The following is a 72,089-nucleotide window of genomic DNA, read 5'->3' on the forward strand; positions in this document are numbered from 1 at the left end:
CACCAATTCAAATTTGTTTTAGACTTCGAGCATTTCTATTGGACAATTGAATTGTGTTTGCGTGCCCTCCAAAAATTTGAATAGAGGTTTAATCACAATAAATGAAAAATGGCATTGATTTTGTGACTAAGTTGAATCATTTTTGCATGAAGTTGAGTAGCATAACGTGGTATGATTTGTGTTATTTTGCACGAGGGTTAATTATAAGAATATTTTAGTATTGATAGTAGATATTAGTTCTGTATTGATAGAATGATGAGAATTAATGGGAAATATATCAAAAATTTTAAATTTGAGATTTTGGAGAAAATTAAAATGTAAATTATCTATAGTTGGAAAGTTTTTAGTGTATATTTTTTTGATCTCTTGCAATATTCCTTGATCATCAAAATAAAGATTACACACCTAGCTTTTTTGTCAAGTTTTAATGTGCAATTGTCTTTGCTGGTAATATACACTACAATCTTTTTGTTATTATGTGAGTTAATCCATAGAGAACATCAAAATGAAAATGACACACATAGATTTTTGACGTTAATAAAGAGTTGAAATTTTAAAAAAAGAGTACGAGAGAAGTTAACATAAAACGTTATTGAATTGAAATTATAACAGAAGTTTAAATGAATTGGAGGAGTTCTCAGAAAGGAGAATTATGGTAATAAAAATATAAGAATGTAATGCGATGCTTATTTTGCAATTTTACTCTTAAAAATATAAAGAATGGAGTGCCAATATATACTATACCTTATGCAAATAATTGATTAAAAGGCTGGTAGATGGCAAAATGTGAAAAACAAAATCATACTATAACATAGAAAAATAGAAGTTACAAGGAAATTGAAGATGACTAAATTACTGGAAATTTGGGATATAATGAAAATAAACGGTACAAGGACGCCCATGTTTAACTATCCCCGCCAAGGTCCTCCAGAAGGGCCATCTGTCGTGGACTTGGGCTCGACTGTTCCTTCCAGTCCTCTACAATTGGGCTTAAATTGGGCCTGTGATTTTGAAATACTTCTGTGTTGGGTTGTTTTGGGCAACTTACTTGGTAAATATTCTACATCCAAGATACTGTGTACCTTCTATGTTACTCACACATGTTCTATTTTGGGCCTTCTTCAATCATTATCATCCTTGGCCTTATAAATGTCTTGAGTTCAATTTTTGAGCTCCTTTACCAGTTGAATCTGAACATTCTTATAGTTAGGTTTTGCTCCAGAAAGCTAAGTTCGGTTTACATGAATTTACGGATATAAATTTTTTATAAACAGAGATTTGTGTAGCCCGTATAAGTCTCATAACAAATTAAAATGATTTTGAACACAGAGTTCAAACACAAATTTGATATCAAAGTTCATTTTCTTTAGTTAATTGGTACCGAGTAAAGTCAAATTTCAGCTTTTCAAAATAATTGACCAGTTATAAAACTCCTAATTTTAAAAGGATAATCTCGGTATTTATTTATTTGTTTTAATTGTATTTTTAATTATTTAATTGATTATTTGACTAATTGCTTATGGATTTAATTGAATTAAGTGCTACTTGAGTATTTGATTATGTGTCTATGTGTTATTTGTATTTGTCTATGTCTTAATTGTTTAATTAGATTATGTGCTTAAATGGTATTTTGATTAATTGTAAATTAAATGCTTTCTTTTATTTTATTATTTTCTTTTATTTTTCTTTTATGGTTATGGTCAGTAGTAATGGGCCAACCAATTGGGCCCCATGGATGACTTGGATAGGAGGTTGGATGGATGCGGATTATTACCCATAGATAGTTATGTGTATATATATATAAAAGGGAAAGTAATTTATTAATTACTTTTATGGTAACTTGGGTAGTAATATTTAATCTGGTGTATATGTTTTATATTTAAATAATAAAAATATACATAGATTTAATACGTGTTATGTTTTAAGTTACTTTATAATATTATGGTAACTTAAGTATTTTTTAATAATGCATTAATAAATAATGCGTGATATATTAATTACTTTTATGATAACTTGGATAGTAATATTTAATCTGATGTATATGTTTTATATGTAAAGAATAAAAATATACATATATTTGATACGTATTATGTTTTAAGTTACTTTATAATATTATGATAACTTCAGTATGATTGGATAATGCATTAATAAATAATGGATAATTTATTAATTACTTTTATGATAACTTGGGTAGTAATATTTAATCTCATGTATATGTTTTATATTTAAATAATAAAAATATACATAGATTTAATACGTGTTATATTTTAAGTTACTTTATAATATTATGGTAACTTATGTATTATTGGATAATCCATTAATAAATAATGGAATGTGTATAATTTATTTATTTAATAAAGATATACATAAATTATATACGTAACATATTTTACTTACCTTTTTAATATTTTAATTTTTTTTTAAGTTGATTTGGATTGGGAAAAGGGTTAAGGTTATTTTATTTAACCTATAAATATATAGCTTTAGGTTATAAAATGGGTTAGAAATATTCAGGTGATATATTCTAGAGAGAGAGAGTTAGGGAAGGAAGGAGGAAAAGGAAGGAAAGAGAAGATCAAGGAATAAAAAGTTTAACTTTCGATCCGAAAGTTTAAGGCAAGTTCTTCTCCTATCTCTTTCCCTTTGATTCATGTTTCTGTACATACCTAGGAAATTCCAGGATTTATTAAACACATAAAATAAAATAATTATGGAGGTTTAATTGGATTATAACATATGTTTTATGAATTTGGTTCATATCTGTTATTGTGTTATGAATTGATAAATGCATAATTTTGATTTGATTTCCGGTGTGAATTTTTACATGTTTAAATTATGTATTTTTCATATCTGTGGAATAATGGAACGTAGAAACATGCCTAAGATTCCTGAACATTAAATAGGAACTAGGTTTAGGTATAAATAAATTTAAATAGACTCAATCATAATGATGATTGCTATTTGAATATTTTAAACAAATGAATGGATTTAATCTTTTAAAATGTTTTAACAATTGAGATTAAATGTGTAGGAGGAATTAGATATGGAGAATGATTATTTAACGGTATAATAAAATATCATCATGTATAAGATTCAGTTTGTGTAGGACATATGATATAGGAAACTTAAATAAATAATAAGTCATTCCTATTTTGTGATAACTTGATATCATATTATCAATTGTTGGATTGTGTGGTTTAATGCACCGGTATGGGACGGTGGCATTCTAGGGACGAATTAACTTATCAGTTAAGTCCTACTTATTTTATATAAGGGAATGGATTAACTAAAATGCTAAGTCCTACTTATATTCAAGTCAGGTCAGCTGAACAAATTGAATGACCTATGGATGATTAATTTATTATATAAGGGAATGGATTAACTAAAATGTTAAGTCCTGCTTATATTCAAGTCAGGTCAGCTGAATAAGTTGAATGACTTATGGAGGATTAATTTATACTAGATAGGATGGTTACTAGATTATGTATATATAAGTATGGTGCCATGATATGAGTTTAAGTCTCAGGATCAGTGGTTAGGGCGCGTATATCGCCAGAGATGTGTAGCTAGATATAGTGTAGTTATGTACCCTGGTAGGTTTAGGTACTCATGCCCACTATATGTGCGTTTTGCATGTTACCTACTATTCGGGTTGAGATAACCCTATAGTCTAGTGAGGTTCCTTTAGTGTGTGTGTGTGTGTGTGTGTGTGTGTGTGTGTGTGTATACGGACTACTAGTTACTGTTGGATTGATTAGGATGTATACGTGTATCGGACTTCTGCTTAGAGTGTAGTAAAGTAGAACTCGTTTGTGTGCCTGACCTACCATTATTTTTCAGGTGTTCGTCAGGAGTAGAGGTTGCTCATGCTGAGCAGGGATCAGTCTACTTCATTCTTCCGATGCTACGTAGGAGTTCCTTTATGATTCAGTTTCCTGATTTAGACATTTATTGTTATCATTTGTTTAGTTTTGATTTTCTAGGAGTCCACATAGTATGGATTCCCGAGTTGTATTTTAGACGATCAGTTGTATCAGAAGAGTTTATTAATTAATGGAAATATATTCTGAGGTTTATTATTAGATTATCATTTTAGTTTCTTATCCGCATTTTATTTATTCTTCTTTATTCTTTTGTACTCTGTGTTCGTTTATGCCGATTTTGTTTTTGATATCCTCAGGTATTCGGGCATGGGTATGGGCCTGACCAACTCACATTCGGGAATCCCTCGGGGTATCACACCAGTCAAATCAGAACTCACATTCAGCTTTTCGAACTTTATCACCATCCAATTTTAAGGTAGACCAGAAATTGTAAACAACTGAGCAAGTCTGTATAAACTATACTTATTCATGTCAAGCATTAATCACAAATTTATATAAATTTCATATCTTAGAATTTCATGATTTTCACATATCTATAATGCATAAATAAATAATTAGTATAAATATCTCGATCTGTAATTATAAAACTCGAAGAGATCAAGGCAAATGTCGTGATCCTTTCTGCGGAACGAACAACATGCTAAATTGCAATAGTCAAAGTGTGGAAACCGATTTTTCTCTCTTGGCCTTTTGCACACATAAATATTATACGTGTTGTTTTCATTAGCATAAATAACCGATGGGAATATGCACTTTTATAAAGGCAGAGAGAAGACCAGTTTTCTTTTTAATAACTTTAATTCTACTTTCCATCAAAGTAAGAAATAAATAAGAAAACACTTCTCCAATAATTAATTACTAAAAAGGTAATTTATAAGTTGACCAAATAATATTATATCAATCTGATATCTATTTTATTTAATCACCAAATAATAGAAGTAAATTACCTGTCCAAATCATGTGAGCTACAAATATAGGAAAATATCTTACAGTCTCCCACTTGGGCCATATGATAATTTCTGTAGTTGTTTAGTAAAATATTCATTAGTGTACACTATAAATCAGAATGACTCATTAAGTTGATCATCATAAATACCATGGTAAATAAACTACCAATGCGAGTCATGACGGTTATATGTTACTAAATGACACAGTCCCTTTCATGTACCACGACACTAGTAACTTATTTAACATAGCCTATAAATGAGAATTATCAATAATAATCTAACAACAATGTATTTTCCAAGACTATTCCTATTACCATTTATTAAAGCAATTCGTACATGTACATTAATTAATATGAAATATCATAAACATATTTAATGAGCGCAAAATGTCAAATATATATAAGCACTATTAAGCAATCCATAATTAAAAATAATAACCATCATTGACTACATTCAAGACTCATTCTTTCAACATGTTTTATAAATGTCTTGGGTGGTAATCCATTTGTTAATAGATTGCAATCATAAGTTGTGTGCTTATATGTTCAATAGATATTCGTTGTTTCTAAATATCTTCTTTCATAATAAAGTATTTCAACTTTAGAATACCTATCATTTTTTATACAAGAAGATCAACAATTGCAGCATAAATTTTCAGCAATCTGAAAAAATGGTACCCATGACTTCATATCCTAAAACAAATTCTGCAACCATAAATTGTAACCTCAAAGCATACTACAAATTAAAAAATTTATAATAAATAAAGTAATAATAAATTACTTTACATTTTTTCATAATATTGTTCTTCCAGCTAAAAGAAACAAATAACCAATTAAAAAATGTCTTACTAAGTGTGAACATATAATCATTTATCTCATACTAACTTGTATATATATAAAACTCCATAATATATGCACAAGGAATATTTTTTGCTTCTTTACCTTTTAGCTAACTCATTCTTTGGGATTGCATTAGGCTAAATTTATCCCCCTTTATATATGGAACAATACTGGTTGAATAATGTTACATACCAAATCTTTCTAAAACTCTTTCAATATATACTTTCTGAGACAATCCTAAAAATCCATGTGATCTTTCATGAAATATTTCTATTCATATCTCGTAGGATGCCTCACCCATATCTTTCATTTCAAAGTTCTTAGAGATAACTTTTAGTTTCATATAATAAACTAAGATCACTATTAGCAAATAAAATACCATCAATATATAGAATCAGAAATATAAACTTACTCCCACTAACCTTATAATATTTACACTGATCAACAGTGTTTTTCTTAAAACCAAAAGAAATAATGGTATCATTGAACTTAAAATACCATTGTCAGGAAGCTTGTTTAAGTTCATATATTGACATCTTAAGTTTATAGGCCATATATTCTTTACCCTTTAATCTGAAGCCTTCAGGTTGTTCCATATTGACTTCTTCTTCTAAACTCCCATTCATAAAAATTGTATTCACATTTATTTAATGTAACTCTAAATCATATTAAGCTACTAATGTAATAATATTTTAAGAGAATCATTCTTAAATACTATAGAGAATTTTTCTTCATAATCTCTTCATTCATGACACTAATCTATTTAGTAAAATCATTATTGTCAATGGCTTGTGAATATGTAACCAGATCCTTATATATCTCACTATCAAAATTAAATTCTCGCAGATATATCACATAGTCATCTGGAATAGCAGATCTCATTTCTCTTTGAGATCTTTTTAATGTTATTCCTCTGTGGTTCTTCTACAATCTATTCATTGGTGACAATCTCATCATGGAATTGTTGATCATTCAATTGTTCTTCGTTGTTATACGGTTCAACAGCTGAAAAAATAATTATTTCCTTAGAAGTTATAGGTAAATGAATTTGTATCCGAACTTCTTAAATGATATCACATTCTTATTTTTATCACTCCCATTGACTTCACAATTCTCAATGAATCTGACATTTTCGGTTTCAATAATTCTCATACTATGTTTAGGATAAAACTTGTACCCTTTAGATTATGAGTAACAAGAAATTACTTAATATATTCATAACCGTGTCCATAAGAGTACGCTTATGCCTTTCAGCTACACGCTTCTGCTGTGGCATGTCAACATAATGTATTGAGCACAAATGTCATACATTTCAAGAAGTTTAGCAAACGGTTAGAGTATTAACCCGTTTCATCATACTTTCCATAATATTCACCACCTCTATATAACCTTATGATTTTCGCTTTTCTATCTAGTTGTTTTTCAACCCCATTTATGTATACTTCAAAAGTACCCATTGCTTGAAATTTTTCATGCAACAAATAGATATATTTATAACGTGAAAAATTACCTATAAAGGTAATAAAATACTTTTCTCCACTAAAAAATGAAACATCAGAAGGTCTACAAATGCCTGTATGAATAATTTCAAGGAGCCTTATACTTCTTGTAACTCATTTTTTTATGTGTTTGGTTTGTTTACCCTTAATACAATCTAGACACACAACAAAACAGCAAAGTCTAAATTCAGAAGAATCACATCATTTACTAATTTTCCTAACTCTTCGCTGAATATTGTCAAGTCTTTTATTGTAATACCCCTAATTTTGAAAGGGATATAATCGAAATTTTATTAATTATTTTTTTTTTTGTTTTCAGTAGTTATTTTATTATTTTTTTTAGGTGCTTATGTGGCTATGTGTGAAATTTGAATTATATTACGTGATGTGTGAATTGACTGGTTGGTTTAATTTAATTATATGTTTAATTTGTATTTAATTGGCTTACTTGTTTATTTGTTTTATTTTGATCTCACTGTTGTAAGGAATTGTTTAATTAGGTAATTAAGTTAAATGAGTTTTTTTTTTTTTTTTTTTTAAAATACGTTCAGTACTTAAGGTTCTTTGAGAAGTCACGTATGTTGGCCGACGTAGATTTAAATAGGGTTTTCTATGGGCCGACTAGGATTTAGTGTAGGGTTTGAATTGAACCTAGGTTTTGTATAAACCTATAAATATAGGTATTATGTTCTGCCTAGGGTTTTAGAACCCTATTCATGACAGTGGAGGCAGGGAAGGAACAAAGGAGGATTTCTTAGTTCGCTGAAGAAACTTAGAAGACGACGTTGGATTTTTGAATCGAAATCTCAAAGGCAAGTTCTAATCTTAACTCTATTCCTTAGGCTTGTGTTCTTTGTATTCTAACGCAACTCCAGGAACGTATAAGGATTAAAAGTAAACTGGTTTGCATGTCTCTGTTGTTTTAAAACTGAACGCAGCCATGAGTTATACTGCTTGCTTTATGATCTTTCGTGTTTAACTCATAAACTAATTCACAGAATTATATGTATAATGCATGTGAATTGATATAAACAGAGTTAAATTAGCTTGTAATACTGGAAGATATTAATCTGGTTTGCATGTTTATGTTCGTCTATATATGTTTATATGTTTCATTTTTGTTTATTTTAAATTCTTTCTTGTAGAACTCTGTTCTAATTGGAGTGGATCTAGGATTAATGGTTTTTACAATATTTGGGACATTGGAACTAAGTTTTATTCAGTAAAATCATTAGAGTTGAGGACTGATCAAACTAAACGTCACCAGAGAAGACATAGTTGAAGAGAAGAAGCAAACAGGGGGAGAGGAGGAAGGAGGCGGCTCCAAAATGTTTTAGAGCCGTCTCAAAGTGCCTTGGAGGTGGCTCCAAGTGGTTTGGAGCCAACTCCATCTTGGTTGGAGGCGGCTCCAACTTGTTTGGAGCAGCCTCTCTTCAATTCTTCAATTTTCTGGGTTTTTGGGCGACTGTTTGAGCTGTGGTGCTCGGATTTGGGGATTTTAAAGTTCTGGTAGGAGCTGTATTGAGATGTTTTGAGATGATCTAACTCCATATTATAACTTCTAAGAGTCGATTACTGTGTATTAAAACACCATTGTTCAGGGTGGTACAGAACATAAGTCGGTATATGAAAATCCGGATACTGTCATTGGAGATGAAGAGTTTAATTGCTTAAAAACTAATTTAGCAGATTACTATGGATGGTTACACCATGTTAATCATGGAACAGTAGTAGGAACAATATGCTTAAACTTTAACTACTGCTAGTTGCGGATTAATTGATATTTAGAATTTAACTTGTTTCAGTTAGTGTTGGTTTGGTACAAAAGTAAGCATGTGAATTGGAATATTGTGTTGTGTTATCTTGGAGTTAAATTGATATTTATATGCATGACATGAATTGTGATACCCTCGAATTTTCGAATGCGGTTTGGCCAGGCCCACGCCCAAATACCCGAGGATATTAAAACAAATTGATAATAAACGAACACAGAGTACAAAAGAATAAAGAAGAATAAATAAAATGCTGACAAGAAACTAAAATGATAATCTAATAATAAATCTCATAATATATTTCCATTAATTAATAAACTCTTCTGATACAACTGATCCTCCAAAATACAATTCGGGAATCCATACTGTGTGGACCCCTAGAAAATCCAAACTAAACAAATGACAGTAATCTAAAACAGGAAACTGAATCATAAAGGAACTCCTATGTAGCATCGAAAGAATGAAGTAGACTGATTCCCGCTCAGCACGAACAACCTCTACTCGTGACGAACACCTGAAAAATAATGGTGGGTTAGGCCCACAAACAAGTTCTACTCTACTACAGTCCAAGCAGAGATCCGATACACGTATACATCCTAGTCAATCCAACAGTAACTAGTAGTCCGTATATATTATATACACACTAAAGGAACCTCACTAGACTATAGGGTTGTCTCAACCTGAATAGCAGGCAACATGCAAAACGCACATATAGTGGGCATGAGTACCTAGACCTACCAGGGTACACAACTATACTATATCTAGCTACACATCTCTGGCGATATACGCGCCCTAACCATTGATCCTGAGCCTCAAGCTCTTATCATGGCACCATACTTATATATATAAAATCTAGTAACCATCCTATCCAGTATAAATTAATTCTCCATAAGTCATTCAACTTGTTCAGCTGACCTAACTTGAATATAAGTAGGACTTAACATTTTAATTAATCAATTCCCTTATATAATAAATTAATCATCCATAAGTCATTTAACTTGTTCAGCTGACCTGACTTAAATATAAGTAGGACTTAACATTTTAGTTAATCCATTCCCTTATATAAAATAGGTAGGACTTAACTGATAAGTTAATCCATCCCTAGAATGCCACCGTCCCATACCGGTGCATTAAACCACACAATCCAACAATTGATGTAACAATTAAGGAAATACATCAAACATTCCATAAATAACTATGATAAATATGATATCAAGTTATCACATAATAGGAATGACTTATTATTTCTTTAAACTTCCTATATCATATGTCCTACACAAACTGAATCTTATACATAATGATATTTTATTATACTGTTAAATAAGGATTCTCCATATTCAATTCATCCTACACATTTAATCTCAATTGCTAAAATATTTTAAAAGATTAAATCCATTCGTTTGTTTAAAACATTCAAATAGCAAGCATCATTATGATTGAGTCTATTTAAATTTATTAAAACCCAAACCTAATCCCTATTTAATGTTCAGGAATCTTAGACATGTTTCTACGTTCCATCATTCCACAGATATGAAAAATAAATAATTTAAACATATAAAAATTCACATAAGAAATCAAATCAAAATCATGCATTTTATCAATTCATAACACAAGAACAGATATGAACCAATTTCATAAAACCTATGTTCTAACCCAATTAAACATGCATAATTATTTAATTTTATGTGTTTAATAAATTTTGGAATTTCCTAGGCATGTACAGAGACACGAATCAAAAGGAAAGAGATAGAAGAAGAACTTGCCTTAAACTTTCGGGTCGAAAGTTAAACTACTTCTTCATTGATCTTCTCTCTATAGGGTTTTTCTCCTCATTCTTCCTTTTCCTCCTTCCCTCTCTAACACTATCTCTCCAGTATATATCACGTGAATATTTCTAACCCCCTTTTACAACCTATAGCTATATATTTATAGGCTAAATAAAATAACTCTAACCCTTTTCCCAATCCAAGTCAACTAAAAAAAATGAAAATAAAAATATTAAAAAGGTAAACAAAATATGTTACGTATATAATTTATGTATATGTTTATTAAATAAATAAATTATACACATTTCATTATTTATTAATGGATTATCCAATAATATTTAAGTTACCATAATATTATAAAGTAACTTAAAATATAACACGTATCAAATCTATGTATGTTTTTATTATTTAAATAAACATATACATCAGATTAAATATTACTACCCAAATTACTATAAAAGTAATTAATAAATTACTTTCTCTTATATATATATATATATTAAAAAGGTAAGTAAAATATGTTACGTATATAATTTATGTATATGTTTATTAAATAAATAAATTATACATATTCCATTATTTATTAATGAATTATCCAATAATACTTAAGTTACCATAATATTATAAAGTAACTTAAAATATAACACGTATCAAATCTATGTATATTCTTATTATTTAAATATAAAACATATACATCAGATTAAATATTACTACCCAAGTTACCATAAAAATAATTAATAAATTACTTTCCTTTTTATATATGTATATAATATATATCTATATATATACATACATTATCCATGAGTAATAATCCATACACATCCAACCTCCTATCCAAGTAGTCCATGGGACCCAATTGGTTGGCCCATTACTACTAACCATAACCATAAAAGAAAAATAAAATAAAATAATAAAAGAAAAGAAAACATTTAATTTATAATTAAAATAAATAAATAAATACCGAGACTATCCTTTTAAAATTAGCGGTATTACATGAATGATCAATCACTGGAACTTAGTTGCTCAGTTATGTTTAATGGGAACTTGTTGTTAAATATATAGTATTGTGTCTTATAAACTTACTGAATATCTTGGAATAGTTTAAAGTGAGCATGTTAATTCTGATAATGTTATTATTATGCTCATAGTGGATTACAGAATGGATTATACCTATTCACCGTATTTTAATCTTATTGGAGAATCATGTTACCGAATGGAAAGAACTAAATTGCTTAAATTAATTTAGCAATTGTTTGGACTATAACATGATTATAAAACTTATTTAAATGCATGATAGAGTTGTTGATTTATTAAAACTGATCTATGCATGCTCAGGATGCTGATTGTTGAATTATTAAACCCTTTCTTGCAATTACATGGTTTAGATCTTGGATTTAAATTGCTAAAACTCTAATCACTTTTGTACAATGATATGGATATTTGGTTTGGACTGTAAATTACTTGCTTATCATTTATATATTGTAATTTACATGGATATGGATGATTGTATGCACCAGTATGTGACGGTGACATACTAGGTATGGTTTAACTCGAAACGTTAATTCCTACCTTATGGATTTTAATTGGTGAACAGCTTTAGCTGTTCTATCAATTATATGGATTTTGTGGATTGTATGCACCGGTATGGGACGGTGGCATACTAGTGACAGACTGATTCAAAATACTCGGTCCTACCTATTTTGGAATAAGGGTATGAATTATAAAAACATAATTCTCCTTATATTTAAGTCTATGCGGTTGAATAAGCTGAACGACTTATTGGATCTCTTATATAAGTCTGTGCGGTTGAATAAGCTGAACGATTTATTGGATTTTCTATGGATGGATATGAATGGATTTTAAATATATTTTTATAGTACCACGAGATGAGCTTGAGTCTCAGACTCGTTGGTTAGGGTGCATATATGCAGTAGGATGCGTAGCTGGATATAAGAGGTTAAGGTGTACCCTGATAGGTTTAGGTACTCATGCCCACCGATGGGTGCTTTTTCGTATGTTGCCTTCTATTCAGGTTGAGACCCTCTCCATAGTCCAGTGAAAGTCCTGTAGTATGAATATACATACGTATGGACTATTAGTTATTGTTGTGTTGGTTAAAATGTATATGCGTATCGAGTCTCTGTTTTGATTATAGTAGGTTAGAACTTGTTCGTGGGCCTGACCCACCTCTATTTTTCAGGTACTCGTCAGTTCCAGACTTAGACTTGATCGTGCTAAGCAGAGACTATTACTCACTCTTCCGATGACGTAGGACTTTTCTCCATGGTTTACTCTGGATGTTCTTTAAGTAACTTTCATTTCAGTTTGGATTATTAAGGGTCCATTAGAGATGGATTCCCGAGTTGTATTAGAATTGGAGAAATTGGATGTATCAGATTAATTCTTTGTTTATAAAATTTTATTCTGAGGTTTTCAGCTTTGGATTATTATTCTAGTTTCATTTCAGCAGTTTTATTTATTCCTGTTTTCTTAATTGTATTCTGTATTCGTTTATTACTAATTGGTTTGATATCTTTGGATAATCGGGCGTGGGCCTGGCCAACTCGCATCCGAAAATCTGGGGGTATCACATTTATGCCACAAGATAAATGAATTTTCATTAATTGAAGTACGCTTAATTATAACATTATGATGCAAAGTCAAAAAGGTTTTAATAAATAAACTATCAAGGTTGAATTTAAATAAATCATCAAAAGAATACCATAACTCACAAATTAGAATTTCTTAAATAAATATCATTATCAAATTTAAAGTAAAAACCATTAACATAAAGTTTTTGAAATAAAATCAAATTATGGGAAATTGAATAAATATAAAAAATTTAAAACAATTTAAATAATATTCATTGTCTAAGACTAAACAAAATGTTTCAATGTTTTCAACAAAACTTTTTCCCAATTATCATAAATAAGAAATTCTCGTTTGAATTTGTGGTTTAGACTATAAGAAATCCTTGCATCTATTAAAAATATAAACATTAATACTTAAATCAGCCTATTATCTATTAGAAGTAATATCAATAAGTGATTCAAAATATCCAAAAGCCAAAAGCTTTCCTTTCTTTTTTGAATCATTCTTTATGTTTCATGTAATATTTCTAAAAATGTTCAATACATAAATAACACTTTTGCATTATTACATTCCTTTCTTTTAATAGATTAATCAAAATCTTTTATTTTTGGGTGTTGCTCACTTAAGCCATTTCAAACTTCTTCCTAAATTTCTTTATAACTTCTTAAGTTATGAGATGAACATAATGATTATCTTGTTGCTTAAGCCTTGTCTCCTCCTAAATTAACATAATGGTCAATTCTTTCACTTTTCACTTGTCTTAATAGTATTAATTCGAAATGACCCATACTGAGTGGACAAAAAATTAAGAATAAATTGAATGAGAAAATTCTTATCCACAATCATCCATAAGGTTCTTAATTTTGTAATATCATTAGTTATTTCAAAATTATGTTCATACATGGTACGAGTACCAACAAAAATGCATAGTAGTGATATCAATTAATAATTTTCGTTTTAGATTTTTATCTACAATACGAAAACATTCTTATAGTCAAGTATTCCTTAGCACTATCACTATGAGAAACAATTATTCACATAACCATAATGCTTAATCTGTTCGATCTCTCCCAAGTTTTATGGATAATCTTTTTATCTTTACTGTCTTTAATCGTAATAACAGTAGGTTTCTCGATTTAAAATACTAAATCAAGATTTAACACATCTAAATTTTGAACTTAACTTACTTATTCCATCATGAGAAGTTAGTCCTATTGAGAATCAGCACAGATGTAGCATGTGAATTAAGGGATGTAATAAAACAAGCATAATAAGATAAAATGCTTACAACAATAATGCTTTGAGTTAATAACACGTATATATAAATAACTTAAAATATAAATATAATGTATAATTATAGTACCCCTTTGGGTGGCATTTATAAAATACTAATAATGATGCTTACATGTATTTATATGTATACCTTCATTGGTGATACATTATTTAATTAAACAGATAAGTTACCTTTGGATATTCTATATCTAACCAATTAAAAAATACATACAATCCCTTAATGTTCATTTAATCACTTGAAAATCAATTCCTTTTGAGGAATTATTTCTCATAATTAAATGAACTCAACATTCATGAATATCACAAGAAATCATAAGTATCATAATTCATGAAATATTGTAATTATGTCTACTACTAAAATTAATATCCATCAACCATTATGTTTGGACCACTTTAGTAGCTACCAACCTTTACATAATTTAAATATTAAATTAGCTAGTAACAAATTTATGATTAATTATGTTTACTACAAAAATTAATATTCATCAATCATTATGATTGGGCCACTTTGGTAACTTACAATCTTTACATAATATGAATATTAAATTAGATAATGATTAATTCATCATTAAGTTACTCATTTAATATTATACACATATACTCATACTGATCGATCTAAGTTTAAGTAGGTTCGATCCCAGAAATTTAATAGTCCGAAAATTCAATAAAAATATCATTTTATTTTATATATATAATAAAACATGGTATTTTATTTTCGGACTCAAGAAACTATAATTGAATCAATCTAAAAATTGATTCTCCATTATGTATGTATGCATGGGTACAAAACAATAATTTATACATACACAAGCATATACAATTCAAGCACCAAAAAAAGAAACAGGTGAAACAAAAAAATAGCCATAAATAATAATTATACATAATTAGCCATGTTTAAAATAATCACTTAATAAGGTAGTCAATTCAGGCCTGAAAAACAATATATGCAATCTGATTGAATTAAAATATTATTCAAGACATAATTCTTTGAATCATTCAATCAAATAAATATAAATAATTTTACTTTTCAATTGTCCGATATTACGTATGATCTATCTAATTGCAATTCTATAAATGTATTACACTAAATAGAATGTTGTAATCATTGGACAAAAACAATACCAAACCAAACTTTTCAAAATAGGCACATAAATCTAGAAATAAACACATGTTTGTTTATATCTGCTCATAAACACAATTAACCAACTATGAAACCAATTGCAATACTATACCCAAATTGACAAACAATTCCATTAGACATAAACCCTGCATTTGTTCGTATATATGTCGATTTTAAAAGAAAATTAAATTTCACAATTATTTAATTTTACTTTATATTTATACATATTATTTAGGCAACGTGAGTGGAAAATTATGAGTTCCTAAATCATAAGCTTTGATACCAGATATAAACTATAATTATTCATGTCAAGCATTAATCACAAATTTATATGAATCCCATATCTTAGAACTTCATAATTTTCACATATCTATAATGTATAAATAAATAGTTAGATATAAATACCTCGATCTATAATTGTAAAACTCGAAAAGATCAAGGCAAACATCGAGATCATTTATGCGGAACGAACAACATGCTAAACTGTAATAGTCAAAGCGTGGAAATCAATTTCTCTCTATTGGTCTTTTGCACACATAAATATTATACGTGTTGTTTTCATTAGTGTACATAACTGATGGGAATATGCACTTTTATAAATGAAGAGAGAGGACCAGTTTTCCTTTTAATAACTTTAATTCCACTTTCCATCAAAATAAGAAATAAATAGGAAAACACTTCTCCAATAATTAATTACCAAAAAAGTAATTTATAAGTTAACCAAATAATATAATATTAATCTGATATCTATTTTATTTAACCACCAAATAACAGAAGTAAATCACGTGTCAAAATCATGTAAGCCACAAATATAAAAAAATATCTTACAGTCTGAACAAGCTTGCAACCCAAACCCAAACTACACTGATAATACCATCTGTTTCAGTTTTGGGATGACACAGTAGCTCGGAGCTGGATTCAATGTTGTCAACTGTTGGTGTTGTCCGTGATATCCATTCAGTCAAAGCCCTAAACACTTTATGGAAATACAAATCGATTAACAAATTATTTATGGCGGAATTTGGTTTCAGAATGGTAGGATTTGGGAAATAGTACTGTAGATTTTGGCGGGATTTCCTCCCGCGAGATTGGCACCCACTGTTGTTCACTGTTACTTAATTTGCCGTCTTCCTTCCGCCCACTGTTCCAATATTTGCCGCCTTACTTCTACCCACTGTTCCTTAATTGCCGCCTTCCTTCCTCATCTGTTCCTTAATTGCCGCCTTTCTACTCCTAAACCAGGGTTAAGTGGGGCGCTGACATGGTTGAAGCTAGGCCATGCAAAAAAACGGACAAACACCAACAGTGGACATAATCCAGCCTTCTCACATGAGAGGTTTGCATCATTGAGTAGTTTATTTTTTATTTATTTATTTTGAAAAATGAACATTTATTTTAAGAATCATTTTTAAAAACTAAGTTGAAAACAATGTTTTCGAAATAACAAATTTTTTTTTTTTGAATTCTCCATAACTATTTTCGGAGTAACAAAATAAAAGAACTTGGGTAGTTTTCCCAGACTTATGTGGTGTCCAGTAAGAAAGGTCAAGGGAGTACGTAAATGGGATTATAAACACAGCAATCGTGAATTCTTTTTCAGAGTGGTGGTTGAGTCTTCCTTCTCTTGCTTCTGGGTGTATGGCGCGCACTTCTTTGGTGAGCTTGGTTTCCTTTTACTGTTGGTTTTTATGGAAAGTTCGCAACAAGCTGATTTTTGAAAGTGTTCTTTGGAATCCTTTATTTGTGGCCTCTAAGACAGTCCAAAGCTTCTGGACATTCACTTTTATACTTGCTGTTATGTATGCTCGGGTTTTTGATTTATGACACGTCTAATTTGAATGTGATGTTAAAAATTTTGTGGAAACTTCGTAAATAAGTTTTTGGTACCCTTCCACCCCCATCCCAAAAAAAAAAAAAAAAAAAAAAAAAAAAAATTGCCCGTTCAATCATAGCGTTCTTGTACCGGCATTACTAATATTTTTGTCTGATCTGGACCTCTCCTCCCCCCCCCCCCCAAAAAAAGAAAAAAAAAAAAGTCCTTTCAATCATAGCGTTCTTGTACCGGCATTACTGATATTTTTGTCATTAACCCAATCTAAGTTTCACTAATTTTGCAGTGTCTGGTGGGTCTCACCACGTGTGCCATTGTTATTGACTTTCACATTATCTTAAATGTCAAACAATTTAATGAATGGCACTAAAGAAAGCACAGTTCTCGCGAGTAACTCACTTGTTTGATGAAAGTCCTCAACCAAATCTTTCACTCCTATCATAACTCAATAGTTCCTTTGGTTTGATCACATGTCTTATCGTATTATTATGATATGCTTTGAAGGAACATCTTCCTCCATGAAACTTGTTTTGGGAACTCACTGGCACAGGAAGTGTTGAACTCGATGTTGTGATGGCTTTGAATGGTGTTATATGCTTGGCGAGTGTAGTTCCTCAACTGGGTTGTGGAGATTTGGGTATCAAGTCTTCTGGGCTTGTGTGGTGTCGAGTGAGAGACTTCGAGGGAGTACGCAAATGGGAGCCTTGTGGTGTTTTTTTGAGTTCATCAGCCCACACCCCAATAAGCTCTTTTGCAGATAAGAATCCACTAATTCTAGGCGCTGAATTGCAGCAGGTCACTGATCAGTCCACCAGATTGCAGAAGGATTTGAGCTATCTTCCAAGTGGGTTTTTTTTTTTTTTTTGTCTTCCCTGAATTAATAGATTTTTACTGTTGTTGTCAGAAGATATAGCCCTGCAATTTCATAGTTGAAATATGTTGAGTAAATTTATATCTAGTCAGATGCTGATTGGTAAAGTTATTCCCATAAAAATAAAACAAATAAAAGAAATGATCAGTGAAGTTATGCAATTTTGAATGAAAGATGTTGAATTTGATTCCCCAGTTCTTTGTTTGCAAATTGGTTAGTGGATGGTGAAGAATTTGCAATTTGATACTTTTGTCTAGAAAGAAATAGGCTTCTCTATATTGGCATATTATGATATTGATGATTGATTATTCTTGAGCTGAAGTTTTGTGGTTTTGCTATGAGGGATTATAAATAGCAAGTTGGGAGGCTAGTCTTTGACTTTTGCACCAGAACATCGGATTGCCTATGAGTAAATAAGGAATTTAACTTGATGATGTCTACTTTCTGCAAACCATAGGATGATAGGTTTTACTTTACCATCATACAGAATTCAAGATGGCTACTTTACAAAAATACATGAAGCATATGCACATTTCAATGATTTTTTAAAAATGGATATAATGTAATAGGGTTTGCAAATTGGAAGTTTTGAGTTTTGAGGTACTTATGAGTATATGAGCACAAAATGTAGGAGTTCCTGACCTTCAAATTCTTACAAGGATATGGTTTTAGTTGGAGATGGATGTAGAATGCATTAAATCAACCTATATTTTCTTGGTTCTAGCTAATGACTTTTCACTTTTTGAGATAACACTATCAGTGGTGTGTCCTTTTTATTGTTCTTTTGTTTAAATACACTTTGCAGGTGAGTCTTTTATGTTGTAAGAGGATTGACGATGGTGATTAGTTTTATAAAAATTATCTACTTTGAGTCACAATTGTAAATGGTTATATATAGATATTAAGGTCAATACTCCATGTTGTCTCATGCTCAATAGGTTTTCTTTAACAAGTAAATACATAAATAAGGAAAAAAAAAACTCTTTACAATTTAATTTTCTCAAATCTTCACCAATTGCAGGACCATTATCTGTAACAGATTTTTCTACTTCTCCAAATGATGGTACAAATGTGCGGATATCATATAAGGTATTCTGTTTATATAAGTTGCTAGATGCTACTCCCTCGACAAAAATGGAAAAGAAAAATTAAAGAGTTGTTGGTTGATGAAATTTTTTTGCCTGTCATTCATTTGGTCATTAAATGATGCAGGGGGTACCAGGTGCATACAGTGAGGATGCTGCCCTTAAAGCCTTTCCTCAATGTGAAACTGTTCCGTGTGATGAGTTTGAAGATGCATTCAAGGTTTGATATGATGATATTCTGACAGCCTATAAGCACAATTTCGCAACCACACCAAATTGCTATTATTAAATTCATTTTAAAAAACATTGAAGAGAGTCTGTTTTGTGTCCCATTATGTCACTTTATTTACTAATTTTGTTGTGTAAGGACGCCATATTTTTTATTAATATATTCAGTGACAAGTCAATTCAAAAGATAGATTTGTCAATTCAAATGTTGGGGAGACAAAATGCAACAATTTGGTTCTCAAGTGTACCCAAGTGCCTCTTACTTTTAATCAATTTACTCATTTGTGTTTGCTCATTCTTGAATATATTTTGCAGGCTGTTGAACTTTGGCTGGCTGATAAAGCAGTTCTACCGATTGAGAATTCTTTAGGGGGCAGCATCCATCGTAACTATGATTTACTCCTTCGTCATCGGCTCCATATCGTGGGTGAGGTTCAATTGACTGTTAACCTCTGCCTCCTAGCACTACCAGGTGTCCAAGCTGAGCAGTTAAAACGGATTCTGAGCCATCCTCAGGTCAGACTGTCATTCCTTTTCGTTCGTTGTGGTTCAAAATTTAACTTGATTTATATGCTTTAAGTGCTCTTTTGAAGGTTATAAGTCTCAAGTGGAATAAGATTTTTGTTAGAATGTTATATATATATATATATATATGTTGGGCCATTATGTAATTACATTATATTAGTAGGCCCTTGTGTTATTAAGGAGGCTTGTATCCCCTATATAAGCCTATATAGGCTTATTTGGTGTGTGTCGGTGAAATATATATACATTTGTTCTCTCTGTTCTCTCTATCTCTCATGATAAACAACATGGTATTAGAGCGGGTTGTAGTTGTGATTGCATCTGGGTTGGGTTGTTCTTCTACAAATCAAAATCAAGATCGAAGCCAACTTTGTTCTTCGCTGAAGATTTGTTCGTCGTTCTCAGATCTGACTCGCTGAAGATTTGTTCGTCGTTCTCAAATTTGACGCCTTTCGTTTTGCTGGTCGAGGCTTCCTTGGCTGTCGCAAGTTGCAGAAGCTCCATCATCGCGATCCCTCTCCGCTCCGTTGTTAGATCGCTGTTTTTTTTGTTGTTGTTGGGTTGTCGTCACCGCTGCAAGGGCTAGGGTGTGTACTAGCCTTGTTTTTCCATTGCGAATCTGGGGTGCTGGAATTTCTTGTCGGTGACAGAGTTCTGGTTCTCGCCGGCGCTGATTGTGAAGGAGAAGGGTGGTGTTTGGCTGCAGGAGTGAGGCTATTCCAACCCTGGTTTACTAAACCTGGGATAGTTATTCCAACCCTGGTTTCGTAACCCCGGGATAGCCCAGATTCGGCCCGTTTGACCAGATCCGATCCGAGGTCCAATCCGTTTGTCCAGATCCGACCCGTTCGTCCAGATCCGACCCGTTTGCCAAGATCCGACTTGTTCTCGGATCCGACCCGTTTGCCCAGGTTTGGCCTGAATACCAATTATGCTTCATATTTTCTTCTCTGTTTTGCTGGGTAAGACATGGCCTCCACTTCAGATTTGTTTTCTCCCACTTCTGGTCTTCATTCTTCCATGACTTCTGTTAAACTCAATGGGAAGAACTATATACTGTGGGTTAAATCAATTAAAATTTTTCTCAAAGGTAGAGGCTTTGGTAATCATCTGACTAAAGAGAAACTCAAGGAAACTGATGCTTCTTTTGATGCATGGGAAAGGGAAGATGCTCAGATCATTTCTGTGATGATAAACAGTATTGAACCCCAAATTAGTACAACTTTACTTTATTTGGATACTGCAAAGGAGATATGGGACAGATTGCAGCAACTGTATTCTGGGACAGGTAATATCACTCGTGTTTATGAGCTTTGTAAGCAGTAATTTCATCTTGAACAAGGTAGTCACAGTATAGAAGAGTATTATTCCAAAGTTATGGGCATTTGTGAGGAGCTGAATATGTATCAGCCCATTACTGCTGATGTTCGCAGTATGCAACAACAACGTGAGGACTTTAATGTTGTTCGTTTTCTTACTGGTTTGTCCTCAGTTTATGAGTCTTTTCGTTCACAGATTATGGGCAGTCCCACACTTCCATCTCTTGCTGATGTGTTTTCTAGACTTCAGCGCGCTACACTTGTCAGTGATACCTCCACTTTGAATACTGGGCAGAGTGGTGAGCGTTCAGCATTGATTGTTTCAAAGGGTGAAAATACTGTTTTCCGTGGAGGTCGTGGGGGACGCTCCACACGTGACGGTCGTGATTCACGGGGAGGACGTGGCCGTGGCAGGGAATCACGAAAATGTACTCATTGTGGTCTTTCTAATCATACTGTGAATTTTTGTTGGGACCTTCATGGCAAACCATCTAGTTATGCAAATCAAGTTTCCTCCTCTCCGAATGATGTTGCTTCTGGATCTCATAATGTAGCTGAATCAGATACGGTCCCTGTCTCACGTGATGAGTATACTCAGTTTTTGTCTTATAAGCAAGCATCTAATTCATCTTCCATGGCTACCTTTGCCCAGTCAGGTACTGCACCCACATGTCTATTGTCTTCCACTCGCAGTCCTTGGATCATAGACACTGGAGCATCCGATCATATGACTGGATGTTCTTCTCTTCTATCTAATTTTAATTCTGTACCTCCTTCTCAAAGAGTTACCCTTGCTAACGGTTCCTCCGCTAAGGTTTCAGGTTTGGGGACAACTCAACTTAGTGATTCCTTGTCCCTTTCATCTGTTTTATATGTTCCTCAGTTTCCCTTTAATTTAATGTCTGTCGGTAAGCTTACTAAATCTCTTCAGTGCTCTGTTACATTTTATCCTACTTTTTGTGTGTTTCAGGATCTCAAGACAAAGAGGACGGTTGGTACGGGGAATGAAGCTGGTGGCTTATATTACTTTGATGTGGCACCTTATCCTGTGGCTCTTCAGTCTTCTCTGTCTCCATTCCAGTGGCACTGTCGTCTTGGACACCCGCCACTTCAAGTTTTGCAGTGTCAAGTTCCTAGTCTTAGTAATTTGAAATTCTTGTCATGTGAGGTTTGTCAACTTAGTAAGCACCATCGTGTGTCTTTCAAGTTTAGGGTTAATAATCGTGTCTCTAGTCGTTTTCATTTGGTTCATTCAGATGTATGGAGTCCAATAAAGCATTCTTCAATCAATAAATTTCATTATTTTGTGACATTTGTGGATGATTATTCTCGCCTGACTTGGTTGTTTTTAATGAAAGATCGTTCTGAGTTATTTTTAATTTTTCAAAAATTTCGAAAAGAAATCAAAACTCAGTTTGGCTGTCCCATTCGTATTTTACGTTCTGATAATGCTAAGGAATATACAGCAACCCCTTTTGATACCTATCTTAGTGATAAATGAATTATTCATCAAAATTCATGTGTTTATACTCCTCAACAAAATGGAGTTGCAGAACGTAAGAATCGACACCTCTTAGAAGTAACCCGTGCTCTTTTGTTTCATATGCGCATGCCTAAACGGTTTTGGGGTGATGCTGTTCTTACTGCCTGTCATCTTATTAACCGTATGCCGTCATCTGTATTAGATGGCAAATCTCCACATTCTATTTTATTTCCTGATTCTCCTTTGTTTTCTCTTACTCCTCGAGTTTTTGGCTGTGTCTGTTATGTCCACAATCTTGGTCCTGGTTTTGATAAACTTGACCCACGTGCCACAAAGTGTGTATTTCTTGGATACTCTCGTTCTCATAAAGGTTATCGTTGTTATAGTCCTGTTTCTCAACGGTACTTTATTAGCGTGGATGTGACCTTTTGTGAGTCCGTCCCATATTTTTCAGATAGTGATTCAATTCTTGATATTACTTCTGAGTCGCTTCTTCCTGCGGTTCCACTTCCCTCACTTTCTCTTCAACCTAGATCTCCTTTGCCTGCCCCGTTACAGGTGTACACTCGAAGACCAAAGCCATCTGCTGTCGTGCCTCCTCCGTCTTCTTCAGAGTCTTTGGATCCAACACCTTCCACTGTGTCTGAATCCTTGCCTATTGCACTACGTAAAGCTCCTCGCTCCTGTGTTACTAAACATCCCATTGCTCAGTATGTCTCTTATAATTCCTTATCGCCATCTTTCTCATGTTTTTCCTCTCAATTGTCTATTACATTTGTTCCTAAGACTGTGCAGGATGCTTTGTCTGATTCGGGCTGGAGGAAAGCCATGCAAGATGAAATTGATGCTTTGCATCAGAATGACACGTGGAATCTTGTTTCTTTATCTCCAGGTGTCAAACCAGTTGGTTGTCGCTGGGTCTACACTGTGAAGTATCTTCTAGATGGGTCCGTTGAGCGGTTAAAAGCTCGTCTTGTTGCCAAAGGTTATACCCAGACTTATGGTATTGACTATGATGAGACGTTTGCCCCTGTTGCTAAGATTTCTTCTATTCGTGTTTTGATTTCTCTTGCTGCTAATAGACATTGGCCTCTATTTCAGTTAGACGTTAAAAATGCTTTTTTGCATGGTGACTTAGTCGAAAAGGTTTATATGGAGCAACCACCTGGGTTTGTTGCTGAGGGGGAGTCTCTTCACACTGTTTGTCGCCTTAAAAAGGCCCTATATGGATTGAAACAATCTCTACGGGCTTGGTTTGGAAAATTCTCTGAGGCAGCATTAAAATTTGGTCTTAACAGATGTCAGACTGACCATTCGGTATTTCACTAGCGCACTAAAGCTGGCTTCATCTTTCTTATTGTATATGTAGATGATATTGTGATCACAGGTGATGATTCTGAAGGCATTGCTAAGTTGAAGTTGTTTCTGCAATATCGATTCCACACTAAAGACTTGGGTAAACTTAGGTATTTCTTGGGTATTGAAGTTGCTAGATCCAAGAAGGGTATAAGTTTATCACAACGAAAATATGTGTTGGATTTATTAGAAGAAACAGGTATGTTAGGTGGTCGCCCGGTTGATGCTCCTATGGATTCGAATACAAAACTTGTGTCTGATAAGGGTGATCTATTTAATGATCCGGGTAGATTTCGTCGTCCAGTTGGGAAATTAATTTATCTCACTATCACTCGACCTGATATTTCATATGCAGTTAGTGTTGTAAGTCAGTTTATGGGAGCTCCTAGAATGCCACATTGGATTGCTGTTCTTCGGATTATCCGATATCTCAAGCAAGCTCCAGGTGTTGGGTTATTATATAAATCAAATGGTCATCTCAGGGTGGAAGGTTTTACAGATGCCGATTGGGCTGGTTCTCCTTCAGATAGGAGATCTACTACAGGCTACTGCACATTTGTAGGAGGCAATCTTGTTACATGGCGAAGTAAAAAGCAAACGGTGGTAGCTCGATCTAGTGCTGAAGCTGAGTATAGGACAATGGCTCATACTACTAGTGAGTTGACCTGGATACAACATTTTCTAAAAGAACTTGGGTTGACAGTTGAAGTTCCTACTCCATTGTTCTGTGATAATCAAGCAGCAGTTCACATTGCCTCAAATCCTGTGTTTCATGAGAGGACCAAACATATTGAAGTTGATTGTCACTTCATTCGAGAAAAGATATTGCTTGGGAGCATCTCTACTCCATTCGTGAAGTCTGAAGATCAATTAGCTGATATGTTTACCAAAGCATTGGGTCATAACCGGTTAAGAACTATCTGTTCCAAGCTAGGATTATTTGATATATATTCTCCAGCTTGAGGGGGAGTGTTAGAATGTTATATATATATATATGTTGGGCCATTATGTAATTACATTATATTAGTAGGCCCTTGTGTTATTAAGGAGGCTTGTATCCCTTATATAAGCCTATATAGGCTTATTTGGTGTGTGTCGGTGAAATATATATACATTTGTTCTCTCTGTTCTCTCTATCTCTCATGATAAACAACAATTTTCCAAGTATTCCTCCCTCCCACTTCTTTTCCAAAATATTGATTTGTGTATATCTAGCCCACTTATTTCCAACGGTTTGTCTCATGAAATGGGCAGCAGGATTTGTTGTGTTGAGTTTATTGACTGCATCGAAAAAGGATATGTTACATACCCGACTTGTTATTTACATGTCTCAGCTGCAAATTTGGTTTCGCCATCTTATTCCTTTTAGGAGTAATGGCTTCAAATCGTTCCAATCTCATCTTTTTCTAAGCCATGCTTCAACCAAATCTTCTTAGTTGTGCTTAGAAAGTTGCCTTTGTTTAGATTTGAAGATTAAACTACAAGTTTCAAAATAAGCTTCAGTGAAGGAAACTAGAAAACCAGACCTCTGTGCAGGTGTGATGGTTTACACTTTCAATTTGGCCCCTTTGAAAGTGTAATGAGTTTACTGGGGTATATGTCATGGACTATTCACCTGTTGCCTCACATTTAACTAGGTTGCTCTTCTCCTATACTGATATTACCACATTAAAATTAAATTTTACTGTATTATTCTTTTTGACTTCTAATATTCTTAACAATGTAAATACCTGATCCTTATTAGAAAGTTCCAAGTTTAGTAATTTTGGTCTTGGTTTTACAAATTGAGAAATTCTTATACACAGGCACTTGCACAAAGTGATATTGTCCTGAGTAAATTAGGTGTTGCCAGAGAGAATGTCGCTGATACAGCGGGTGCTGCTCAGGTGATTTGTGATTGTCTCTTTGGCAAATTAATTAGCATTTCTTATACCATACTGGATAATGATCTTGTTTTGACTTAAATCCCTTTTGGGGTCAGTTTGTATCCTCAAATGGACTAAGGGATGCTGGTGTCGTTGCAAGTGCTCGAGCTGCAGTAATTTATGGGCTTAATATACTTGCCGAAAGAATCCAGGTATATCTTTTCCTCCACCTATTCAATGTTCAAATATCTAATTGCCCGTTTCTTCTAGCCTCAATTTGATTGCCAAGAAAATGGGTAGAACAAAACTTGAGAACTCTATTTTCCATTTTCTGCTTAAATGGGAATAAAAAATTTAATTCAACTTAGTTGAGCTTCAGTTTCACTTCTTCTTTTTTTTCTTTTTCTTTTTGGGGTTAGTGCAACTGGTAGACTTCATTTTTGTTCATAGCTTTTCGCACTACATCTATATGAAGTCATATTCAATAAAATTATGCATTATATATATATATATATGTACTTGTTGATATATAACTTGTAATGAAAGAAAAAAAGAATAATGGTACTGTAGATGAGGTGGCATTGAAGGTAGGTAAACCAGATCTAAAGAGTGTGTTTTAATGATGCTGTTGCAAAAGATGGTGATTGCCTTCGCCCTTGTGACTTCTGTGGTAGGCTAAGGGTGGCTGCTGCTGCAGTGGCAATATGTTTTCTTTCATCCTTTAGTCTTTTATGGTGACTCAGCATTCGTACCAAAAAAGTGAAATTAGCAATATTTAGTTAGGCCAGCATCAAACTGTGATATTGTCCCTATTTTCTTTACCAAAATTTCTTCGCTATCTTCTTCGGAATCCCTGATGGCCAACCAGGGCTAGCATATTTTCTAGGAATAATCTGTGCATACATTCAGCTAATGAACTACCTGTGGTATGGAATCTCCCCAATGTCACGGCTATCTATGACCTGTATCCTTCAATTGGTGGTTTTAATATATTGAGCAGCATAAGCCTAAAAGGAGGTGTTTGCACCACGTGTATTGGAATTGTGGGCACCATGATTGTAGATCCCTATATTATCGATCTAGTATGCTCATTCATTTCATCTTGAAGTTTCCATTTAGGTGAACATTGTTTGCCACTGATAATTCGTAACACATCCTAGAATTATGTTAAAGCATCAACATCTGGACAAATGGCTTGGTTAAGTGCTATGCAATTCCAGACCTCACCTCACCTCTCTTTCCCCATGAGTCTCTGATATATTCCATATAAATGTTGGGTTTAGACCTAAGTTGCCTCAAGGCATGACTTCAAGACTACAGAAAATGTCAAAACAAAATATTGCAGCATTATGTATATCTTGATATGCAACCCCTCTGTTGAGTGTTCATTTGATCTAGTTAAATATATTATTAATTTGTTTTGTGGCGTTAATGCTGTATGTATATTGATAGATAAATAAATCCACTAAGGTGTGCCAAGGCAGTGTAACGCATGTACATGCACCAAACACTCAAACAAAGAGATGCCATTTAGTTGTATGACTATTGTGTCACAAGAAATGATATTCTGCTTAACTTCCATGGTCTCTGCAGGATGACTCTGATAATATTACTCGTTATTTGGTACTTGCAAGGGATCCAATAATTTCTAGAACAGATAAGGCCTTTAAGGTAGTCCCTTTTTTGCCATTTTTAATTGCTTTAGTGTTTGCTAAATTTCTCCAAATCAAATTATGTTCTGAACTCCAGACAAGCATTGTATTTACTTTGGAAGAAGGTCCTGGAGTACTGTTTAAAGCTTTAGCAGTGTTTGCACTGCGGGATATAAGTTTGTCGAAGGTATCTTGATATAACAATTTGTTTCCTTTTGAATGTCCTTCAAAAAGAAATCCCGAGTGACGACCTTTTTTTCATTCACGTTCAGATTGAAAGTCGGCCACAGAGGAAGCAGCCACTAAGGGTGGTTGATGACTCGAACACTGGGACTGCAAAGTATGTACTTGATTTCACATTTGATTTAAAATGATTGAAAGACCACATGGAATCCATATTAGTTCCCTAATTTATTAAATGTCATTTTGTTGGTACAAACTGATGGGATTTCCCCAAAAAAATTATAGGTGCCTTGATTAATTTTGTTTGAAAGCTACATTGCATGGACATTAACACGGGACATGGGGTCACACGAGTCGGATTTTTGATCATGGCAAAGGCAACTTCTTAGAAGTGAATGCTTGATTCAATTCCAATTGTGTTTACCATTTGTTTATTGAGAGCATGTTTACTTAAGTATTTGCATAAAGAAGTGGAGCATGATGTGAAAAGCCTTCCAAGGATTCCAAAAATATCACTGATGTGGTTTTCTAGATATAACAAATCTCTCACGAGTTGTTACCTTAGTCATTTTCCTCTCTGTCCATGAATATCTTTGCTTCCAGCAGTTGGAAGATCACTACACTTCTGTATATGTATGAAATGATGATGAACACAAACACTTCTAGCTCCTTTTTCTTGACTGCCTCAATGTAGAGGAGTAAAGTTGTCAACAAAATTTCAGAGGAAATCAATAATTTCTTGGAAACCTCAAAGAAATCAACAATCTGAGACATTTCAAGTGTAACTCTTTCCCAATTTACTTGATGCATAAGATTGTGTATGTGAGTAGGGATTAGTATCAGCTCAATATAAAAATGGAGACAACTTTCTGTAATAGATAAATAAATCAACAGTTTCTGGCAATTGTCTAGTGGTTTATGTTATGCGTGTGTATGTGTTTTCCTCTTTCATTTTCCTTTCACCTGTTGGATTTGAGGTACGTCATCCTATTTATACCGGCGTAATTATTTTCCTCAATCCGTGATTTGTGTCTTTTGTTGTTTGAACTAATAATGTTTTAGTATCCTGTAAATAGACAAATATGTGCCTTTGGGCTATGTAGACCTTATTCTTCAGTCTTTCCTTGGATTTGGAAATACTGAATTATTCTCTATGAGGCAAGATGGCTTTTGTTGTTTAATTGACTAATTTATGGTTTCAGGTTCTTCGATTACTTCTTCTACATCGATTTTGAGGCTTCCATGGCTGAGCCTCGTGCACAAAATGCTTTGGGACATTTGCAGGTTTGGGGCATTTAACTACTTTTAAACTTTTGAATAATTCTCTTTTCAGTTTAATTGAAACAAAATATTCAGCAAAATTGAAACTGTAGTTGTTGGTGTTTGTAATCCCAACACTGAAAATTATTCACATTCTCTGTTTAAAAAAGGACTTTGAATCGTAAAACTTGAGTGCAAGTTTACAAAAGTGGCTACTCTAAAACTCGAATACATGTTCTGAATTCATTCATTTCTGTTGACCCATGTTGGAAAGAATTTCCAGTCTATGGATTCCTTAAGCAATACACATTGCCTGGCTACTAGTTTCACGACAAATGGTATAATTCTTAAATGTACATCACTCTATTTCACTTTACCATTAGCAGTTTGCTGTTGCTGTCTTGACCGAAATTAGCATAAGATGACATTTTCCCTGCTTGTACCCATAACTATTTGTTAATTTACGTGACAGTGATGTTTCCATTCCCACTTCTTATGTTGCAAAGATATTGCAGTTCGTGGACTTACCCTCTTCCGAGGCATTGCGATATTGATTCTTTCTCTTTGCAGGAATTTGCAACATTTCTTCGTGTACTCGGTTGCTATCCTATGGACACAGTTCTATAGCTGTTCATGTTGTTAGTGATCTCCAGATAATTTTTGCATCCTCTTCAGGCAAGTGGCAAAAGGGCTTTCACCCAGTATTTGTTGTAATGACTATGATCTCTGACTAGAAGTGCGCGGCTTGCTTGATCTCGACTTTGTTTAATTGCATGAGCTGATCTTGGAATCTGTGATCCACTGTGTTTAATCCTTTTGTTGTAGGGAAAATATCATTTGCTGGTGAGCTACAACTAAGTTCAGACAATCATTGTGGGCTCTATGAGTTTCAACCTAAAATATAACTTGAGAACCTAGCTCGCATACAATTGCATAATATACATAAAATTACTATTATATTCAAGAGAGACACAATCGCATTGTCATCGTTATTAATAACTGATCACTTCATCACTAACATGATTCCAGGAAGCAAATACTTCGGTGGAGCAGTGCAGAAGTTTCCGTCGATTAAATCATCATCAGAATCTCGTCAACACTTCTACCTTTTTCCATGTGAGGTAAAGCATAGTTTTCTTACGAATGAATGTACAGTTCATATGAAATGTTCATAAGTTACAACAAAGACGGTTTCATGTTTGGCCACTTTAGCCTGATCAGAGGGCTATCTGTTGGTCATTTTCACATATTTTACACCATTGAATAAATTGGTTGAAATTAGACTGTTGGCACGCCCGCCTTACGATAATATATCAGTATCACTCATATTTTTGCAAACTCAGTAGCTGAATATGCAGACACATTATGATTCTCGACTCTTTTGTTGGACTTGAATGCCATATTCTTGATAAATTGAAATGCTCTATGCTTGTGCTTACTGAAATATTGGCATGAGACCTTCACATTCTAGAGGAAGAGAGTGCATAATGTTATTATGGTTGAATAAATTATTGGTTTGGCCTTTGGGTGTGTGAGGTTTGAAAATGAAAAGGAAAACCATATCGGTTGTTGTAAGTGAGTATAAGTAGAGATGACGATGTCAAGATGATGTTAGTTCCACTTGTATAAAAACATACAGAATAATTGCTTCATTTATAAGAAAATTGGGAAATAGTATTTCCATTGCTTTTAGCTATTGTATTAGTTCTTCACGTCGGTGATATGCTTTGCGCCCTTTTTTTTTGCCAATAATTGCTTCGTGGATTAGAAAATTTGAGAATAGTATTCCATTCCTTATATTACTTATTTTTTTAGCCGTTCACGTCGGTGATATGCTTTGTACCTTTTTGCCAATCATTGCTTCCTGTATTTCAGAACAAAATCAATGGGAATAATTTAATCCTCCCATTATCTTTTATCGTAAATTTCTTAATGTTGTCTTTAAGTTATAAAATTAAAATTGTTAAACTCTTTCATTCGTGATCTTCATCTGCTCTTATGCAACAAAGTCGTCCAAATTAAAAAATTTGACACATTTTGCATCAAAAATTTTATAACTAGTCGTCGGTGCATGAAGAAGAAATATTTGAATTTTATGGGCACATCAACATTCAACAATGAAATTCATGAATAACCCGATACATTCTATACCATGGATATATGCGAGGTTAAGACAGCTCCTCTAAGGAGCGGTTCGTATAAAATCCAATTTTGAAATTGGGTTTTAATGTACACTTCAAAAAATACTTATGAAAAGTGGTTATCGGATCAAAACTCGGGTAAATCGATCCACGTAGCCATTTTGTCCAAAGTCTTGAATGGAGCTCTTCAGCAGGAAAGTATGAAATACCAGTTTTAAACCAGCACAGTAATTTGATTTGTACAATTCACACACACAAACACACAGAGAGGAGACATCAAATTTGATAAAAGTAGAAATCAGTGAATCACCACCACCAGTTAGTCCTTCACAAACTGTGACACAACAGACACACACAGAGATGTCGGGTGGCTTGGCTCTGCAAACATTGACAAAAGTGTTCGCGTGGGTCCCGCTTGATCTGAGCAAAGCGCGTAATAACAATGGCAAATGCCAGCTGTAGATTCGGGTCAGCTTCAGCCTTCATGTTCAAAGTTTCAAACAAAATGGAATGCGTACATAGAATATACGTACCGCAATTAATACAGGTTTGTTGTATACATACATACATACAATTTGTAATGGACCGACAGTTTCTAAAGGCTATAATAATAAATTCATTTTGCTGAATAGTGAATACCTAACCTTATTCATTCACTTTTAATGCCTTTAATTCATGCAAGATTTGGGGAGTCCTTTCCCAAGTTCTCAACTGTTTAACTTTAAACTCAACAACATCACATTTAAGCACGTAAATTAATTTTTTTCTTCTTCATATTCAATCGACATCCTTCCTTCAAATTTCGAAGCATTTATCATTTGTTTTTAAACAAAAATTATTTTATAAATCCTGTAAAGTATTATTCCTTCCGTCCCAAAAAAAAATATATATATATATTTTTTTTTACTGTCTTAAAATAATTGTCTACTTTTCTTTTTGAAAAAAAAATATATGTTTCACAAATTTTCTTAGAATTTAAAATTTCAAATTTGAATATTCAAAATCTAAAAGGATAAATTTGTGACTGTTTAAGGGGACAATGTATGTTTTACATGTTTTCTTAAAAATTACTATTACTTTTCAAAAATTAAACTTAAATTAAGACTAAAGAAGCATCCATCGCCCGCTATAATTGACCAATATAATGCACTTTACTTCATGTTGGTTAATTTAACCCTAAAGTCAAACGACATAGGACAACATAATCTCACTTTTGCATGTGAATTATTATTAACCATGAGAAAAGGTGATTAGTTGATCTTGACATCCATTTGGCTAACATAAGAAATAAACAAATAGACAAAAATAATATATATTTAAGAAAATGATTCTTTTACCAAACTAAACAAGCGAATAAGATTTGAGGGTTGACTCTTTTAAACTCATCCCATGCACTCTTAATGCATCAGAAACCAGAAAGTGTCGGTCCTCTGCTTTGCTTGTTTGGTTCACTAAATTAATCCCTAGTTATTTATTTAATTTCAATAATATTGATCTATCAAAAACGAATATAATAAGTCGTACCGAACCATGAATTTTCTATCGATTTGCAGAAAAAATATAAGTAATAACCAGGTAACTATCTCAAATGTTATGTATGTCAACATCGAATTAGCATATTGGATAAATTTTAGAACTAAAATTTCTGAAAGAGTGATGAATTGATGGAATGCTAATTAACTTTTAAAACATTTTTTAGTATTAAAATGACTATTCTATTTGAAACTGAATTCTGAGTTAATTTGGTGGTCTGAATTTCAAGATTATTTAATTCTATATAGTGAGGAGCTTATGAGTGGTATTTTTTCTTATTTTGCTTACACGAAAAAAAAAAGGTTTCAAGACACTTAATTCTGTATACGTGACTTAAAACAATCCAATACTCATTTTATTGGTTTTAGTCGGTAAATATAAATAGGGTATAGTGCAAAGAAAAAAAGAAAAAAAAAAACTCTCATATATAATAAAAAAAAATGTGTAAAAAACAAATCTTCTATTTAGCATGTGCATATAAATTTCTATAATTTGAAAATTTGTTCCTTGGTAGTCAAATTTGACCAATTTTTTTATTTTTTTAATTTATTTTTTTAATAAAATTCCAAAATAAGCATAATGACATTTTAGGTATTTCAGTCTTTAAATATTTATAAAAACTTCAAAAGTCACAAAATTTTTGTAAAAACCTCAAATTACCCAAAATTTTTATAATCAATAATTTTTGAAATCATTATTATTATTTTTTTATTTTGTCTTAAGGGTATTGTAGACATTTCATTCTTTAATCTGAAATTTTTTCCTTATTTGATCAATTTGAAAAATATAGGAGTTTTTTTAACACAATTTGTATATAGTGGGAGTTTTTTTGTTTTTTCTCACTTTATCCTTTTAGATATCAATTGAAAAAGGGTTATATATATATATATATATATATCTTGTCTAGTCCGAATTGAATTTGAAGTTAAGAAAACATTAAACCGATCAAGTGAACCATAAATTTGGTCCAACCAATTTGAACATGGTATTATTTATTAAAATTATTATTACATTACATAGTAGGATATTTTTTTTTTAATAAGTGTCTTTACATTTATATCTGTAAATTATACTGTAGTAAAGTGTTTGTTATATATATATATATATATATATATACATTACGTGCTTCTTGTCTAGTCCGAATTGAATTTGAAGTTAAGAAAGCATTAAACCGATAAAGTGAACCATAAATTTGGTCCAACCAATTTGAACATGGTATTATTTATTAAAATTTATTATTGCATTACATAGTAGGATATTTTTTTTTTAATAAGTGTCTTTACATTTATATCTATAAATTATACTGTAGTAAAGTGTTTGTTATTTATTTATTTATTATTAGACTTTCTCATTATTTCTCAATTTCAATCGTTGGTTCAAGAATCATGACAAGTTTCAGGATCTAGTTTTAGCTTTTCAAGTATAGAAAATCTACCATGCTAAGTTAGTGACGTCACACGCCCCTCTCTCTCTCTCTCCCTCCTCTTGAATTACAGCTCATACACTGGCTTGGTACAGTCTCTGCTTACAAATAGGTGCACACTCCCACAATCGTCAAAGAGAGATCTACGCATCTCTCCATCTCTATCCTCTCTCTCTCACTTTCTCTCTCCTCATCACTCACATCACCGACCCTACCCAATCACCAGAAATATTCAAAGCGCGCCACAAAGCAAAAGATAAAGAAAAAAACAAGGGAGAGGGACATAAGTTCTTTTAGATCTCTCGTTCCATCACATTCCAATCCCCCTTTTTTTTTTTTGTTGTTTCCTTTATTTCCCAAACATACCACATTTTATCAGTCATTCTTTTGGAATCTTACCACATTTTATCAGCCATTCATTTGAGCACTCAGAGAGGCTCCGTTTTGTATTTCTTCAGTGATTTGTGTGTGCGCTAGAGAGAGAAAACGATATGGGAGGTAAGAGGAGTGTGTTGGCTGTGTCGGTGATGTTTTTTTTGCTATTGAGTTGCATCAATGGCGAAGACCCGTACAGATTTTACACATGGAACGTCACTTATGGTGATATTTACCCTCTTGGTGTCAAACAACAGGTACCCTTTTCACTCTTCTCTATATTTTTCTTTCTTGCTGAAGCAGCTCCAGTGTTCGAGTTCCAGTGTGCGCGTTTGCTTGAGCTTTGAATAAAAAAAAGGAGTCTCGATTTCTTTATTGTTGATTTTTCTATATATATATATATATATTTATATGAAATGTGATATATATGTGTATGGCTGCAGGGAATATTGATAAACGGGCAGTTTCCCGGGCCACAGATCGAGTCGGTGACTAATGACAACTTGATTATCAGTGTTTTCAACAGTTTGGACGAGCCCTTTCTCATCTCCTGGTTAGTAGACTAGTCTCTGCAAGCTCTAGCTCTAGTTTTTTTTTTTATTTTTTTATTTTTTTTTTAAGGATTAATTAGAATGACACTCGCTAAGTTTATTATAATAACATGTATATATAAGTTGGTTTTTTATTTTTTATTTTAAAAGGATTAATTACAATAACACTCACTAAATTTATTATAATAACATGTATATATAAGTTGGGCTATTTTTAAATAACAACACTTCTCGTAATTTGATAAAGGTAACAAAGACACCTCAATAATGGCATGTTGCATCTGAATTGACAAATTTAACCTTTGACTTATAAATTGACCAAATTGAGTGATGAAATTACCTTTCTAACCTTTATCAATAAAATAAAATAAAACTATTTTCCGTCCTATTCTCTCCAGTACCGTCCCTTATGTACACTTAATCTGTCAGTAAAATCTCACCACTTAGGGCAAAAAGTTTCTCCAATTAAGTATCCAAGCTGCTGCTTTCTTCCCCCCTTTCTCTTTCTTGTTCGCATAGACACCTGATGAAAATAAGGAATAGCGCTTCTTTTTAGTTGTTGCAAATCCATGGAAATGGTCCGGATTCAGGAATCAAAAATCCAACCCTTTCAATTGGTAAAGAGAGAGAAGGGCTTCTGATGAAAGAAGGTGAGAGAGGAGAGAGATTGGTGAGGTTTTGATGGGTAAAAGTGTCATTTATGAATTTAGAGATTTTATAATAAAATATTTAAGGGTAATATCGACATTTCATATCTTTTAAGGGATTGTTTGGATTCATTTTTTGATAAGGGGTGTCATTGTTAAAAAAAAACTCAACTTGTATATAATTGTCATTATAGTAAACTTCAGAGTGTCATTGTAATTAATCTTTTTTTTTTTTTTAACCTGCCTCGTACATGTTTATTTGATTAAAAAGAAGAAAAATAGTACTCCGTGTTATGCTACTATATTCTTTGTTCATTGGGAGTTGGGAGTCCAGTCCATTTTTACGTCTGTAGTATTGGGAAGAGGGAGAACTAGATCGTTTCAGCGGGTCCCAAATCTCAAAATGGAATCTTTACTTCAGCAATCTGTGTGTGTGTTTATGTGTGTGAGAGAGAGATAGGTAGGTTCAATGCACCATTTTCCATCATTATTATTCTCCTTTGATAGATTTGAGAATGAGAGAATCAAATCCTAATGAACTCCTTTTATATTACTACTACTATTATTAGTTTCTTACTGATCAATTAAACAAGATTCCCCTTTTCGAAATTAAATTTATGAGTCATTTTATTTATTTATTTATTATTATCTAGAAAGGAAACTGAATGCAATTGCTAGCAGATTTGTGTTTGTTGGTGCCTTCAGTATGGTGTGTAGACATTTAAATATATTTTTTGATTTCCAGATCTAACGAGTGAAGGGGGAAATAATAATAATGGCAAAAGAAAAAAAAAAAGAACAAAATTCCTCAAAATTTTGTTTCATGCTTAAAAGAGTACAAATTTAATTTCTCAAAAATGATTTTCCTTGCTCATAATTTTGCTTTTATTGTCCTTCTTCAAAGTTTCATGCAAACTCAAATAATTGAAACGAAGAGCCAAATTCATTGTAATACTAAGTAAAAGCGACGTGCATCTAAAAGAGATGAATGTTAATGGAATCATTGTGATCTTTTTCTACATGTAAAGATGACTTTGAGATGCTAACATATTTTGTGGACAAGCTAGTTGTTATTGTATTATCAATCTACACTTTAAAGTTTAGACCATGTGTCCGATAGGCCCACTTGAAAGTTCTTCGAGGTCTACGATTCTCGGTGTAATGATCCTAGAGATAGATGAAAGGAAGTTACCACTGCTGAATACTTGCTCCACGCAGCTAAAATATTACTGCGCGTTGAATTGGATGGATTGTCTAGCGACAAACTTCCATATCCTCAATAAATGTCAAGGATCGAATTGTGACCAAATCAAATGACTGATAATTGATGGACTCGAATTGATATTAGAATTTTCTAACTTTTTCCCCCATAAAAGTACAAGCTACATTTTAAACTTGTAACAGAACTTTATTACCCGATTAACATTAAAGTCCTCTAATTCTTGAGCAGGAATGGTGTTCAGCAAAGAAGGAACTCGTGGCAGGATGGAGTCTATGGCACCAACTGCCCCATCCCACCAGGACAGAACTTCACTTATGTCCTTCAAGTCAAAGATCAGATTGGTAGCTACTTCTATTTCCCATCCCTTGCTTTCCACAAGGCCGCAGGAGGGTTTGGTGGCATCAAAATTTCTAGCCGCTCTGTCATTCCCGTTCCTTTCCCTCCACCTGCTGGCGATTTCACCGTACTGGCTGGAGACTGGTACAAGCAAAATCACACTGTAAGTAGATTTTCTAGAACAAATTCCAATGACTCAATACTCCAACGTACTCTACTTTTGCCAGAAAATGAATTATTTATATGCTATTTGATAAATGCTCATGAGCTGAAAAGATTCATGTTGGGCTGTTCTTGGATTTACAGGATTTGAAAGCAATTTTAGACGGTGGACATGACCTTCCTTTCCCTGATGGCCTTCTTATCAATGGTCGTGGATCAAATGGATATACATTCACAGTTGAACAAGGTGACTAGTTATGCCAGTTAAGGGTTAACATCTTTTACATGTATGATATGGTGTTTATAAAAATCTCATGGTCTCGAAATTTGCTGGCCAGGCAAGACTTACAGGTTCCGGATATCAAATGTGGGGCTCACAACTGCCATCAATTTTAGAATCCAGGGGCACAAGATGATGTTGGTAGAGGTGGAAGGAACCCACTCACTCCAGAACACTTATTCTTCCCTTGACATCCATTTGGGCCAGTCCTATTCTGTATTGGTTACAGCTGATCAACCTGGACAAGACTACTACATTGTCGTGTCGACACGTTTCACCTCCCAAGTGCTCACTGCAACATCCATCCTTCATTACAGTAATTCAGCAGGAAGTGTTTCTGGTCTTCCCCCTGGTGGACCAACAACTCAGATTGATTGGTCTCTCAATCAGGCCCGGTCCATTAGGTATGCTTTTGCATTTTGCTTCTCCCCTTATAGATCTGATATGTGCATTCGTCCTGTATGTGTTGTGATGAAATTTGACTGTCTTAATATGCATGCCTGCAACTATGTGCCTACTTTCACAATGGAAAGGTAATTGACACCGCATGGAAGGGAAAATTGTTCCATTTATTTTTATCCTTCACGAGGCAGTCATTACGAGGACAAGGAATGAATCATCGTCTTTATATAAAAAATAGTGTAACGACGTATTCATTTGAAGTTCAAGTGATGGTCCGACTTAGACAATAAATTAAGTAAATTTACTATGAAAAGCCAAAATCAGACTCATTTAAGATGTTATGGAAAATATGTGAAAGGATTTGCTTATGTGCTGAATCCTAATGCCTTTGAAGTTGTACACATTGGTAACCATGCTGCAACGGATACAGTCTAACTCTAGTGAATTCTATGTTTTATATTTCCCTACCACTACTTGATAAAACGCATAGGGTCTCTTACTGTGAATTGTCACATGTCAATACCAGGCGAAATTTAACGGCAAGTGGGCCAAGACCTAACCCCCAAGGTTCTTACCATTATGGATTGATCAACACCACCCGTACAATTAGACTTGCAAACTCTGCTCCAATTATCAATGACAAGCAAAGATATGCAGTCAATGGCGTGTCATTTATCCCAGCAGACACGCCACTGAAACTTGCTGACTACTTCAACATTTCGGGTGTCTTCAGCCCTGGAAGCATCTCAGACAACCCTACTGGTGGTGGTTACCTCCAGACTTCTGTCATGGCTGCCGATTTCCGAGGTTATGTTGAGGTTGTGTTCGAAAACCAAGAAGACACTGTGCAGTCATGGCACATTGATGGGCACAACTTCTTCGTTGTCGGGTGAGTTCTTTTGGCTCCACATTTGCAAGAGGCTTCTACATTTCCTCAACTCATTTAGTTTTACTCTAAAATTTGAAACCCCTTTTAATTGCATACTAATATAACCATGTAAGAAAACAAAAGCATTCAGATTCTGCAAAAATCAGTTGTTGATATATCAATTCCCCACTTTCATTACTGATAAAAAATTATGAACATTGTGGGATGAACAGGATGGACGGTGGACAATGGTCATCTGCGAGCAGATTAAACTACAACTTAAGAGACACAATTTCTCGTTGCACAGTTCAGGTATGAGCTTCCTGAATGATACCCTTTTGTGTGTGTGTGTTGGGGGAGTGGGGGGAAGGTTTAGGTTAGTAGAATTTTTATTACAGAAAATTAGGATGTACAATGGAACTCAATACATGGACCTGTAAGGACCTAGCTCATTAGAAAGAAAACTCTGCCACAGCCGGGGAGCCTGGCCAACATCAAATATAGCTTCTTTACTTATGACGAAATTCACAAAACCTCAAACAATCTCTTGACCAGATGGAACGACATGAAACCTGAGACGCATCACAAGTAGAAGGAATCCGAACCTGCCCCAATTCATCCCATAAAAAGGTTAACCAAATAGACTGGCACCCAAATATGCTTCAATGAAGAAACTGAAATGGTGGATCCACACGACTTGGGATTTAAAACCTGAACCAACCAGGATTGTAGCTTGAAATCCAGGTGGAGCTTGCAAGTTTTGTAGTCATGAGCACCCACACCTTATGCACACCAAAAAGCTCTAGCCTCTAGCTGCACTTCATGGGTAGCTCTCTGGCCACTATCAAACTGTAGAAAAATTTCACATGAAGCTCGCCACTAAAATGCAGAACCCAACAGAACTGCTTATGGAAGCCTAGGTTCACCACTACCATGCTTCCGGCTATAATCTAAACAAAGGAAAGGAAAATTCTACCTGAAACATAAGATGATCGAGGACAAGATCTCGAGATTGAAATCAAAAGGAAAGAGGAGAGAGAAGTTGACATACTGAAATCCAAACTACTTTCCAACATGCACACACCACTCTTCAGTTACTCAATTCCAAACTATCTTCCAACTGAGATTGATTTGGGCTTATCACTTCAAAAAAAATGTACTACTATATGTTTTAGCCCCTTTTATTTTATGGCGTTGTCATAATAAATGAAATTATTTTGATATATGTGTTTAGGTGTATCCCATGTCATGGACTGCAGTTTACATGCCTTTGGACAATGTGGGAATGTGGAATGTAAGATCTGAGAACTGGGCTCGCCAATACTTGGGTCAGCAGTTCTATCTTCGCGTTTATTCCCCAGCCAATTCATGGAGAGATGAATATCCCATTCCAAGTAATGCTCTTCTCTGTGGTCGGGCAATAGGTCATAGAAGGTCATAAAACACGACCTCTACAAGACAGTACAATCTATGAATCGTCACGAGGGGGTGACTGGTTCTTGGATGTGAACTATGAGGGAGGTTCCTCGCAAAAGGGCTCTGTTTGTGCATGTCTTGGCTGCTTTGCTTTGCAGGAATTCTATGTATTCTTGTTACTGGATTGTAGGGACTGTTCCACTGTGTGCTGTATTTTTTGTGTAACTCATTTAAAATTCATCAAATATGGTTTTTTTACTACTAGGAGTCTAGGATGGTCTGAATAACCTATCAAATGGTAGTGAGATTGGAAGGCTGGAAGAGCCAAACGCCTAAAATGCAATGCAAATCTTCTACTATCTGCATTTCCTCTCTCTCTGCGCGCACACACGATCTATGGATATTTGCTTACCCTCTTGCCAATGGCACCTGCATCCCCTTCAAGTGTTTCCAGAAAGATTAAAATTTGCGTAACTGTTACGAAATCGGAGAAAATTTTGTTTACACTTTAAAACTATAATCCAAAACATAGCATTAAAGAAATTTGCTAAAATACTGTCAATTTGAAAACTAAAGCCAAGCAAATCAAAATTCATAATTAAACCAAATTGAGTAAATTGGGTGATGATGTTTGCACTTTTCTTGTTTTCACTATTTTTAATAATAAAAAATGACATAATTGTTCTTCAACTTGAACTCCTGAATTATTACAAAAGGTACACAAAAGTACCTTTACAATCCACTCTTTGAGAGAAAATTTGGTTTTTTTCATTGATTTAAAATTTCAAATGGAGAAAGTGGAGTGAATATGATCTCTTTCAATTATCGTAATTATAAAAGTCAGGCAAGTGTAAATCCAAGTTAAAACAGACCATTTAAAAAATTTTAAAAAAAATGATCACCTTGTGTTGCTCCAAGCAATAATTCCATTTCTGGAATCTAATTCTCGTGCAGGAGTCTAGAGGTGTAAGTAAATATAAATTTATCATTTAGGTTCTGTGGAGATAGAAATTAGTAGTAAAAAGTTAAAATAAAAGAAAGTTAAGTAAAAAATAAATCAAATTCTTTCATGTATTTGTTTTAAAAGAAAAAATTTCAAGCAAACTATTAGAAATTATGATTTAATATTTAAATATTTTGCATAGTTAAAAGTAGGTGATCGTTCAAGCTCAATCGGTTGTTGCAGAGGATTCAGTAAGAGAGAAACACATGATATACTTCATCTCACTCCAATGGGGTTGAATAATTGTGAAAAGTCTAAATTGTCCCAACACTACTTTTTCATTAAAAAAAAGGGCTCGTTTGAAAAAGCTATGCCGTATGGTTTTTGGTTTAATGAGACTATGAAACAAGTAATTCTCTCCACCATGCTCCATTGCTCCCCATGCGTAGTAGTCCTATATTTTTAAACTATACAACACAAGTATTTAGTTGTTAACCCCTTAAGGAGTTCTAATAAGAAGTGGATTATAAAAAATGCACACTAAAATTTAAAGTCAATTAAGCATAAAGTGAAAAAAGAAAAAAAGAAAAAAAACTCTATTATAAAAAAAAATATGTGCATATAAATTTCTAATATTTAGAAAAAATGTACAAATTGGCAATTGCCCCCTCAATTTTGTTGATCATCAAATTTTGACCATTTTTTTATTTATTTAAACCCCAAAATCTCTCTTTCTCCCTCTCATCCTGAAATCAATATTTTTTTTTTTTTATTTTGTCTTCAAGGCATTTTAAGTTATCCTAATCTTCAAATTGACAAAATGTCCTTATTTGTTCAATTTGTAAAATGCACAAATTTTTTTAAAAGGATATTTGCACATTCCATATAGCAGATTTGTGTTATTATTCTTATTATTATTTGGCGCTTTACCCTTAAGAAATAAGGTGCACCATGCCATATGAAATTTGTTGTTCACAACCATTAACAAAATTATTTGGCCTATTTACCGTTACTGTTTTTTCCTTTTTCCTTGCAATGGAGACTACTCATTTGTTCACCATTAACAAAATTATTTGGTCTAATTTTTACTAATATGGTATTTTTTTTTTTTTTTTCCCGGGACTCACACACTTATTTGTCTTATATGATGTCAAACCACCACCTTTTAGATTGGAGATAGAGAAAATACCATTAGACTGTAACCTCTAATCATTATGAATGTTCACATAATTAATTTGGAGTATAATTTTTATTTTTATTTTTACTTTTACAAATAATAATGCTTAAAATTTATTTTAAAATTTCTCATCAGTACACAACTATCTATAAAGTATGTTCAATTTTATGAAATAAAAGCCTTAAAATTAAAATTGATAAAATTCGAACACATTTTTTTTTAATTCCACCACCCTAATTTTATGCTACCGAACGTAATTATAATAAAATTATCAATCCAAAACTTAAAGCCTTATTATAACTATCTTATTGTAACTATTGTTGTATATTTCGCAATCTAGTTTAAAAACTTAAACTTATTACTATTTTGGTCCTAAATTAGATGTCCTATTTAATAAATCACGATTCACGATTCCTGAAATAAGACGTCTTGTTAAAACAGAGGGAATAAATACTAACATTGTAGAACCATAAATGATGCTATCATCCATCCGTATAAGAACCATGTAATGCCCAAAGAGTCAAAGCCCTTTGGGAGCCCACATGTGACAAGAATCCTCATGCCATGCCAAAACAGAAAATATATTCAAGTTTCTCTTTTAGTATTTTCTATTGACTATAGAGACTTCTTGAAGAAGCCAAAACATAAAATATATGAGTATTCAAAAGTTTCCATTTACTGTAATTATTTTCTATTAACAGTCTTATTACTTCTTGGGGAAGCCCTACCAAAAAAGCTTTGGAAAAAAAAAAGCGAGTAGTGAAAAAACGCTCACCACTCACCCCTCTCTCTCTCTCTCTCTCTCTCTCTCGTGTATCACGGAACGAAAGTCTTTCCAAACTTGGAAAGTCCGTAAATCGTACGGTCATGATGAAGTTAGCTTCGCACAACCAAGAGGTAGAATAATAATAGAACAAAACTGATGGAGAAAAGTCTTCAAATCAAACGGCTCTTGCAAAGCCAGCAAACCATACTCATTGCACGAATCTCTTCCGGGTGGGCCCCACTGCTGTCTAGTTACCGCGCTCTCAGTAACCACTGCCAGTCTACACACATAAAGAACTTTCCCGCCGCCCACTCGAGCAGGCTACACAATCTCTCTCTCTCCCCCCATAGAAAGACACGACGCTTGGCGGTATCATATCCCCATTGCACCTTGAAACAAACAATACCTCTCCCAAACCCTAATTTCTGAATTTTGCGAGAGTCTTCGATTCACCGCCATGAACCTTCGCTCAGGTCGCTCCGGGCCTTCCGAACAAGGTAATGTTCCAAAATCTTTTCTTCTTTCTTGTTTCTTTTACCGAGATTTTATCTGTATAGGCGTATTCTTGGAAGGGGTTGGTTCTATTATATGATCAATGCGCTGTTTGATTGCCGGGAAAATATGAGGAAATAAAAGAAATTCCAAGTTTCGAATTCTAGATTCTTCATTATGTAGGACACACAACTTCTGCCAAATTTGGCTGAATTATATTTTGGTTCTCTCTCTGTTTTTTCCCTTTCTTTTATAGATTCTTGATTTCTGATAATTTGGATTAGCAATGGTCAAAGCAGGCAATAATCCCCAGTATATAGAGATCTCCTCCGATGAAGATGATGATCACGTGACATCAGATTCTTCTGATGTCAGTAGTAGCGCCTACTATAACTGTATCTCTCTTTCTCTCCCTCTCTCTCTCTTTCTCTATACACACACACACACACACACACACACACATATACCTAGCCTTGGTAGTTTAGTAAGCCTTTTAACTGAGAATCTGATGAACTGGAGAGTCTGGACTAACTTTTTGAGTCAAGTAAATGTGGAGTGGAATGGAATGGAATGGTACAGTTTATTTTAGTGGCTCATTGTAACTATTCTTATACATTTATCTGTATGTAAATGTAGGTGATGATTTCTTGGGTGCGATTGAAAGGTTAAGTAAAACAGTTTTGGACTTAAATAATGAACCAATTGCTGAGGTTGAAGTTAGTGATGGGGAAGACAGTGCGAAAAGGAGGAAAGGCTGGTCGAAGAAGAAAATGGGACAGGCAAGTCACAAGGGAGCGGCATTGGAAGGGGAAGATGATGAGGTAGAGAGCGTGGATGGAACAAATAAGGAAGAACAAGAGGGTCATGTGGCAGAGATTGATTTTCTTGGTTTGAAGGATGTGAAAAAGAAGAAGAAGAAGGGGAAAAGGAAAAGGGACACTAGGTCGACCTTGATGTGGGAAGTTTGGGAAGAAGAGCATGAGAGATGGGTGGACGAGAATATTACGAGAGATTTTGACTTAGACCATCAGAATGAAATGGTGGCTGAAACATCTGAGGCACCTTCGGATTTGATCGTGCCTCTATTGAGGTACCAGAAGGAATGGCTGGCTTGGGCCTTGAAGCAAGAGGAGTCTGCTATAAAAGGGGGTATCCTTGCTGATGAGATGGGAATGGGGAAGACTGCCCAAGCAATTGCTCTTGTCCTTGCTAAACGAGAAATATGCCGAGAATTTCGTGACCTTAACATACTTGCACCCTCACCAAGTTCATCCTTGGAGTTGCCTAAAGTTAAAGGCACCCTCGTTATTTGTCCGGTGGTTGCTGTGATTCAGTGGGTAAATGAGATTGAACGTTTCACCTCAAAAGGAAGCAACAAAGTTCTGGTTTATCATGGTACCAATAGAGGGAAGAATCTTCACCAGTTCTCTGAATATGATTTTGTCATAACTACATATTCGATTGTAGAGGCTGAATATAGGAAAAATGTGATGCCACCAAAACAGAAGTGCCAGTGGTGTGGGAAGTCATTCTATGAGCACAAGTTGTCTGTTCACCTGAACTACTTCTGTGGGCCTGATGCTGTTAAAACTGCTAAGCAGTCAAAGCAACAGAAGAAGGGGCAGAAATTTGGGCGAAGAATGTCAAAGCAGAAAACATCTGATAAAGGCAAGGCTTGTGAATCTGATAGCGATAAAAGGAAGGGTGCTGTCAGGAAGGCTAAAAAGTCGAAAGGCGTGGACAAAGATATAGGAACTAGTTCTACGATGGAAAATTCAGCAGATGCTGAACAATGCTTGCCCACAAGGAAATCTATTTTGCATTCTGTGAGGTGGGACCGCATTATTTTGGATGAGGTATGCAGTATGCTACTTTGAAATCCCACTGTTTTAGAAAATCCTTCTTATGTTGGTTGCTTTACTTCACATTTATTCCAACTTGACATGTTATGAATTTGTAGACAACAACTGGGGTTTATGACCATTGCACTGGTTGCTATGTACTCCGTGTGTGTATCTGATTGTTTGTTTGTCTGTCCATGTCCATCGACTCCATCTCGACTCACATGGACAAGCATATTTGTCAAGTGTGGGTCAATATTTAGTTTAACTAATCATATATTTTTTGAGAAGCTAATTTTTATTTTTTTTAACAATGAAATATGGAGCAATTATGACCTATTGGAGGAGTCAGCTATAAGACCACATTGGTGGAGTCAGCTATAAGACCGCATCCATATTATTATATATTACTTTGAAATTGAAAAATGTGCTTACATTTTCTATGAAGGCATTGGTAATGCAACATTGTACTTTTAAAAAAAGAAAAAGTAAATGCACAATCATCATCATTATAGAGGGGCTGTTGCTTGGTGCAATGGTAGAATTTCTAGCTGACGGGCATGAGGATGCGGATTTGAGTACTAGAGCTTTCACCTTGTGCAAAAACAATGCCTAAGTTCACTTCAAGCTTCCCTCCCAACACCTCATGTAGGTTCACCGGCATTGCATTATGACGTCAGCACCTTGTGTAGGTGCACCGGGACGTCAGCACCTTGTGTAGGGGCACCGGCACCATGTTATGATCTCTTTAGACCATACAGAAACACAAATATGTACCTACGTTGTTGGCAGTATTTTAATGATCCTGATTATATGCCTTGATGCTTTGATTGTAAGTGGGCCGGGTTAACTCTAATGCCCCTTACTACACTTTTTGAACGTAACGTGAATCGTTACGTATGGGTCATAACCTATTCACGTTACGTTCAAAAAGTGTATATATATATATATATAAAACATGCACAAAAGAGAATTATTTTCTACGATTGGAGATTTCGAAGGAACCAACACAATACCATCCAAATGTAATGTCAATTTTAAAACTTTATATTGGCTGTAAGATCATTAATTAAGTCTCACAATTTTTGCAGTTTTATTAGACATATTTATCATTACTAGATTAGCTTTGAGCAAGCTTAGTATTGATCTTCTTGCTCTGCAACTCCATATTGTTGAGATTGAACCTTTAATGTTAGTTGTGAAGGAATATTTGTTTCTCTTTTTTATGGGGATAAGCACTTTACCACATTTTAAGTGGAAATTACACTTTTTTTTTACTCCTAATTACCTACTGCTTAAGTTAGTAATGCAATATTTTCTATTTTATCTATCAATTTTATTTCTGTCCATAACCATTCTCATATTTTCTGTTCAAAAAGTTATTAATATATTTTTTATTATTTTAATGTTCTATCCTTTTTTCAGAACTCATTTTGCTTTCTCACTTAGTTTACTAACTTCCCTCTCCTATGTAGGCTCATTATATAAAAGATAGACGTAGTAATACCACGAGAGCTGTCCTTGCTTTAGAATCATCTTATAAATGGGCTCTAAGTGGGACTCCCCTGCAGAATCGTGTTGGAGAACTTTACTCATTGGTAATTCTATTGTGTATTAAGTTTACATTTATTTGGCAACCATAAATTATAAATCTGATGTAATTACAATTTTACAATGACAGGTACGCTTCCTTCAGATAGTCCCTTACTCGTACTATTTCTGTAAGGATTGTGATTGCAGAACACTGGAGTATAGGTATGGTTCAAGATTGCTTATGATCTATGTGCCTACCTGATTTTGCATTGTAAAACAGATTCGTACTCCCCACTCTCTTGCACAGTCTTGATATTATTGGATCACTTGCTGTTAAAGTATTTGAATATTATTGGATGAATGAGGCATGTATATTTAATCTATTTTCGGTTATTGCATCCTGCAGAAAATAAAGGAACACTCTTCATTAGGGAGTAATATAATTTGATAAAACAAAATTTTCAGTTATTCTTGTGCTTGAAGCACAATACCATAGGACAAATCTGGGAAATTTTTCTTCATTGTGTCAAGTGCAGCTTCTGCCCAGAGTTTCCATTACTTCGCCATGGAATTTACAACAGTAAGGTTTTGTTGAAACTGCACTTGAGTCATTCAATGTCAATTTGGAGTTGGACCTTGTGTTGTGGGCCATATTTTGCTTTAGTGTGCTGCTCCTTTTTCTTGTTTATTATTTCTGTCACCTGATCTATTCTTCTCTTTGTTTTTTAAAGCTGCCAAGTTGGCTGTTATATCAACTTTCAAACCATTTTATATTTATTAGCTTGGTTTTCTCCCCCCCATCCAAAACAACATCACACAGATCACAAATTTGCAAGTTCCATCTGTTTCAGTTTCTGGTCGGAATTTTTTAGAGTCTTATTAACAATTTTTTATTCCATATCTTTGTTGTTCAATTACAGTGCCTCAGCTGAATGTCCGAAATGCCCTCATAATTTTGTGAGGCACTTTTGTTGGTGGAACAAAGTGAGCTATGCAATTCAGTACTTTTTTTTTCTTATTGTTGCTTCTTTGTTTTTTTATAATGCACTTTAATATTGTTGGGCTTGTTACTTATTCCAATCTAAAATCCATACAAGTATATTGCCACACCAATACAAGCTCAAGGGAATGTTGGGGCCGGTCAAAGAGCAATGATTTTGCTAAAGCACAAAATTTTGAAAAGCATAGTGCTAAGACGTACTAAGAAGGGCAGGGCTGCAGATCTTGCGCTTCCTCCTAGAATTGTGAGTTCTTGTGCGAGAACACAAGTCATGCATCTTTATTGGCCATTTTCATATTTTCTCATATCTGATATTGGTTTTATTTTCTTAATTTTGTTAAACAATTTATTCAGGTTTCGTTGAGACGGGATACTATGGATATCAAAGAAGAAGACTATTACATATCACTGTACAATGAAAGTCAGGCACAATTTAATACGTATGTACTTTTCTATGTCTTCAATTCTTCATCTATGCTTTCGTTGCTTTCAACTGATACACAGGTGAGATATTTATTCTTATGTATTCCTGCTGTATTGCTTGACTTTATCCTCAAGCCTCAACATTCTTGTTTTTAGCAATCTTGCAGATTTCTTTTTCTGTCTAGTTTATTTTCTTATGTTGTGAGAAGAAACCAAAAACTGTAGATAACTTAGTTCAGTAGAAATTTGCATTCTAAGTTGTTAACATTGCGTTCCAATATATCTTATCTTAATGGGTAGAAGAAACTTTGAAAAATAGCTTATCACCTTCCAATTCCAAAATCTAACAACTGTACCCTGATTGTGTATCACAGAATTATGTGTTCCATATAATAATTGTAATTGATTGAGGAGATGGTGCATTTAGAACCCCACATACACCGCAAATAAAAAAGAAAAAGAAAACAGAAAAAAGAAAAAAAGAAAAAAGAAGAAGAGAGAATTGATAGAGGATTGCACCTTCACAGCACTGGTAACTCTTGTTTTGGTTCATTTCCATGATATTCAAGATCCTCATAATAGCATCTATTAGTTAATGCTTCCCTAGCCCCAGTCACCAAATAGAGTTGGGAATGCCATATATTCCTGTTTATTTTTTGTTCTTACAGATTGTTCCCAACACATTTGAGGCCAGGCTAATCTGTTAAGACGCATGCCTGATTTTCATGATCATAACTCTTGGTTTCCCGCTCTAATGTTGATACAAGATAACATAGTGTATCTGTGGTTCAGGATCTGCAGTTACGGGTCCTATTTGAATTGGTCATGGTTCTATCAGATTGCATTCTGCTTTAATGTAGCTTTTTAGTTTGCCCAGTGAAAAAGGCTTATATAAGTGGATCATAGGAAACTAGTATCACTACCAAATTTTCAAATTGCGATGTTAGCTAACCAAATCATAGTTTTATCTTTGAGAAGGTATAAATAGGGAGAGCACATGATATCTAAATTCTAACAGACATTATCTGGAGATGAGATGCACAGAAAAAGATAAGCTTATTGTTAAGAAATTGCAAATAGGAATTTGAGAGCCCTCTTATTATCCTAATGCATTGTGGTATAAATCTTGTTATTAGATTCAACTAAGAAGCATGCCAGAAGCAAGGGATAAGACTGCTTCATTGATCTGATTATCAGTGTGGGCCCTAGGAGCATTTATATCTCTATAGTTACATGGTTAGCTAAGGGCAATTACTTGGTGCAATGCTAAAAGCTCGGATTTCCAACGTTTTGGACTTGGGTTAGAGTTTGAGAGCTGTCATACATAATAACATAAAAAATAAGTATATACCCATTTCATCCATCCCAGCACCACATCCTTGTTGCTCAAATGGTGATAATGACCTTTTATGTTGCGTTTGGATTGAGAAGATTAAATTGTCAATAGACATAAACCTGCTTGATCAGCAATAATGATGAGAGAAAAGTGGATCAACAATCCATTCATTCTTGTATTTGAAGAAAACACTAAGAGAATTGAATTTTAGCCATAGGCTTGGTTATCATCTAAACATAACAGATAACACGATTTACCTTTCAATTTTTAAAGAGGCTGCCTAACCTTTATCTCCTAGAAGTGTTATTCTATTTTATTTATCTATTTCGATCACCTTAGGTGGGTTGAGCTTGGTATGCATCTTGGTTCTGGCTATTAACCTGGAGGTGTTTCCGGATTTTTAATCTAATTTCCTTATCAGTGGATCAGGATTCTTGCTTCCTTCAAAGGACCATGTCCTAGTTAAAGTTGGTTCGCTATATTTTTGTGTCATTAGAAGCTATATTTGTTCTCAGTGCCTTGTAGGAAATAGTGTGCAAAGAAAAACTCCATATTTTCCCCATGTCCTAGTTAGTGTGTAGGAAATATTGTTTTTGTGTTCCATATTAAAGGCTCATAACTTTATATTTGTCCCAAAATTTCATTATTCTAGTTGCTTATATAAATTTGTTTTCACCGTTGGCAATTATGCTTTCTCATTTGCAGGTATGTTCAGCAAGGAACTGTGATGAATAACTACGCCCACATCTTTGACCTCCTCACACGCTTGCGGCTGGTGAAAGATTTTTCTACTTCTAATACTTTTATACATGGGTTTTGTATGCTGGCGTACTGTAGATATTTCATAACCATTTTATCTGGCTTGGAAGAAAAATAAACGTGGATTTTTTTTTTTTTTAAATTTCTGCTTAATAGCCATTTAGTTTTAGGCCTATTTGGCTTAGGAGGTATGAAAATTTCATTGCTTATGCCACACATTTCTACTCTATTGCGTAGTAATTGTGCACAATTGTCATGGTTTTATGCGATTGTCTTGGTCAGATATCTTCATGCATTGATACTGCAATATATTAATGGTAATAATTATTGACTGGTATATTTTGGGGCTCAAACAAGGTTTTAAGTACCAGTAATGGATGCCGGTTGTTGAGAGGTTTCAACCTCTCAACAGAACTGTACTCGTAGCATTTTTTATATTTTATAATCCAATAATTTTTTTTAATGATACTGAACTGCATTGAATTTAAAAGATAATTTACCATAGGAATGAATTGGTAACTATTATTTAGTACATAGTGACTGATTAATAATCGGTAATTAGCTATTACTAATCATTTTATAAGTAATTAGTATGTAATAGTTCCTAACTAATAATTACTATAGTCTATATGTTTGGTAGGCATCATTGCTTGGTGTGATGGCAGAAAACCAAGCAGGTTTGAATTTAAGAGCATCTGTGTAAATTATTGTTAATTTTGGGTCTTTCTTCAGTTTTCTCCTCTAAAAAAGTCTGTGTTTGTCGGACTACTACTGGTATAGTCTAGTGTTATTTTTTTCTACAATTTTTATTATAGTGTATTTGGATCTTGTGGGTTCGAAGTGTTGATGTGTACATAGGTGTTACTTTTATTTTTATCTTCATTTATTTTTTAACCTTGGCAAGAAACTCACATCCACTCTTCCTTATGGGGACTGGAACCCTTGACTTTTTACTTTGGAAGGTGAGGGTGTACCACTAGGCTATAGCCCTTAGTTACGTAGGTGTACTTGAGATATAACATAGGTTCAAGGTGGACACTATAATAGGTCTAAAAAAAGGTAGAAAGGAGACAGTAGCAGGTGAGGTCGGATGATTTTATAGAGGATAGAGATGTGGTTCTGTCATGGTGCTACAATGGCTAGGATTAAGGTTATGCTACTATTAAAGGTTGCCAAAGCATTAGGTTTCTCAATGATGGCCGTTCTCATTAAGTGGGGTTACCGGGTTAGTTTTGTTTCCTTACATGCAGGTTCAGGTTATATACACGCATGCCCCATCTATATATATGCGATGAGTAAGGGGGTTATGAGGGTAACAACTATTGTGGATGTAATGACTATCATGTGTAAGGAAGTGGTCATGTTGCCACCTTCTCTTTTTGCAGCTCAATGGAACAGCTTGATGGGCAGACCATATGCGTGGCTAATGAGATAGCCTGCGGGAATAGCACTAAGTATGCAATGGGAAATATTGCCTGTAGGGTTAGTTGGGTAATTATTAATCCATAGAGGGTATCAAATGCAGCGAAATGTTTTGAGATTTTTCACCCTGAGCACATCAGCACATCCCAATTGTTTTTGCTCGGATTGGGCTTTGGTTGGCATGCCCAAGTTGCACCCTTACTTTAACCAATCATCCATTGAACCAATTAATGTGATAGACTTGTGAAAACTTTTTTTTTGGATCTATTTTTACATACGTTTGACTGATTACATATTATGTATCTTGATTTGTCAAGTTATCCTCCCACTAGTCATCCAATACTTCACTTGGTCTTCATTTTTTATCACAATTTTGATTTCGGCCTTGTTGGTATTTTATTTCTTCCAACTTTTTTTCTTCTTTTATTTAATTAGATTATTTAAATTGTGGTCTTGAAGGAGTTTATTTTAGTTATGATTTGAGCACTTAATTTAGTTTCTAAAGAAACAAAGTTAGAAATAAACATATTACTAGTTTCTTCTTAGTGAAATTATATACAAATAGTATGGTATACAAAGTACGTAGGTTAGTGGGAATGACTTGAGCTTGATTTTATGTCATGACCAAGTTGAGTTGAGCCCTTTCCTTTAAAATATAAGTTGAAAACGTTATTGAGAAAAAAAATAAAAAGAAGTTAGTTTAAAGTATGAGCTTGTCATATCAACCATGATATAGGAGTCTAGGTGATAATGTCATGTTACATGATTTTGATTTAAAGATGTTTTGGTCCTTAGATGTATCTTCTGTGCCATTATCTGATTAATCTTTCTTATTCTACAGGCAGTTGATCATCCTTACCTTGTAGTATATTCTCGTACTGCTATGGAAAGAACTGGAAGTATTGTTGATGCTGGCAACAGCGAACAAGAATGCGGCTTGTGTCATGATCCAGTAGAGGATCCTGTGGTGCGTTAATATACATACATACATATATATATATATATATATTTTATGAATTTAATTTTTTATGTTTTGCTTCTGGATGTGGGACTTAGTCATGCTTCATACAATTGTGTCTAATATTCTATTATTTATTGTATAAAGTGAGGGAGTCTTATGGCTATTTTAATTTTTCCTCTCCAGAAAAATTGGACTAGCGGAACAAGAAATTATATCCTGATTTTAACTGTTGGTGTTTTTACAAGTAGTTATCATGTTATTCTGGATTTAGTATATATGTCAGCTGGGAAAAGGAGGAACAATAGAGGCAAAAAGTGACATTTCTATTGGTGGTGACCTGTTTTTCGAGTGACCAGGTTATCTTTCCACCTATATTGGATTGTCTTAGAAAGGACATTCTTAAGTGTGAATGAAAACCTATGATGGCATTCTAACATTTGAAAAAATGTCAGCTTATCATCATATTGATGTAATAATGTATCATTAAAGTGTTCTTTGTAATAAAAAGGATTACATGTTATAATTCAGTTTGTAATTTACTTGAATACTTTTCTACTACATACCCAAACACCACCCCAACTCTTTTCTGCCATGGGTGAGCCCAGTGTGGCTTCTATGTTTGGGATTTCTCTGTTTTTTCCTGTTCATTCTATATATTTTTTCTTCCACTTTCCAAATTAAATTCATTTGTGAGTTTTTGCCATTAGACATGCACCATAATCTCATTCTTAAAGTGACTTAATCGTCTTACAAAATGAAATCGATACCTTTTGATTTTCAACTGAAAAAACTATATGACAATACAAATATATATATATTTTAGCTAAGGAATTTTTCGTACTGATATGGTAGTATGCATTCGGAGTTTTCCATGATCAGTCCTCTCAAGTCATTTGAGGAACACATACCTAATCTTTTTCTTCTAATACATTTATTTAAAAATTGTTTCAGGTCACTTCATGTGCACACATCTTCTGTAAATCTTGTTTAATTGATTATTCTGCCAGTGTTGGACAAGTTTCATGCCCTTCTTGTTCAAAACCACTTACTGTTGACTTCACTACCAACTTTGATCATGGAGATCAGAATACAAAAACAACCATTAAAGGGTTTAAATCCTCGAGTATTCTAAACAGAATCCAGCTTGATGATTTTCAGACAAGCACAAAAATAGAGGCTTTGGTATGTGAATCTCTAACCTTTTCCATCCTGTTTTCTATATTCCTTTCTTTTTTCTTAGAATTTAAGCCTTTTTGCTAAGTAGTTAATATTCAATGTGCATAATTTATACCCTTTTCATCTCCATTTCTTCACATGACTTTGACTAGTGGTTCTGATTTCTTTATAAATGTGGTTGAAAACAAAGTCAAGCTTTTAAGGGAAGCTTTCTTTTCTAAGAAAATGAAACCTTGCTACGGAGTCTCACTCCAGGATTTTTATTTTTGTAAATGCCAAAATCTTCTTCTAAAAATTGAAACCCTGTAATTGATTCTTGTAGTCCAGCCTTCTCTTTGAATGCCATTTACAAATTGTATATGCATCAGTAGCAATTTCAACCCAACACACGCATGCATGAACAAAAAAAAAAAGAAGGGGGGCAAATTGCATAAAATTTCTGCAGAAATTTTTTGACATAAACCCCCCTAACTATTCAATTTGTTGCAAAGTGATATTATTATGACGAAAATACCCCTTAATATAAATTTAAGAAAATGGTTTCTCTTAATATAAAATTAAAATTAATTCAAATAACTCATTCAGCATAGTGGTTTAAAAAATTTTTTGGAACTTTTTTTAATGGTTCGTCTTTAAGAAAATGAAAACACCTTGGAATAATTTATGAAAATTTCTATTTTAAAAAATAAATAAAAAGAAAAAAAAAATCTAAAATGAAAATAATTTCAATACCACCTAAATTTTCTTAAATTCACATTATAACTTCACTTTAATGGTGTGCGTTTAAAAAAAAATTCTTAAAAGTTCTATTTTTAAAAAATGTAAAAGGAAAAAAATTAAAAATTAAAAAATCTTTTAAAGGGCATTTCGTCATTATATCATCATTTTGCAATAAATTAGATACTTAAAGAGGAGAGGAGGAGGCGCCGGGGGGGGGGGGGGGGGGGGTGTGGGGTGTTCAAGGGGGTTTCTTGCCAAAAATTAAAAGTGAAGGGGGGGTTTTACGCAATTTGCCCAAAAAAAAAAAAAATCATTGTTAACTGAGATGCACCATTGGATTCCAATTAGTCAAAAGTTGAAATATTGCATGGAACATGAAACGGAACAATGTCGTCATTGTTATCATCCTTACTTTGGTCCCATTTGAATGGGGTTGGTCGAATTCTCTTTTTGATTCTTTTTTATCATAAGCCATGTGTTTCCTATTATATCTAGTTTCTTTATTTTATTTATTTTATTGATTCTCTCCATGTTATTTATAGTCTTCCTCTTTGTATTTTACCTTCAATATTAACCAATAATCTGACGAGCCGCATGTGTTCCGTCTTCTCCTATGTCAATATTCGTGTACCAAGTCACTTGATATCTCCACATCACTCATAATTTCGGACCTTATGCATATTTATTTGATTTGCCATCAGATAATGGTATTTGTCCAATTTTCCATAAGGAGTATTTGTCACCTAACCAGTAACCGAGACATCTTTGAGCCTCCTATGTTATTAGCTCGTGTTCCTACAGGTGGAGCTATTTTTTCTTCGGCACCAACACTTCTTCTGCCATGGCAGCATTATCTCTAAATTTACAATTTTCCTAGATTCACTTCTAAATTTTCTATCTCCAAATTATTCTTTTCTTACTTATTTGCATTCTTTGAAGACTTACATATTTTCTTTCGGTATAATTCTCATTTCACCACCATGTTTTTTACTTTATTTTTTGTTTTCCTTCTAGTTTCTTCTGAAGTTTCCCTTGGCGGATTTTTTATGCAACCTGCTATTTTTACCATAACTCATCCTTGTCCCATTGCTTTTTTTGTGGGTTTTTTTTTTTTTTTTTTTTTTTTTTTTTTTTTTCTCCCTAGCTTGATCTCTTTGTTGCCCCTCCATTCTTTTCTATTTTTTTATTTATTCTCTGAATGTTACCCCTCAATTCTATCCACTTTATGTTTTGATATCTTTTTTATACTATTTGATATCTGAGTCCTTTAATTACTTGATCTTATAATTAGTTGAGCTTGTTTTGTGAGACTTTTTCTAGAGATTACCTTAAAATCGTTACATATTGCGTTTTCTTTGTGTTTTCTCTATGTCATTTTCAAACGTTATCAAGCGTTCTGCTCCCTTTTTAAGATTGTGTTTGCTATAGCTACACCGCAGACCTTTGCAGATTCTAAGAGTCTCTTTGCTTCTTTTCTTTAAATCACGTTCTTTATGAATTCTTAGGTATTCAGTTCGCACAACTCCTACATGACTATTGAAGTTTTTAAATATAATTTCATGGTATAATTTGTATTATTTCATCCAATTATTCCCAGGGTATCCTCATTTTTTTTTTTTTCGAGTGCTCTTTGTGGCATATGCCACTTATTATATTTAGCACTACTATTTTAGGACAGTTTTTATCATTATTTAGACGAATTATATAGATTTTCTTTCTTTCAACGTGACTATATGTTCATTACAGTTAGTCGTGAATATGCCTAAATATGATTTACTGGGAAAAAAAAGAAAAGAATATGCCTATATTCCATGTTGATATTCTAATTTCTACTTTTTTATTATTTTTATATTTTTCTTATTCATATGATAATTAATCGTAACAATTTGACGTAATTCTACAGCCGGTCTTGGAACCAATAATGGGAGAATCAAATATCTAAATTTTATGATTTCTTTACAATAATGATTTCAATTATCAAGTTAGCAGAACATACATAGCAAAATAAGTAACCAGCAGTACATTATAAGATTAGAATAGTTAAAAATTTATAGTAAAAGAGAATAAGCATCATGTACACAATATATAAGATTATTATAACAAATAATAACAATTAAAGTCAGCGCAAATTAAATCAGATATGGAAGATTACTCTGCAAATAAGATAACTATACAAACAAACTCAAACACATAACCTAACAAAATTGATTGTATAGTAATTTAAATAAGATTAAACGGAACAATGTCAAGGCTGTGTAATTCCTTAACACGCATTGTTATCAGTCAAACTCATTTATAACGCTTTGCTTCTACTTTCCATTGTTCCAAATGTTCTCCTGATTAGCTTCCCTTTTAAATTCTAGAAGCTCAAGATGCCCATGGGAATACTTCTGTACATATGTAGTAATAATAATTATAAAATGTCTATCAGGTTCATCATTTCAATGGTCAAATATTCCAGTTCAAATGTTGTCCTTTGGAAGGGGTGTAATAAACTTAGAAGTATTTTAACCATTACTCTACCTGATTTGAGTTGTGCAATATAACAGCCTCATCTTACACAAATTTATTTCTCATTATCCCATCCCTGAAGAATATGATTTTATTGTCAGAAATTAAGTTGGTTAATTGGATGTTTTTGACAGATATTTGCCTATTGTTTTCCTCTTTCGTAGTTTCCGGATATTGACTTATTTTATTCAATAGTCCTTTATCTTTTTGCTTCCTGTTGAGTGTGTTGGTTGTTTTTAGAGGGAAGAAATCAGATTCATGGTTGAAAGGGATGGATCTGCGAAAGGAATTGTTTTCAGCCAATTCACATCATTCTTGGATTTGATACACTACTCTCTCCGGAAGGTAAAAGAACATTTTGGGTTCTAGCCTTCTATTAGTGTATTAAAAAGATGACCATGATGATGTTGTGAACCTTTTTGCAGTCTGGCATTGATTGTGTTCAACTAGTAGGATCCATGACCATGGGTGCTAGAGATGCTGCAATTACTCGATTTACTGAGGATCCGGACTGCAAAATCTTCCTTATGAGCTTAAAAGCTGGAGGTGTTGCTCTCAATCTCACAGTTGCATCACATGTAAGAACCTCTATTCCTTTTGCCACTTTTCCTGATTTGTGGCTTTTTTGTTTTTTGCACCGTGGTTTTATTGATTTCTGCTTTTCAAGAAAAATATTTTCTTGCAATTTTTCCTGATCAGTGGCTTTCCATGTTGTACTTTGCAAGGTTTTCTTGATGGACCCTTGGTGGAATCCAGCTGTGGAGCGGCAAGCCCAAGATAGAATCCATCGGATTGGGCAATACAAACCAATCAGGTTCCTTTTTTACTACTCTCTAGTCCCCTCCTAATATCGCGGATTAAGCATCACAGTATGCGACTCCCTTGAAGCAAAATTTGATTTATTTATTATTTTCTGCATTTATAGGATTGTTAGATTTGTTATTGAGAACACAATTGAGGAGAGAATGTTGAAGTTGCAGGAGAAGAAGGAACTTGTGTTTGAAGGGTAAGTTTAAATGGTTTGCTAGCTTTGAAATGGTTTACCAGATGTGGTTCCTCAATTTTGTGTTACCTTAATTGGGGTTTTTGTAGGACGGTGGGTGGCTCATCAGAAGCTTTGGGAAAATTAACCGAGGCGGACCTGAGATTCCTATTTATCACCTAAGCAGGATTATATATATCGCGCGTAGCTCCAAGATCAGTTGCTTTATTGATTCGATTTTTGTAGCAATTTTTGTCAACTGCACCTTTTGATGGGCAGATTGCATTGAGTTCTTCGATGATGGTAACTGAGGTGTTTCTCAGTTGTTTATGACATAGTCTAAGATGAACAGACTGCAGATTTAACCAGAAAAAGAAGAGGAAGTGTAGGTTGTTTAGAACTATATCCATGGAAGGACGATGATGGACATGCTCAAAAGGCTTCAATATATTATATATTTTGCCAATGCTTCGGGTGCTCGGGCCATTTTGTTGATATGCAATTATATTGTATGCCTTCTCTCAACCGGTATAGTGGTTGACACCTTTCTGAGTATCTGCCCCATTTTTATATGCATAATGAACTTGATTGAATTTCTTCCGGAGTGAAATGAGTTTTGCCTTTAAAATATGAGCTCCCATCTTCAGTTGTTGGATTGAATTGAATATCTTTTTATAAAATAATTGATGAAACATGACATTTGCAAAACGTTAATTTCTAACCAGTTCGTTTTGGGCATTCCAAAAAAAATTTGTATATAGGTAAATAGTTTCAATTGAAATTAAGTATTATTTTACATTCATCGCCTAGCTATTTTAAATAGAAAATGCTAGGAGTAATATTCTTACTCTACTTTTGAGCTAATTTTTATATTAAAAAATAAATGGATGTTTGTGTAATACTTGATAATGAAATATTACATCCTATTAAATATTATTAGATTGATAAATAGGAGAGTTAGAATCCACTTAAAAAGTCATATTAGTAGAACTATATTCGATTGCTTTACTAATACGGACCTATGGTTGCAAAGACAAGACCTCCCCTTTCACCCGAAGCCGTAAAGGACTATTATATTCATTGTATTTTTATTTTTTAACTGTAAAATATATATTTCTTTTATAGATAAAATAGTATTTTCACTCTTTAAAAGTAGTATTAGATTTTAAGTAAACATTCTTTCCAAATTTTATAAAAGGGAAGTAAAAAAAATATTGTTTTGTGTGTAACTCTGACAACAGTTTTTGGAAACGTATACAAAAAATTCTGCTTCGATCTGAAAACTCAGTTATAAGAAAACATGTTTTCTGAAAATTCTGGTATAAAAATGCATCTTTTCGCATTATAATAAGTACAATTTATAATTAAATTATTTTAAATTTATTTGGTAACTATATTTTTTTAAACACTTCTATTATTAATTTTACAATAATAAAGCTTGACAAGATATTACCATATTAAAAAATAGAAACTTTATTAAGAAAGGAGTGTAATTGTCTTTATAAAAAATAAAAATGATAAAATTATTTAATGAAAAAAAGTTACTAAAAATATTCATCATTTACTACTTGCAGTTTTTAAAATTTCAAATTTTAGGTACATTCAAAAGCCCTATTGAACTAAATTTGGTAATTATCAACAACGCATCTCAAACGGGGCTTCAGTTAGTCCTAAACTAAAAAGGTGTGTTATATCTAAAGAGTAATGCTACACTTCTAGAATAAATTTCAAGATATATGATGTAGTGTTAATTAAAAGACGAATATGTTCTTAATTTTAATAAATATTACACTTTTTTTTTTTTTTTTTCTTTCTGTTCCTATTGAAGTATTAACATAGGAATATTTAAGTTATAATTAAATTAAGAAGCAGATAAATAATCATTTATATACATATACTCATTTGTGTGAATTATCCATTGAAAGGGTAAGAATGAACATTAAATTAGGTTTTTCTCTCATTTTCTTTTATTATTTTTGTGATACAATAATTTGTGATGTTTCGTATTTTTCATATTTAAAATTAGAGAATGTACATGTTATTTTATTGTTTAATTTTCACAAGAATTATCGTTATTTGCTCAAATTGAAAATTGTTGTATTTTTTATTTTATTTTTTAACACCAAAAGAATAATTTCACATTTTACATATTAAGATGGTACTTTTTTTTGGTTTTGCACTTAACCCAGAAATTTGTAACTACTATTATTTTATCTTCTTTCCTTTCACCTTCCTCCCACGGAAAAAACACACTAATGAGTAGTCGCCAGTGACGAAATAGGCAGAGGGCAGACCGGCGTATTTATGGTGATGGAAATCAACCATTCTCATTACTCATACAGATCCCTCTCTCTCTCTACATAATATATACATACATATCTCTCTCTGTAAAACCTAAAATCTCTAGCGAGCGATCTAGGGTTTAGTATTTTTGAGAGAGAAAGATGATACAGCTACTTTTCATGGTGATATTTGCCGAAACGGCATTGATTCTGCTCCTGCTCTTCAGAACCCCTCTCAGAAAGCTTGTGATCATGTCTTTGGATCGCGTCAAGCGAGGCAGTGGTCCTCTCGTTGTCAAAACCATCGCCGGAGTCGTATTCGCTGTCTTGCTCGTCAGTGTTTACAACCTGAGGGAGATCCACAACCGTTCCGTCGAAGCTCTCAATCCCACGGACCAGGTTCTCGCTTCCAAGTACTTGCTTGAAGCCTCGCTTATGGGTAACAATCTCATCGTTGACCATATTTTTGCTTTTTGATTTATCAGATTGATTCAATTGCTTTGTGATTTACGATGTATGGTGCCGTTATTGTAGTCGATTCATGATATTTCGATCGGATCATCTTTGAGGGGTTTTGTATTTGGAATGATGAATTGGTGGTTGCAAGATCAGAACTAATTGTTTTTATATCATCAAACTAGCTTTGATTTGTGGATCATTATTAAACCAAAGCGTTATGCGTGTATGTGCATATGTACTTATATATGTATGCTTATACTGATATACCACCCCCTCCCTCTCTGTCTCTCGCGTGTGTGTCTGAGAAATTGATGGTGCATTAGTGCAATTTCAATTTTGAATATGACATTTGCTTCTTAAACTTGAGTACATAAGATGAGTAAGGCTGTATTTGGGTCATCTTTGAGGGGTTTTGTATTTGGAATGATGAATTGGTGGTTGCAAGATGAGAACTAATTGTTTTTATATCATCAAACTAGCTTTGCTTTGTGGATCATTATTAAACCAAAGCGTTATGTGTGTGTATGTGCATATGTACTTACATATGTATGCTTATACTGATATACCACCCCCGTCTCTCTCGCGCGTGTGTGCTTGTCTGAGAAATTGATGGTGCATTAGAGCAATTTCAATTTTGAATATGACATTTGCTTCTTAAACGTGAGTACATAAGATGAGTAAGGCTGTATTTGGGATTTGTGGAAGAACATATATATATGGGACTTGGTTGGAGGATGATCTTCTTTATGGTGCTCACAAGAGATTAAGTCCCTTTTTTTTTTTTTTTTTGGATATTGGATTCCATAGATTTGCAAATGAATAAAAGTGACTTTATTCTAGTCATCAATATATACTGATATGAGCAGTTTAATCCTAGAAATGCCTAAATAAGCACATCTCTTCTACCTAATACTCTCATATCTAGTAGATATTGCACGAAGTTAACATGCTAATATTATGATATATTTTTCATTGATTTCATTTTCTATAGAAAAACGAACAGAACTTTTTTCCCCCTATTTGAAACTTGCACACGTGAACTTTAACCCTAACCTTCTACTTTGGAAGGTGAAAAAGTACGACTAGGCTACAACCCCGGTGATAAAATGAAAGAAACTTTAATTTGTGTATCTATAATAAGTAAAGGAGTGATTTGAAGTGACAGGAAATTGCTTGAATAGATGCTTGTATCCCATACAGACAAGAAATAGAAAGATCCAATGCCAGATTAGCTATTAATAATATGGAGCCTTTAGCTCGAGTGGTTACTCGTTCTCCTCCAAATGAAAGGTTGAGGGTTGAAGTCCCCTTATAACGACGCAAAAAAAAAAAAAAAAAAAAAAAAAAGAACAAGGGAGTAGAATTTATTAATATTCTCGATCTAGTATTTTCTTCCTAATTTTATGTTGGTTGTCTCTTTTGTCAAAGAATAAGTAAATAAACAAATAAAATGGAAGGAGAAGAATAATACTTATCATTTAGTAGGATATTATAGTTTCTTCTTGCGTCCTGAATACGCATTCAGTATTTGGTCATATAAGTCCTATTAGATTACATAAACTGCATAGTGAAATGCACGAACAAGGGAATTGAAGTTATTAATATTCTCGAGCTAGTATTTTCTTCCTAATTTTCATGTTGGTTGTCTCTTTTGTCAAAGAATAAGTGAATAAAAAAATAAAATGGAAGGAGAAGAATAATACTTATCATTTAGTAGGATATTATAGTTTCTTCATGCATCCTGAATACAGTCCTATTAGATTACATAAAGTGCCCAGTAAGCAATAACTGCTTCAGTGTTGTTGATTATGCTACAAGTTTCCTCTCTGCTACTCTGTGGAGGGTTTTGGGTTCTTGTGGTTGATGATATCCTTCAATCCTATGTTGATCTAGCATGCATTGTTGAAATGCTTGATGTTTGGTGACATTTATTCTTTACAGGGTATCTACTGATTAGCCATACAGGCTTAGATATTGTTATTTCTGGAGGACTGTCAGCATGAACATGTAAGGGATGTCTAACTACATGCTTTAATTTAGGTTAGTGGTGGACCATCCTATGTTTATTTTGAAGAGCTGAATAATTTGTATGAAAATAAAACTATAAAATTATGAACTTTAATAATTTTCTATACCATAGAATTCCTTGAAAGTGGATGTGAGTTGATTGTTTGTTAAGTAAAAGTATTTTATAACCCACTAAGAGAGAAGAATCTTGAGTATTGAGGCTATATTTGGAATTTTTTATCTTTCTTTCAAAATGTGGACTTCCAAAAAAATAATCTAAAAGTATTCAAATTGAGATTCTTTTTAAACTTTGGGGAGTGACATGTTAAATCCTTTTATTATTTTGAGACTCACTATTTATAGGAAGTCCTATTTTTAAGGAATTCTTGCAAATTTTTAGTGGGGCATGATCCCCTTTAGTCTCCAAGTAGTTCCGCCCCTGCTTGATTATTTCATTAGTTACTATGTCTGTGCATTGATTTCTTGATTATACGGAGAGACCTGCTGCCTTACATATTTGACAATTTGAGCTTTCTGATGTACGTTACTCAAGAAAACCTTTTTCCAAGGCCGGCTAGCTGCCTAATATCACTCTACAATTTAAAATTGAAATAATACCTTAGTTATGTAGTTTGCATACTGTTTTAATGATATTAAATTGATAATTTTTGCTTCTTCTCTAGGCGTTTTATTTGGAAATTGCGTCAAAGTGTATCATAGAATAAATATCACCATATGGAGCTGCTGCTTGTGAAAATATTGTTAGAAAAACAATATATTGCAGCTAAGATTTATCACCTCTGTATTTTTCTTATCCAATCGGTCTAAAATTGGTTTTCTTGTTTGGAAAGGATGTAGCGAGCATTTTGATCTCCTGCATGGCCGTACTACTGCCTGGCAGTTAAATATTCTAATAAATGAAAGCCAGATAATAAGGGCAAGAGATGACCCCATAATAAGGGCAAGAGATGACCCCTGGAGGCGCTCCATTGCAATTTTTAATGAGTTTTCTCCAAATGTGCATTAATTTTTAGTGGTCATTTGTTATTTGTCGACCTGAAGGAATCTATTTTTACTATTTTATGTTTGAATCAGCGAACCCTATTATAAAATACTTCTGTAGTGTCAAAAACAGACTCCTGAGAACAATGTTAACAACTTTTTTTCTTAGCACACTGATGACAGATTGTGTTATATAATTATCTATAGTGAGTGATTTTTTAGTTCACGGTGGTCACTTGAATCAAGGTAAAAGAGTTTGATTTGGTATATTGAATTTGTGATCCTATAAACCTCATATACTTTTAAGGATTTTTACTTATAAGGGGCCTTATGGAAACATATTTACTATATGTTTGAGTCAAAGCCTGGCAGTTTCGAAAAAATGAAGTTTGACCTAAATGCTGACGTTGACATGGAATGTCATTGTTGATTTTAATTTGTTACCTAAAATACTCTTTTTACTTTTTGAACCAAATTATGTTACTGCCCCCTTTCTCTATGGCCCTTCTCTCTAGTCTCTCTCACTCATGAAACCCAACAATTCAGTCTCCTACCGCTCTCTCTTTAAATTGAAAATCAGAAGCAAAAACAGAGCTTCAAGTATCATTTTGGCCCTCCCTGGTACGAATTGGGTCTTGCAACTCTTGGCGGAAGTAGATAGCTATAGCTTGCCGAAGTTGATGGAATCTGCGTACGGTTCGAAGCTCTTCGTTGCCGGAGTTGATGGAAGCTAGTTCAAAGCTTGTCATTGCCGGAATTAATGGAAGCTAGTTCGAAGCTTGTCGTTGTCGAAGAGATGCTCATTGAAGAAGACGCCAATGAAGAGCAGCTCGCTATTACCGGAGTGAAGCTTGCTGTCGCAACAGAGATGCTTACTGACCTGAAGCTCACGAAAACTGCTACTTGAACTCACAGGAGAAGATGTTTTATGACGATACAGTCCACATCAGCATTTCGGTCAACTTCATTTTTTCAGAACTATCAGACTTTGACTCAACCATATAGTAAATATGTCTCCATAAGGCCACTTATATGTAAAAATCCCGTTAGAGAGCCGTACCCAGCTCATCGGGTATGCATGGATACATGTTCAATACTTCTAAATGTGTTCATAATTTAAAAATAAAGTTTTTGTTTTCTTAAAACATGTCAGATACTTCTCATACTTATTTTTTCCCCTCGGAAGTCATACTTCTCATACTGTCCAAAAACATTAAAATGTAACTTTTTAAAAAGACAATATCAATATATAATTGTTAGTGAAAAAGCACACCGAGGGTTCCGGATACTGGCAGTACTGTTTTGTCTATGCCATGTCCTGTCCTTTATCCCATATATGTGTCCATGCTTCATAGCTGTGATGTGTTGATCTACTTCCTCAATCTCTATATGTTAGATAAAGATATAAAAGGTTTATTGTCACATCTCTATGTTTTAAATTTCTTTTGGTAACGTAGTCGAGTACTTTCAGTATTTGAAATGTTTTAGTATTATTATCATTATATGTATATATATATTGAATTTGAATTCATAGGAGTGTATTGCATGCAGGTTTCTTGCTATTCCTCTTGTTTATGATAGATAAACAGCATCATTACATACGAGAACTTCGTGTACTCAGAAAGACCATGGAGGCTGCGAAGCAACAAAACAGAAGTTTTGCGGATGGCAAAAATGGAGGTGGGGAGGAGCAAAAAGCCTTGGCTGAGGAGATTTCTAGAGTGAGGACAACGATCACGAAGTTGGAATCTGCATGTGAGACAAAAGCAAAAGAGGTGAAAGCCGCAGAAGTCAATGTAGCAGCTCTAAAGAGTCAATCTGAAGGATTCCTTCTAGAGTATGATCGCTTGGTGGAGGAGAATCAAAACCTTCGAGACCAACTGCAATCGATTGACCAGAGCTCGTCTCATTCTGATATCAAGAAGAATACGTAAGGGGGAGGTGGCAGGCAATTCACATCTATTTCTGTCCAAGGTTTGAATTCTGAAAGAAGCACAGATGGTTGGTTCCCAAGTAATGATCGGTTTTTAACTACTCTGGATACTGCTGCTTGGAGCAATCGGAATATATCATCAATATAGTAGATCACTTCAGTGTTTTTTTTACTAATTTTTATTTTTACGGGAATATGATTTCTCTGCATCACCTTTCAATCCTGGTATTAGTATTTAAAAATTATGTGAGGCGAATATAGAGAGATTTGTAGCTGAAAGTTTTGTTTAACAGGAAACTCCAGTCCATCTGATATGTATGCTTTTATCTAAGGTGCTTTTTGATAACCAAGTGCTTAAATTGAATCATTTCTAACGTCACTTAAAATTTAAGCTTTTTCAATAATTGTAACCTCTCATTATAAGTTGTACTTGTCCCGTTTATGCAACTCAACAGAAGAGGGAAAGAGACTTGACATTGAGGTTGTTGGTGGTGTACAAGAATTGGGTCTCTGGAATGTTGGCAAGTAATTTGAGTGTGCGAGGATGCTTAGACATGGAGGAGCAGTGCAGAGATCAAGTCCACAAAGGCAATGGTTAAGAACCAAAGAAAACAATATTTGCAATCAAGTGTTACTTTTCAAGGAGAGTTGAAGCTATAACAGAGATATCAAGCTTAATTGCAACACCAAGGGTTTGTGGCAAATAAATATTTCACAAAGGTGCTACCATCGAAAAATTAAGTTTCAAATACTTCGCAGCATGTTAAAGTGTTTTTGGAAAGTATATCGATAGTGAACATTTGTCCATTTTAATGGAATTTTTTTTTTTAAGAATGAAATTATTCGTATCCTGTTCATCATTAATATTTGATATTGTCAAAGTGACAAATTTGTAAAAGAAATTTAGTAAAATAGTAAACAATAAAAAATGATGGATTTTTGCAAGAATTAAAAAAATCCTAGAAAAAGGAAGAAGTGAAAATGGACAATATGCACCCCAAAAGGGTTTCACCGTAAATCACACTAGAAAGTTACACGTATCCGAGAACCAAGTGCCCTTGTATTTAGAGAGCATCAATAACCAGCACATGCAACAACATATGAAACTTATAGGGACAGCTTTGAGGACAAAAGGATACACGTATGAAACTTAACTTATTTTAAGATAAAGATACCCCTCAAGTTTGATGCGTTTATCAAAATATAAAAAAACGTTTCTAACGTCATAACCCCATCCCCACACAGGCGCATATATACAGATACATATATATATATAAACAGCCGGCGATGGTGAACTTTTTGTCATAACCCTCCAAAAGCAGAACAAGTGCCTTACTGATATCAATGATAATTGAAAATAAAAAATTAGGTAACCATATATGAAAATAAAAAATAGAAAAGAACATACAGGCACTTGTTCTTTTCAACTTTTGGTGAACATATATGTATAGACAGATGAGTTTCGCCGGATATGATGGGTAAGCTTCTGGGTCGCGGCAACTGTTCGTGCTTGGGGTCCGTCGGTCTGAACTGGGCTTCACCGGATTTGGGGCTCGCTGGACAGAATTGGGTCTTGTAATTTGAAGCTTCGTCGTCGTGGGTTAAATCAAGACCAAGCTCCAATTTTGAGCGTTGTCTTGATGTCGTTGCCGGAGACACAGAGAATCAACCGAGCGGCGAGAGCACTCACCGCCGCCCTCGTCAAACAACTATTGCCACCACTGCCGTTAAGCCCAACGCGTGACTTATGTACTCCGGCGTTGGGTAAGCTCACCGAACTGGGTCTCTCTTCGCCGATCCATTTTTGGCAGTTCGTCGTCGGAATCACCATAATTAGGGCACCGATTGCGTGAGAATAGAGGACCCTTTTTGCCCTATCGGGGTCGCCGAAAAATTCTTCTGAAATCTCACCTGTTTCTTTGGTGGTGAAAGATTGAATTCCTGTTCCTGAGGCTGTTGTTGTCTCAAGTTCTTCATTCTAAGCTTCGAATCTCTCAAATCGGCGTACGCTTTGTATCTGGGTCCTCTCTCCATGACGAAGCTCTCTGTTGTGAGTTGCAGAAGATTGGGTTTTTCATAATTGGAAAATTGTGGGAGGATCAGAGACTTGGGGTCAAGGGCGGTGATAAAACAATCTAGGGTTTTGTTTTTTTGGTAGTTTGGTAGCAGAGTACCCATTGTTGCTGCCTGCCATTTTTGTTGAATCTCAATGCTTACCCTGCATTGGTCTCTCTTCCCCTGTCCATTTTTTGTTGAGGGTAATTTGGTTTTTAATTATTTTAATATTTTATAATTAAAATTAATAAAATAGTAAGGGATAAGGTTAACTTTTCATATGTTTTAATGCTCGGTTTGCAAGTACCATTGAGGGTTGTTATAAGGTTAACTTTTCATATGTTTTAATGCTCGGTTTGCAAGTACCATTGAGGGTTGTTATTGTTTTAAAATGGGTTAAGTTTCACCTTGGTGTCTTTTTACTAAATTTTAAAAGGTATTGCTGTACTTTACTCTCTCTATAGAGAGAGAGAGAGAGAGAGTCCTAGTGAACAACATAAAAGTAAGATGAATGTGATGCATAATAGTAATCGTAAAGCATGATATCAGATGTAAAGGATAATAACAAATGTAAATGATGGTTCATTCTCCTTGTTGAAGAAACAACGTCTTCTCTCTTGTCCAGACCTGTTATATTCCCCTCTGAATATTTTTCTTTACTACTCCTACTCAAATTTAACGTTCAGTTGTTCACCTTCTAGCTATCTCAAAATAAAGAATAATGATACGGAGATCAATGAATTAACCCGAATAAGTATCGAATTTGACGTGTTTTTGTCCACCTCATCTATTTAAACAGTTTTTAAAAATAATTATTTAACACGTGATAAGAATGACCAACTACGTCAAATTCGATACTAATTCGGTAATTTATTTTCAGTTCCCCTATCATTACTCCAAAATAAATGTCTCATTTAAAAAGTCAAAGTACTATTTTCTATAACATTACTAATTTAACCTTTTTACAACTTATAAAAAGTAAATTATCACATCATGTATCTTCACTATGAACATATATGGTAATTTATTCACTACCGATTAAATAAAAAATATTAAAATTCATCTTACAAAGTTAAATTTTTGAAAAGGAATAATTATTTTATGGGACTCAATCATGTGTGCGCGAACCTACCCATGGCACTTTTAGAAGCATCGATTCTTAGGAATGCGATCAAAAGGTATCCAAAAAGGGTTGACTCGATCCATTTATGCTTTCAGGAGTTTTTGGATGATCCAGATGCGCTGGTGGCATCTGATTTTTTTATCAAATGGTGGTGCGCTTTGGCCATTTTACCCCGATCTTGGGATTTGGATAGTATTGGCTTTAAGGGGAATTAGGACCCCACCCTTGGGTACCCTTTGAGGTTTTTGGGTCTTTCAGACACGTTAGTGTTATCCATTTGCATTAAGACTTGATGACCAAGAGTTCTAGGTGACTCGTTTAATTTAGTATCTATATAAAATTCTAACATTTTTTTGCACTTTTTCCAAAAAAAACCCCTGAACTATTGGAAAACTTGCAACTAACCTCTTAAACTATCAAAATTACAGAAAACCCTCTAAACTATACAAATTTGTTGCAGATCACTCCATCCGGCTACCGGCCATCCAAAAATAAGTGCGTGATTCTCACGCGACATAGAAACTTGATTTTTTGGACAACCATGCCCTGCTGCGATAGGGGATTGAGGGAGAAGGAGATAAAAGTGGTGGTGCTGTTATGGTGACGGCGACAGGATTAAGGTCGGATGAGGGTCCAATACCCTCCAAACAATCCCTAGCGCCTTAAAAAAAAAAAAAAAAAAACAAACCATCGATCAGGTCGGGATGTTGAAGAAACACCAAACCAATACAAATTGTTATCCACTGCTGATGGAGGGGTATGCCTAAAATCTTTCATTCGTACAGTGGCTATCAAATACTATCTGAACCGGCACTGGCTAATTCAAAGCCAGACCTCTTTTGAATGGCTTCACCCCTTTTTATTTGGCGTACCCTAGACAGAAGAAAGAGCTAGAGCGACCGGAACACTTCGTACCGTATCACATCGAGATACAGTGAGCGACTAGATTGCCGCCTTTCGACCGGGGTTCATCACTCATTCGGTAAAAAAGAAGCAAGAAATAGGGAAGTTCCATCCTGATAAGTACCGAATATTGCATATTCAAGCACCCTTATTTGCATCAGTTAAGTCCATTAGTTGATCATATTGTATATATTAGTTTCATTTGCATGCTTTTGTTTATTTTCAGGTTGGTTCCCCAAAGAGAGTTAAAAGAGACGTTTTGATGAATTATTAAAGAATCAAAGCATGCCGTCGCCGGGGATCTTCATTTTGGCCAAGCCTGTGACCCATTGAACTCATGGTTATCCCTGTAAAAAACGCTAAGAACGATGGTCGCTCCATCAGGCCGAGCAGAGATCATTTCAAGAAGCAAAGGAAGAATCAAAGCTGTAACATTACGGGCGCCGGCCAAATGAGGCAGTAGCATTTGAAAAATGCAAGGACCTGCAATGCACTGCAGGCCCCCGCTAAAGGCCACCCCTGACAACTTGCGGGCGCTCACCAAATCCTCTAGAGAACTTCGAATTTTGCAGGGCCTGCAATGTATTACAGGCCCTTGCTAAGCATAGCCCCTGACGCTGCGCGGGCACCTGCCAATCTGCAGAGAGCTGCTCACCCACTCCATTAATTTGCTCAAGTTGTCCCCTTTGACCCAATGTGTGGTTCTACAAATGGATGGTGAGCCACGAAATTAGGGTGGTTGGGAGGCTAGATGATTGGAATTCCTGCGTATAAATGGAGTTGAGCTACAATAGGAAATTATTCATGTACAAGTTGGCATAAATGTCATGTATATTTATTTATTATTATTATTATTATTATTTTACGTATAATTGAAATTTTTATTATACAATTTTGTTATGATATAGAAAACAAATAATTTTGAAACACAATACATTTAACTTGGGATGTATTCTATCCATATTATTGTGTTCTAGTGAAGAGCATTCATTCTTGATTTATGTTGGGAATTTAATGGATAATTACAATTTCACACACTTCAGTTTTAATTTGGGATGTATGTTTTCTATTAAGATTGATTTAATTTGTCTTCTTAAAATGTAAGCAAATGTGATTTTTATTTGGGATGTGTGTTTTATCTATGAAAACTATAAACTGTGTTTAACTGAAATAAGGAGTGATTCTTTCTACAATTTTGTTGGGATTTATTGTATGATATTTGATTGTCACATATTACATTTAATTTTGGGATGTATATATCTCCATGATGTTCTTGTGTTGACGTGAAATAAAAGATGATTCATTTTAGGTTAACGTTGGGATTATATTAACTGTAATTTGACACATATTATATATATATTATGGAATACATATTTTTCATGATGAATAATTAAATGTGTTCAAAATAAAAAATTAAAGATGATTTTTTGAAGGAGAAATAAATGGTAATTCAGTTACAATTATTCATGGAATTTAGTACACATCATTGGAAAGACAACGAAAAATTAACAAAGTTAGACTCAAGAATCACCTGATCTGGAGTCTAGATGAAGAAGA

At 33.9% G+C, this 72,089-nt stretch overlaps 4 protein-coding genes across 6 annotated transcripts; all 4 read left to right on the forward strand.

Annotated features, from left to right (window-relative positions):
* Positions 1-17,882: 17,882 nt before the first annotated feature.
* Positions 17,883-30,679, forward strand: LOC132307374 (arogenate dehydratase/prephenate dehydratase 1, chloroplastic-like). The gene is made up of 12 exons (XM_059805101.1): positions 17,883-18,387; positions 19,436-19,503; positions 19,627-19,719; positions 20,043-20,243; positions 26,216-26,296; positions 26,392-26,487; positions 27,869-27,946; positions 28,025-28,114; positions 28,200-28,267; positions 29,313-29,394; positions 29,941-30,049; positions 30,404-30,679. Exons 1-11 carry the CDS (start codon positions 18,117-18,119, stop codon positions 29,995-29,997), a joined length of 1,185 nt encoding a protein of 394 aa, XP_059661084.1. The 5' UTR covers positions 17,883-18,116; the 3' UTR covers positions 29,998-30,049; positions 30,404-30,679.
* A 3,941-nt stretch (positions 30,680-34,620) lies between these two features.
* LOC132307373 (L-ascorbate oxidase homolog) lies at positions 34,621-40,983 on the forward strand. The gene is made up of 8 exons (XM_059805100.1): positions 34,621-35,099; positions 35,286-35,395; positions 37,491-37,761; positions 37,905-38,007; positions 38,099-38,444; positions 38,969-39,331; positions 39,544-39,622; positions 40,545-40,983. Exons 1-8 carry the CDS (start codon positions 34,959-34,961, stop codon positions 40,749-40,751), a joined length of 1,620 nt encoding a protein of 539 aa, XP_059661083.1. The 5' UTR covers positions 34,621-34,958; the 3' UTR covers positions 40,752-40,983.
* Positions 40,984-43,891: 2,908 nt separating this feature from the next.
* On the forward strand, positions 43,892-59,313 carry LOC132307375 (DNA repair protein RAD16). 3 transcript variants are annotated; one of them, XM_059805104.1, is made up of 16 exons: positions 43,892-44,109; positions 44,361-44,499; positions 44,741-45,960; positions 47,421-47,543; positions 47,627-47,700; positions 48,399-48,462; positions 48,576-48,722; positions 48,833-48,918; positions 50,943-51,012; positions 53,260-53,385; positions 54,331-54,561; positions 58,027-58,131; positions 58,212-58,364; positions 58,512-58,600; positions 58,712-58,792; positions 58,879-59,313. In XM_059805104.1, the coding sequence occupies exons 2-16, from the start codon at positions 44,391-44,393 to the stop codon at positions 58,949-58,951; spliced, it is 2,751 nt and encodes a 916-aa protein (XP_059661087.1). In that variant the 5' UTR covers positions 43,892-44,109; positions 44,361-44,390; the 3' UTR covers positions 58,952-59,313. The 3 variants fall into 3 exon arrangements, with proteins under 3 accessions (XP_059661087.1, XP_059661086.1, XP_059661088.1); XM_059805103.1 differs by having other exon boundaries at positions 44,404-44,499; XM_059805105.1 differs by lacking the exon at positions 44,361-44,499 and having other exon boundaries at positions 43,893-44,109.
* A 1,670-nt stretch (positions 59,314-60,983) lies between these two features.
* Positions 60,984-66,797, forward strand: LOC132307376 (uncharacterized). Its single transcript, XM_059805106.1, has 2 exons — positions 60,984-61,489; positions 66,070-66,797. The coding sequence occupies exons 1-2, from the start codon at positions 61,213-61,215 to the stop codon at positions 66,450-66,452; spliced, it is 660 nt and encodes a 219-aa protein (XP_059661089.1). The 5' UTR covers positions 60,984-61,212; the 3' UTR covers positions 66,453-66,797.
* Positions 66,798-72,089: the final 5,292 nt, after the last annotated feature.

The sequence above is a fragment of the Cornus florida genome, unplaced genomic scaffold (assembly GCF_030987335.1).
Source record: "Cornus florida cultivar Cherokee Brave unplaced genomic scaffold, ASM3098733v1 CherokeeBrave_3.0.0_Hap2_Chr05, whole genome shotgun sequence".
Taxonomy (NCBI): domain Eukaryota; kingdom Viridiplantae; phylum Streptophyta; class Magnoliopsida; order Cornales; family Cornaceae; genus Cornus; species Cornus florida.

Bases quoted from the DNA above. Each gene is read 5' to 3' on its own strand.
- LOC132307374 (XM_059805101.1), top strand. From the start codon at position 18,117: ATGGCTTTGAATGGTGTTATATGCTTGGCGAGTGTAGTTCCTCAACTG. The intron at 19,720-20,042 runs GTTTGATATGAT...TATATTTTGCAG, and splicing joins AGTTTGAAGATGCATTCAAG to GCTGTTGAACTTTGGCTGGC. The intron at 20,244-26,215 runs GTCAGACTGTCA...TCTTATACACAG, and splicing joins GGATTCTGAGCCATCCTCAG to GCACTTGCACAAAGTGATAT.
- LOC132307376 (XM_059805106.1), top strand. From the start codon at position 61,213: ATGATACAGCTACTTTTCATGGTGATATTTGCCGAAACGGCATTGATT. The intron at 61,490-66,069 runs GTAACAATCTCA...TATTGCATGCAG, and splicing joins GCTTGAAGCCTCGCTTATGG to GTTTCTTGCTATTCCTCTTG.
- LOC132307373 (XM_059805100.1), top strand. From the start codon at position 34,959: ATGGGAGGTAAGAGGAGTGTGTTGGCTGTGTCGGTGATGTTTTTTTTG. The intron at 38,008-38,098 runs GTGACTAGTTAT...TTTGCTGGCCAG, and splicing joins TACATTCACAGTTGAACAAG to GCAAGACTTACAGGTTCCGG. The intron at 39,623-40,544 runs GTATGAGCTTCC...ATATGTGTTTAG, and splicing joins TTTCTCGTTGCACAGTTCAG to GTGTATCCCATGTCATGGAC.
- LOC132307375 (XM_059805103.1), top strand. From the start codon at position 44,070: ATGAACCTTCGCTCAGGTCGCTCCGGGCCTTCCGAACAAG. The intron at 44,110-44,403 runs GTAATGTTCCAA...TGGTCAAAGCAG, and splicing joins CTCCGGGCCTTCCGAACAAG to GCAATAATCCCCAGTATATA. The intron at 53,386-54,330 runs GTGCGTTAATAT...AAATTGTTTCAG, and splicing joins ATCCAGTAGAGGATCCTGTG to GTCACTTCATGTGCACACAT.